The sequence below is a fragment of the Solanum dulcamara genome, chromosome 7 (assembly GCF_947179165.1).
Source record: "Solanum dulcamara chromosome 7, daSolDulc1.2, whole genome shotgun sequence".
Taxonomy (NCBI): Eukaryota; Viridiplantae; Streptophyta; class Magnoliopsida; order Solanales; family Solanaceae; genus Solanum; species Solanum dulcamara.
In genome coordinates this window covers 23734258-23806346 of record NC_077243.1, presented here as the reverse complement: position 1 = coordinate 23806346, position 72089 = coordinate 23734258, and the positions used below count along the sequence as shown (strand labels likewise).

Here is a 72089-nt window from a genome sequence, read left to right as displayed (position 1 = left end):
GCGTCAACCTGAATACCATCCCCAGATACAATGTGGCCTAAGAAGGCCACTGATGCAAGCCAAAATTCATATTTAGAGAACTTTGCTTGCAATACCTGGTCTCTAAAAGTTTGTAAAACGACTCTAAGATGATAGGCGTGCTCCTCTTCATTCTTGGAGTAGACCAGAATATCATCTATGAATACAATCACAAATATATCAAGATATGGTTTAAACACTCGGTTCATGAGATCCATAAAAGCTGCGGGGGTATATGTCAACCCAAAGGACATGACCAAAAATTCAAAGTGGCCATAACGGGTCTGAAAAGCTGTCTTTAGGACATCGCACTCCCTTACCTTCAACTGATGGTAGCCCGATCTTAGGTCTATCTTTGAGAAATAGGTGGCACCCTGAAGCTGATCAAATAAGTCGCCTATTCTGGGGAGAGGGTATTTGTTCTTTATGGTGACCTTGTTCAGCTGTCTGTAATTAATACACATTCTAAGGGACCCATCTTTCTTCCGCACAAATAGGATGGGAGCACCCCATGGTGAGACACTCGGCCTAATAAATCCCTTATCTAACAAGTCTTTCAACTGCTCCTTCAACTCCTTCAACTCGGCCGAAGCTATTCTATAGGGAGGAATTGAGATAGGCTGGGTATCAGGAAGAACATCAATCCCAAAGTCGATCTCCCTATCAGGAGGGACTCGAGGTAGATCTTCAAGAAAGACATCTGGAAACTCATTGACAATCAGAACCAACTCAAGAGATGGAGACTCAACATTGCCATCTTTCACTCGAACAATGTGATAGATACACCCTTTTGAGATTAGCTTCTTGGCCCTAAGGTAAGAAATAAACTTACCCTTAGGCATAGCAGGACTACCCCTCCACTCTATGACAGCTTTGTTCGGGAATTTGAACTTGAAAACCTGAGTTCTACAATTAATAGAGGCATAACAGACATAAAGCCAGTCCATGCTAAGGATAACACCAAAATCAACCATGTCCAACTCCACTAGGTCGGCCTAGGTATCCCTGTGATGAATTGACACAGTGCAATCTCTATAGACTCTCTCAGCTAAGACAGAATCACTGACTGGAGTAGCTACACTGAAAGGCTCACGAAGGCATTCAAGAATTTTATTGAATTTATTATCCACATAAGAAGTCACAAAAGATAGCATGGCACTCGGATCTATCAAAACATAACAGTCAAGAGAAGAGACTCGAATCATACCCGTCATGACATTTGGAGAGTTCTCTTGATCTTGGCGACTACCCATAGAATATAAATGGTTTGTACCTCCGCTGGTGCCTGAAGTAGTGCCCCTCTGATTACCTCTAGCTGGTGGATTGGTGGCAGAATGCTGGGCTCTGTTTCCCCCTATTGGACACTCCCTCTGAAAATAATCTATTTGGCCGCACTTATAACAACCAACCCTTCCCGCTCTGCACTCCCCCATGTGGAGCCTACCGCACTTGCCGCATGGTGGCTTCCCCCTCAAACCTTGACTTACACTGGCCTGGGATTGAGAACCCTGGGGTCTGAAATTCTGGCGGCTCTGACCTTGTTGATCATACTTGTTCTGTGGCATAGGTGCACTGGCGGTAGATGAGGCATAGTTGGAAGGCCTCCTTTTGAAGAAGGACATGTTGCCCTTGCTTTACCTTTGTTCACTCTCCTGGCCCGCTGATTTTACCTTCTTGCTCAGGTGCTCTTCTCTTTCTTTTCTTTTCTCATCCTCCACATGTTGAGCATACACCATTAATCTGGAAATATCCATATCCGAGATCAATAATGCTGCTTTGCACTCCTTCTTCACATGCCTCCCTAATCCGGAGACGAACTTCCTCATCTTTGACCTCATATCTGGGATCATTTCTGGAGCATACCTGGACAGCTGGATGAACTTCAGGCCATACTGCTTAACTGTCATGCCTTCTTGTTTCAGATTTACAAACTCCTCCACCTTTGCTTCCCTTAATTCTCCGGGAAAGAAGTGGTCAAGAAAGGCTCCCTCAAATTCATTGCACCTAGTAGGTTCAGCATCCTCACCCCTACCCTGTTCCCATTGGTTATACCAAATGTTCGCCACATCTTTGAGTTGATAGGACACCAACTCAACCCCCTCAATTTCTGTAGCATGCATAGCTTTCAAAATTTTCCACATCTCATTAATAAAGTTTTGGGGGTATTCATCAACCTTAGAACCCGTGAAAGCCGGCGGATTCATTCTCAGAAAGTCTCGAATTCTGGCTGAAGCAGACGGCTCTTGGGAACTAGAGCTGGGAGTTGGCGAACTCTGGCTACCATTTTGGGCAGCCATCAACTGAGTGAGCATTGCAATTGCCCCTCTAAATTCTACCTCTAACGTGGGTGCAGGTGGAGTAGCAGGCATTTGGGGCGCCTCTGCATACCTCACAGGTCGGCCTCTAGCCCTTGCCAGGCGTACCTCAGACTGGGGCATCTCCACATTAGCGGCATTCCTCTGGCTAGCAGTACGTTTAGGAGGCATTATCTATAACGTATAAACGCACGAATTAGAGAGGAGTTTTATAGAGTTTAACTCTATCACACAAATTCAGAGTATGAAAGAAGTGAGATAATTCCTAATGTCTTATAGCCTCCTGATTATAAGTGTGGTACACAACACACTCATAAGCAAGACTCTACTAGACACGGCTTCATAGACTCCCTAAGACTCTTGAACTCTGTGCTTTGATACCATGTTTGTCACGCCCCGGGAGGGTACCCTAGACGTGACCGGCACTCGAAAGTTATTTCTGACCTTCGAGCAAACCACCTGATTCAGTCGCACTATCATTCAATCACATTCACTCAAAGGAGGGTTCAATTGTAATATACTATTCACGATATGGGGACGAAGGCCAAACATTTCTCATCCTCAAACAAACAAGTATAATAGGACTTCTCAAAAATAGCAGTCCAACCTTCCCACACTCTAGTCTATGAAGCCTCCATCAAAGTCTAGAAGGTGTCAATGACAAGCCCATGGCTACTAACAATCAAGATAAAGGAAACAACAACAACAAAACTATACAAGGAAGCTCAACATCCTCCGGAAACTAGGAGGACTCACTAACTAGCTGGGAGTGTATGTGGACCTTCAACGGAGCGCCGGTTGATGATCTCTAGTTCCTGTTGCTGCATCGTAAAATGATGCAGGCCAAATGGCGTCAGTACATGGAATGTACGAGTATGTAAAATGGTCGGAGGAAACAAACATCAAGAAAGCATCAATATCAACTTAGGATCTCAACTCATATATATACATAACAACTCACTCAAGTGCCCTAAGTCTAACAAGAAGTGATTTAGACCGGACCAAATCTCATGCCACTCAACTCAACTGACTCGGAGTACTATCAAGACCTAAATGGGAGTTTCTCTTATCCGACAACCATCACTTATGAGCCAGTGATAGTACAACAATCAGACGTCGTTGCCACATCCGTCCATACCTTGCCAGGGCATGAACGCCTCCCTAATCATGGATTTCATCGATTATTCAAGTCTTATCATTTCAGGATAAATAAATGGGAAACATCCGACTTTAACGGTTCGATCCCATGGGAAGCATCCAACTTTAACGGTTCCATCCCTACCTACATTGGCGGTATAGTTTCGAGGGTTCGAGTATAGACTATACTCTCACCCGCCTCGGTGCTCGATACTCCTCCCATAACTCTATGCTCATAAGACTCCATCCAATCATCTCAAACAAGCCCTCATGGCTAGTTTCATTTAGGACCTTGCCAACTCATCAACTCTATTCTCATTTCAACTCAATCAAGCCTAATTTAATAAGCATTTATGACATCTCCTCAAGACTCATCACAACTCTATGGCTTTAGTCCAACAATTCAAGTATAATAACACATTTAAGGAAAATAACTTATACAACAAATCACATGGTTAGAGAGATCAACAAAACATATTAACAAGTCATCTCCATCAACTTGTACTAACATGAAGGTTTTAGGAACTCTTAGCTCAACAACATCAACACAAATAGGATCAAATTAATAGGAGACAAAACTCACTCAAACATAAACCATACCAAGAGACTCCATTCTCATGGATATCTAACCTCAAAGCAAACCATACCAAGAGACTCAACCCATATTTTGGATAGCCTTACATACCTTAGAATAGACTCTTGAAGAAACCTTGTTGTTGGGTCTTCAATGGAAAGCTTGAAGTCTTGAAGCTCTTGGAACAATCCCTTGTTGGGAATGGAGGGGAAGAAGAAAATGATGAAGAAGAGAGTTTTCTAGGGCTTTTCTAGAGAGAGAGTGGGGCTGAAAATATGTTCCCAAAAGGGTCTAGGGTGATACATATATAATTTGGGTAAGTTCCCAAATTACCCCTCCTCAAAAGATCTGAAAATAGGCTAAAAATGCACCTGGCGCGATAGTGTCGCAAAGCGCCATTGCAGCGCCAGGCTGATTTCGCCTAAAAACCTGCACATCGGTTAGTGGCGCGCCGCGTCAAGGACCAAACTACTGAGGCATATTCTTGGCGCGATAGTGGCGCGTCGCGCCCTTACAGCGCCAAGGCCAATATTTTCTGGGTTCTGGAAATTGGCTTCAAAACCCTGCACACCTCATAGTGGCGCACCGCGCCAGGAGCCAAACTACTGAGGCGTGTTCCTGGAGCAATAGTGGCGCATCGCGCCACTGCGGTACCAAGCCCAGTTTTCCAGCAAATGCAACCCAGGCTTGAAAATCCCTGCTGCTAGTTCATCTTAGGATCGTCATATCTTTTGACTTCGAACTCCAAAAATTACATTCTTAGTGGCGTTGGAAAGAAGACTCGACGACCTTTAATTTGATGGGTCGTGGGCCACCCAGATTGTCATCTTTCAAAATATAGGGTCATTAGAAGTCGACCCCATACACGAACTCATCCTAACTTAGCCACGACGAACCCTTTTTGGACTTAGCTCGGTCCTAGGGGTCCTCTGTGACCCCACATCACCTCCAACACTCTTCAATTTTTCAGGGACTCATCTTAACTCAAGCACATACTTCGAAATAAATACGATTGACCCTACACGTGGACAAGGAAGGTCCGAATTTTTGGGAGAAATTTTGAAGGGTGTTACACCAGTCTCCTCATAAGATGTATGGCTACTGTAGTTGAGTGTCCCGGCATAAATCTGAACTGGTTCTCTGAAATAGACACGCCTCTCCTTACCCTCATCTTCACCACTCTTTCCCACACTTTCATAGTATGGCTTAGAAGCTTGATACCTCTATAGTTGTTGCAACTCTGGATATCCCCTTTATTTTTGTATAGAGGGATCATTACGCTCGACCTCCATTCTCCGGACATCGATGCCGTCTTAAAGAGGACATTAAATAACCTAGTCAGCCACTCTAAACCTGCCGAGCTCGCGCTCTTCCAAAATTCCACAGGAACCTCGTCAGGTCCGGTCGCTCTTCCCCAACGCATACTACGAACAACACCCTTAACCTCCTCGACCGTAATACTCCTGCAACACCCAAAATCGTGAGGCCTTCTTGTATGTTTCAAATCTCCTAACACAATCTCTCTATCCCCTTCCTCATTCAAGCGTTTATGGAAGTAGGACTGTCATCTCTGTTTAATGAGGGTCTTGTCTACCAATATTTTTCCATGCTCGTCCTTAATGTACTTCACTTGATCCACATCGTGTGCCCTTCTCTCCCGCACCCTAGATAGCCTGAACAATTTTCTATCCCCGCCTTTCTCTTCTAGTTCAGCTTAAAGGCGTTCGAAAGCTATCGTTTTTGCCGTCGAAACCGCCGACTTCGCCTCCTTCCTCGTTATTTTATAAAGAAACTATACTCATATTGAATTATTATGCTTAAAAGGTTTGTTATATATGAAATTTTCCCATTTTTTAATCTTCCCAACCACCTTCGTTAATTTGGTTGATTCATCGGAACGGCCCACTAAGCAATACACAATGCTGTGACTTAATGTTGTTGTTGATCGAACTAGGAATATTGCTATAATATTCATTAAATTTAGTATAAAATTATGATAATGAGATGGTCAATTTTCTAAAAAAATTATATCCCTTACAATTTTCCTAAATAAGCTATTGTATAATCGTGATTTAATTTGCATTCTCTCTTTTATTATATTGTTTATTAAAACTATCGCATAATAATATTAATTATTCAAAAATATACTTAATTATTTTTAATAACTGTGTGAAACACTTACAAACACACTAGTATGTAATAAGGAGAAATGGGGGTTACCATTAAATAGGTAGACATGGAAGTTGTCCTAATATGGAGGATAATTTGTGAAGTAGTGAAAATCGTAAAGAAGCTAGCATAGACTCACTATGTCCTGCAGATTCCATGTCACGGGCATCTCAATAGCTATAAAGTTGTAATCCATGAAGTGTTAATCTAATGATTTCCTTCCATGATAAAACTGTTTTTACGAGAGGAACTTTTATTATTCATCTACTTATGAACTAGAGTTTGACTTGATAAAGAATTTAAGAAAAATTTGAAATTTATGTTCTAAATCAATTCATACATGTTTGTGTGGCTTTAATTTTTTAAATAAACATGTCAAAGCTACAATATTCTAAAATTTTACATATTTCATAGTCAAATCTTGGAAGAAAATTTGACTTAAGAAGCACGCATTGCTTTGGGTATGTGCAGTTTATCTTAAAACAGATGTCCTATTGCGTTAACAGTCCGCCTGAATTCGTACACACCAGAGAACTCAAACTCACGAAGAAGTATTTATCACTCCATCACAATTTTTATCAATCTTTTTTTTTACTTTAACAAAAAAAGAGTAGAACGACTGTTGTATTTGTTTGAATAAAGAAGAAAAATGTTAAAATTGTGGATATTTGATTTGTGAAAGACAAGAAAGAAGACTAATTGTTTTCACCCATTTTGTCAAATATGATGTCATAAATGTGGTCATAAGTACCAACCATTCCTCTAAATTGTCTATAAATAGGCATCTCCACCATGAACACAACATCACCAAAAATTCAATACTTTGTATACTAGAGGAGATGTTTAGAGATAACTCTCTTGAAGATCTCCTTGAAATAATATTTTATAAATTGGGGTGTGTGAGAGAAATAATGTGTATTATATGGTTGTAATAATTTTTCATATAGTAAATTCATTTTTCTGGGTGGTTCGTGATTTTTTCCGCATTGGGTTTCCAGGTTAAATTTTGTTTTGTTATTATTTTCTTTAAATTTCTCTGTTATTATTTTCTGCTTGAAAGTGGTCCGAAAGGGACGGAAATCAGTCGGTGTTTTTTTTCAACAAGTGGTATCAGAGCCTTAGGTGTAGAATAATTCATTTGAAATTTTAGTATGCTCTGTGGTTACAACTTTGTCTGATCTTCCACATAAAAAATCTGAATTAGAATTATTGTTTTCAAGCAGAAGTTTCATCTTAGTGGAATAGCAAGTGGAGTTTGATTCCAGTGGAGTTTGTTATTCTGGTGGAGCTACTTTGGGGTACTTGTATTTTTGGTAGTAGTGGGAATAAGTAGAATCTAAAGAGGTTCTGGCTAAGGAAAGACTTGGTACTTAAGTGTATCTGTAGTGATTCACCTCTCTTTCGTGGAATTAATTTAGTAGGTACTTTTCATTGCTATTGCCAATTTATTAGTACTGATAAGAAAAATGAGAAAAAAAATCGAGATTGAGAAATTTGATGGGAGAATTAATTTTGGCTTTTGGCAATTGCAAGTCAAGGATGTGTTAATCCAATTTGGATTACACAAGACATTTAAAGGGAGACCAACTAGCGAAAAAGATGACAAGGGTTCAGAAAAATCTAAAAGCAATGGAGACTCGAAAAAATCCAAAATTAGTGATGAACAATGAGAAGAGCAGACATGAAAGCGGCAAGTCAGATTCGCTTGTGTTTAGTTAAAAAATTTCTTGCTAATGTGATTGGATTGTCTACAACAAAGGAGTTATGGGAGAAACTTGAAGAATTGTACCAAACTAAAAGTATTTCAAATAGGCTATATTTGAAGGAGCAATTTCATAAATTGCAAATGGATGAAGGTACAACTGTTTTTGATCATTTGAGTGTCTTGAATTGGATTATTTCTGAATTAGAATCTATGGAAGTGAAAATTGATGATGAAGACAAGACACTTCAACTAATCTAGTCTCTTCCATCTTCCTTTAAGCACATGCAACTCATTTTAATGTATGGAAAGGAAATTGTGATTTTCTCATAAGTGACGAGCAAATTGATTTCTAAGAAAAAAAGATTGAAGAATGGAGATGAAAAATCTCAAGAAAATTCAGGTCTTGTTGTTAAAGAAAAATAGAAGGAAAATAAAAGTTGTAAGAAGAAAGTCGTTTGCTGGGATTATGGTCAATCGGGACATGTTAAGAGTAAATGTCCAAATAATGGGGCTAGTTCGTCTGGAAGCTACAAAGGAAATGCTATCAATGTTATCTCCCAAGAAGAGGGGATGATATTCTTTTGTAAGAAATATGAAAATCCTCATGGCATGAATGCTACCTTTAGAATTGCTATGGAAAAGGATGTTTAATTGATAGTTGCACTACCAAACAAAATGCATATTAGCCACGGTTTATTAGTCATGGTTATAAATACCGTGGCAAAATCAATTTAAAAGTTAAAAATATCTACGCATTAATAACCGTAGCTAAATTTCATGGCCAAAAAAGGTTGTAAACAAATTTTACTCCCTCCTTTTTTGCTATTATTTCTCTCTTATTCCCACACTTTTCTTTTCCCTCACTTCACCCAAAATAAGCACAAATCATACACCCAAAATTAAAATCTGATGTTCTTCAGTAGACACTTTTCATCGGCGGCGACGAACTTTCCATCGGCTTGTACGTTCCTCTGTTTTCTATGCTCTCTATTTATCTCAATCTTCTATTGTATTCCACACATATGTTTATCATACGACCAACAAACCCTACTTTCTATTTTCACATGACTTGTAATCGTAGAATAGGAATTTTATGGTTTGAAATGCTTTTGTCTGCTTCTGCTGTAGTAAGAACGGCTCAAAAGCAGAACTCTTGTAGTTCTTTGTTTTGCTTGCATGTTAATTCCATTCTTATTTACTTTCATGTGACAATTGCTACAAAGTTGTGGCCTTTTATTGATCCACTCTGAAGTATTAGTACTCAATTTTATGAATAGTGTGAATTTATACTTCTAACTTTATTCCATTTTGTGAGTCTATATATGGCTAGTGTTTAAATGTTGGTCTGGAACCTAAAAATCTGCAATTTGGGTACATTGGATATGTTTTTTTGTTTTTGTTTTTTTTAATGGGAAACGGACTTTGCTTCGAGGCTCCCACCCTCGTCGCGGTCAGAGGTTGAGACGCACACTCCCAAGCTTTATTATACATAAAAAAACAGAAAAATACAAGAAGGGGCATAAACCTTACCTTCGAAATTTAGGTGGTTCATAAGTCGACTAACCTACTAAGATTTGTCAACTCATCCCCAATACAATATAGTGGCCCCTAGGTAACTATGCACCTACGAGAAGAGTCTTCTTAATACAAAGCGTCTAGGAAAGCATTAAATAAGGGAGACTCTCCCCTTACATGTGAAAAAGAAAGTAACCTACACTAGTCCTATTCAAGTAAGCTATATTAATACATAGCTAAATTGAAGAAGAGCAAGTATACGAAAATTTCTAATTTCCATGAATTGAGAGTGCATCATTGTCGTACCAAGTTTGTCCAAATGAGGTTTAGATGGTGTATCAAAGCTTACCAACCAAGAAGAAGACCTCTTTATCTACGTGAAGACATAAAAGAGGCTCCAAAGTGTGTGATGTGTTCCAAATCTGGTTGGTGGAAGTTGTTGTTGAGTGTTTTGCATCCGAAGTTGATGTTGAGTGTTGTGCATCCAGCTACCTGCAATTGCACAAAAAAGGAGACTGCATTTTGCTGAATGGCAATCTGCATCTCACCTTTCTTCACAAAGCATAGGGAGTTGTTGCTGCACATTGGAAGATCTCCAAGATCAGCTTCTGCAACTCCAAGTATGATGTGTTGCAGGAGGTGAAACTTGAGCTCCAAGAGTGTTGCATCCTGCATTGAATGTACAAGATGCTGCAGCTCTGTATGTTGTGTGTTGATAGGCTGAATGTTGGCTGCTGTAGCTCTGCAGTATACCAATTCCTTTTTCCTAGATGGTTTAGTGTGTATGCTGATGGTGGTCACCCTGCAGGGCCAACTTGCAGTCTCCATTTTGCACTTGGATGCTGAAGTTCTGCAGGTATCTGCACAGAAGAGGCAAGAAAAGGAAAATATACTAGTCTATGAAAGCAATAAACAAGGAGACTCTCCCCTTTACAATGGTCCTAACTATAATAATTCTTCATAAAATTATAACTACTACTAAGAGACAAACTAAATGGAGATCTCCAGCTTGCTGCAGCATCACTCATGGAGGTTCTTGTATTCTTTTGAGTTTCCTCCTTATGAAGTTGCACATGAGCATTGGTTGATAGATGATACAAGATGTGTGGTGGAAATGATGTCGATAGCTAATGAACTCTCAAAAAATCAATAAGAGGGTTGCACCATAAATTATTAGCAAGTTTTTCGACATGAGCCGAAAATGAAATTCTTGAAATTGTGAAGTAATTTCAAGTGAAAATTCTTGGATTGATTTTTCAATCTGAGTGGATGTACTTTTTATGGTGGGAGTATGATAATTCTTGATATTAGAATTATGATTGCCGGTAGCAGACAATGTGAATGTTGCAGCTGCACATGGTTGGCCGAGTTTAGAATCAGGTGAAGAACTAATTTTGTTATGTGTAATTGGACAACTGAAATAGCTAACAAGTTATATTTTTCTTCTTTTTCAAAGGTGGAGATTTGTTATAATTGTTTGAATAAAGAAGAAAAATGTCAAAATTATGGGCATTTGGTTGGTGGAAGTCAAGAAAGAAGGTTAATTATTTTCACACATTTTATCAAATATGGTGGCATAAATGTGTTCATAAGCACCACCATAGGCAGCACCACCATGAACACAACATCACAAAAAATTTAATTCTTTGTATAGTAGAAAGAAGTTTAGAGATAATTCTCTTGAAGATCTCCGTATTTTAGAAATTGGGTGTGTGAGAAAACTATTGTGTATTATATGATTGTAACAATTTTCTATATAGTAAATTAATTTTTCTGGGTGGTTCGCGATTTTTTTCGCATTGAATTTCCACGTTTAATCTTATGTTATTATTATTTTTTTTAAATTTCTCTATTATTATTTTCTGCTTGAAGATGGTTCAAAAGTAACTAGATGTTTTTTCCCAACAACTTCTTCTAAGAATGAAAGGGAAGAATTTTAAACAAAAAGTTGCTCCAAAAAAGGGACTGTCCTGTCCACATGTCAATTAAGTATTAAAGTGTTACACGAAAATTCTCAAGTATTTTTACTTCTTCAACATTTAAGTTTAAATAAGGTAAATAGTAGAGTAGTAGAAGGTAACTTGGACCCTTTTGTCCATATTTATTATTTTACTTAAATTATGAGCTTGTTTTAAAAATAAAAGAGTTTGTTTACCAAAAATACAAAGGAATCTCAATTTATTTATTTTTCCAGATTTTAGAGATTGAAACAATTTATGGTTGATCCATTGTTCATTTTGATAGTAAGGAATTTTTCTTAAATGGGTAATCTAACATAATAAAAGTATCAATAATGATTCTTTATGATGACAATACGATAAAAGATTATTTCATCTCACTTTTAAAATTAATTTTTATAGAATACGTACGATGTACGTATGTATCACGATAATATAAAAGATTGCATCCTAAAATAATAAAAAAATAGATTATAATATATATAATAATATATTTATTTAAATGAAATTACAATATATGCAATAATATATTGATTTAAATAAAAAAATATGTATTTTTCTAATTTTAGTATACATTTGTTATTATACATATATGTTTTGTCAATTAATTAGCATTAATACATATAAAAAAATAGATTATTTAAAAATAACAATTGACGCTTAAAATACTAAAAAATTTATATATAAGGCTAATACTACGACAAATACGATACTCCTATACCCCATTAAATCTATACATTAAAACAACAATCCAAATAATCTTTAATGTTTTGAATTCGAATATGCCACCAACCAGATTGTGTCAAAATCATAGCATTAGGGGCACTTTGTATAATCCGATGTCTTTTCTTCAAATAGTCAAACTCTCACAAATAATGCAATACTTAGGGGTGATAGTAGTGAAAGTAGCCAGTATGAAATTTCTTAGGCAATTACCCACATGATTTGGCCCATCTTTCTTTCCTCTATGAAGAAACACTGTTACTCCGTTTCCATAATCACTTCCTTCAATTCAATCCTTTTACAGTGTCTTAGATCTTCTAGCATAGCAATTCTTTCAGCCTCTATGTTAGTCCTGAGCCCTACGTCTTCCGCTTGATCATAAATTAGATTACCTGTGAAATCTCTCAAGCAAAAACCATAAGAACCCACCACAAAGTAAGTCAAATTTCAACTATCTACTAACCTTCTAACCTAATCCGCGAGCTCCACGCCCTTCTATCTAAGATTATGTTCTGGGTAACTTGAAGTTGCGTCATGTCCTATTTAAATATTGCTCCCAAATACTTCTTCAATTTACATACTTTTCCTCATATCCACTATATTCAATTTTTCACATCTCTTTATTATCATACATATATCTCTCATGCTTTTGTAAACAATAAATTTTCGAGCCGAGAAAAATAAATAATCAAGACCAGAAAATTGGAGTAACAAAGTGTAATATTTGATTTCAAAATGTAGTGCGGGTTACAATCTCTATGATAATCCTCTGATTCTTCAAATAATATGAAACACGTTGAACTTGAATTTGATTTAGAGTCAAGGGCTTGAATAGCTTGATCTTGAATCCTCGTCTTCAAATTTGGATTTGAATTATTCGTCACGAACACTTGTATGGTTATGACGAACAGTAAATATGAACAAGTAACTTGATCTTGATCTTCTTGATATTCTTCTTCGTTCTTGATCTTGAACTTGAACTTGAATTTGATTACTTGAACTTCGTAGCTTTGTAGAGAATTTGCGGTCTTTGATCCACGAGCTCTCTTCTTGCTTCTTGTTCTTCCAAAATCCTCTTTCTCAGGATAATGAGGACCCCTATTTATAGTTGTAGGAAGTGGTATGAGGGTGTGATTTGATTGGTTGGTTTGAACTGACCAATCAGATTTCTTTGTTGAAGAGTTTTAATTTGATTGGTCAGAATATGTCACATAGACACGTGGCATTATTCTTGTGACTCATTTAATTTGACCTGGATTGCCACCTAACTTTGACATGTGGCATGATTTTAGTGGCTTATTTAATTTGACTTGGATTGCCACATAATTTTGACATGTGACATGATTTTAGTGACTTATTTAATTTGACTTGGATTGCCACCTAATTTTGACATGTGGCATGATTCTAATGGCTTATTTAATTTGACTTGGATTGCCATATAAATTTGACACGTGGTGTGATTTTAGTGGCTCATTTAATTCGACTTGGATTGCCACATCATTTGGACTATTTTCTTGAATTTAATATAGTCTAAATTAATTTACGGATTTAAATCCAATATAATTCTAATGTTTACAAATGCACCCTACTTCAAATCTTGTCGAAGTATTTTATACAAAGACTAGGTTTGAAGTATCAATCAAACGATAATAGTATGTCGTGCAATTTAATATGCATCATGAACATATTAAATTAATATGTTCCTCCAATTGAAGTAACATAGTTGAAGTAAATGATGAGAGTCCAATTGGAATATATATATATATATATATATATATATATATATATATATATATATATATTATTATTTGAGCCTCTTTTTTCATTTTTTTTTGTTGTTGCAAATGCCTACCCTTTATTCTGTCTTCCAAATCCAATTAGAATTCCGAAAGGACACACTCCTTTTAGAATATGGATAGCCCAAATTTTTACAATTTCACATCCAATTAGGATTTTGAGAGAATAAATTCGTATCATTCTGCTAGAGTTCTACCCAAAAAATAATTATAATTACTTTGGAAGAAGGACTCCTTCACCATCATTACTTGTCTATAAATAGATTCTCTCCTTCTATTTATTTTCATCATTGGTATTGACAATTTTGATACTCTATTTTGCAAATCCTCTTGAGTTCAACAATACACGAGGTACGTTTTTTTTTAAAAAAAAATTACATCGTTATACATATGTACCCACAGTGATGTTGTAAACGACTTTTGGGAGGGTAAAACACAGGGTTTTTTTTCATTTTTTTTTTTCGTTTTTTTTTTTGCAAATGCCTACCCTTTATTCTGTCTTCCAAATCCAATTAGAATTCCGAAAGGACACACTCCTTTTAGAATATAGATAGCCCAAATTTTCACAATTTCACATCCAATTAGGATTTGGAGAGAATAAATTTGTATCATTTTACTAGAGTCCTACCCAAAAAGTAATTACAATTACTTTGAAAGAAGGACTCTCTCACCATCACTACTTGTCTATAAATAGATTCTCTCCTTCTATTTATTTTCATTATTGGTATTGACAGTTTTGATACTCCTTTTTGCATATCCTCTTGAGTTCATCAACATATGAGGTACATTTTATATATATATATATATATATATATATATATATATATATATATATTATTTCATTTTTTTTCATTTTTTTTTTTGCAAATGAAAATATTACTTCATATGCAATAAACTTTTATTCTATTGGTCCAAGTCAAAGACTTTACACTATCTGAGACAAAGACTTTACATGATTTATGGCAAAGACTTTACACCGTCTGAATCAAAGGCATTCCATAGTCCAAGCTAAAGACTTTACACCGTCTGAGGCAAAGATTTTACATGATTTATGGCAAAGAAAAGGCATTCCATAGTCCGAGCTAAAGACTTTACACCGTCTAAGGCAAAGACTTTACATGATTTGTGGCAAAGACTTTACACCGTCTGAGTTAGAGGCATTCCATAGTCCAAGCTAAAGATTTTACACCATCTGAGATAAAGACTTTACATGATTTGTGGCAAAGAAAAGGCATTCCATAGTCCGAGCTAAAGACTTTACACCGTCTAAGGCGAAGACTTTACATGATTTGTGGCAAAGACTTTACACCGTCTGAGTCAAAGGCATTCCATAGTCCAAGCTAAAGACTTTACACCATCTAAAGCAAAGACTTTACATGATTTGTGGCAAAGAAAAGGCATTCCATAGTCTGAGCTAAAGACTTTACACCGTCTAAGGCAAAGACTTTACATGATTTGTGGCAAAGACTTTACACCGTCTGAGTCAGAGGCATTCCATAGTCCAAGCTAAAGACTTTACACCGTCTGAGGCAAAGACTTTACATGATTTGTGGCAAGGACTTTACACCATCTGAGTCAGACATAGGTTTTGCTCAAAGAATATAATCGTTCATTATTGAGATTCATTACCATGATTATTGAATTACTAATTTAAGCGCTAATATTTTTATTTTACAGATTGAATCATGGTTTACTTTAGAGATTTGACTTCCTCTTCTTCAGAGTTGCGATACCTTTTGTGTTTCGATAGTACAAGAGATATATCATTGTATGAGAGCACCAAGCCAGGATAGGCTCAATTTATCAGAAACCAAATTTTTTAACATATCCAAAATTTATAGTTCAAGTCTTGCAGGATAGTTCTAAGCAAACTTCAAAAATGAATTTCACATACAGAAAAGCTGACAGATTCACATTCGCATGATCTTATTAAAAGAAAATATATGTATCTTAGCGTAGAGAATCCAAAAAAAAACTACAACATGTACAATAATCACAGCTAATAGCTTTATTGATTTGTACGAATATTTCTTTGAAGTCAATTCAAATTCTGTCTTGACTGTTCCTCTTTAATTCACACGTCATATATGACAATATACAAGAGCATTGTGATGCTTAAATAATAGTGTGCCCCATTTCTTTGGATACTCATGCGACTGAACTCAGAATGTAATTCTAAGCGCCTACGTACCTCAGTGAAGAGGATCAAGTCATAACGTAGTTCTGAGAGACTGATTTTTTTTTGTGTGTGTCCTAACTTTTACCTAGGACGCCTCTTTCGAGATTTTCAACCTAGAAGATAATTTTTTATATTTTTTTTTTGGGTGCCGTGCACAGTTTATACTCTTGTGGGCCAGGAGTAACATGCAGTTTATACTCGTACCTTAAGGAGTGTGTTTCTTTTCTTCAAGGATAGTATCTCTTTATGAACTTTCCGTTAATGGGGCCAATGCGCAATCCTTCTGAGTCAACCAGTTTGTAAGCGCCACTTGAGTGTACTTCTTGTACCACATATGGTCCATCCCATTTGGCGGAGAACTTACTTCTAGACCGACGAGAAGTAATAATGGGCCTTCTTACAACAAGAACTTGATCACCCACTTGGAAGCATCTAAGACGAACCTTCTTATTAAAAGATCGAGCTAGACGAGCTTGATAACATTGTAGACTTTGTTGGGCCTCTAGTCTTTTTTCATCAAGAGCCTCCAATTCTTCAAGGCGCAACCGAGCATTTTCTTCATCAGTGAGCCCTTCTTTAATGGCAAGGCGCAATGACGGGATTTGACGTTCAAGTGGAAGAACTGCTTCAACTCCATAAATAAGAGAGTAGGGAGTTGCTTATGTTGGCATGCGATACGTAGTCCTATATGCCCAAAGAGCCTCTTCCATTCTTTCATGCCAATCTCTCTTAGACTTGGAAACAACTTTTTTCAACAAGTTGCAGAGTGTCTAGTTAAATGCTTCAGCGAGACCATTAGCAGCCGCATAATACATAGAGGAATTGTGCTGCTTAAAGCCAAAAAGATCACATATCTTCGTCATTAACTTGTTATCAAATGGCTTTCCATTATCTGTCAATTTGTATCGAGAAATACCAAAATGGTAGATAATATTGACTCGAATGAAGTTGGCGACATTCTCTTTCTTTACTTCTCTAAGAGAAACAGCTTCTGCCCATTTTGAGAAGTAGTCAGTTGCAGCCAGGATGTACAAATGTCCACCAGAGGACTTAGGCAATGGTCCAACAACATCCAAACCCCAAGCTTCAAATGGATATGAGGCAATAGTTGGGTGCAATACTTCTGGGGGTTGATGTATAAAATTCGCATGGAATTGGCAAGCTTTACATCTTCGGACATAATCCAAGCAATCTTTCACCATGGCTTGCCAGTAATATCCCATCCTTTTTATGTGAAAATGATGTTTTGGCGCAGACTGATGCGCTCCACATACTCCAGAATGTGCTTCTTGCATAGCTTGAGTAGATTCATCTGCCCCCAAACATCGTAAGAGAACTCCATCGAACGACCGCCTGTAAAGTGTATTTTTATAATAAAGAAAATGAGGGGCTCGTCGTCGGATTTTTGTTTTTCTTCGAAGGTTTTCTGGCAATATTCCATAACACTAATAATCTATTATTGGTTGTTACAAATCATCAATTTCAGCTTCCGATGTGGCGATAACTTGTTGAAATTCTTCTTTATGCTCATCTGGAGGCGGAGTTATCCATCTTTGGCAAACCACAACTTGCATTTCATCAGGAGATACTAATGCAGAAGCTAAAGATGCCAATGCATCAGCCTTTTTATTTTCCTTTCTTAGGATATGTTGAATAGTCACCTCTCCAAGCCACCCTATCATCTTTTGAGCGTAATTGCAGTATAGGATTAACTCGGGCTTCTTTACTTCATAATTACCGAAGACTTGATTGATCACTAACTTGGAATCTCCAAAAACTTATAGTTGCAATTGTTTCATATCAATGGCCATCTCAAGCCCAAGTAAGAGTGCTTGATATTCAGCAACATTATTGGAACAGTGTTGTGTTAGAGTGAAAGAGTATGGCAAAACTTCTCCATGGGAAGTGATAAATACCACTCCAGCACCGTCTCCTTCACGATGTGCAGCACCATCAAAATACATCTTCCAAGGTGGCTGAATTACCACTAGCATTGCATCTTCATCAGGTAATTCATCAGATAACTCCCAATCATTCGGAATTGGATGATTGGCCAAGAAATCTGCTAGCACTTATCCTTTTACTTCCTTCTGAGATATATACACAATTTCAAATTATTGAAACTGGAGGTACCACCTTGCTAATCTATCACTTAAGATAGGCTTGGACATGACAAACTTGATAGGATTCGCTTTAGAGACAAGTTGTACAATATGAGCTTGGAAGTAATGCTTCATCTTCTGAATCGAGAATACGAGTACCAGACATAACTTCTCAATAGGTGAATACTTGATCTCGTTTTGTGTCATCATCCTACTCAAGTAATATAGGGCATTTTCTTTCCCTTCATCATTTTCTTGTGCGAGAAGTGCTCCTACTGACTTTTCTTGCGCTGCGATGTATAAAATCAATGGTTTTCTAGGTATAGGAGCTACAAGTACTAGAGGTTTCATCAGATAAGACTTTATGTTCTCAAAAGCATTGGTACAAGCTTGGTCCCATTCAAAAGGAACATCTTTCTTCATAAGGCGACTGAATGGTTGACATCTCCCAGCCAGATTCGAGATAAACCTCCTACGATATGCTAATTTTCCTTGTAAGCTTTTCAACTCATGAATATTTTTTGGCTTAGGCATCTTCAAAATAGCATCTATCTTATCTTGGTCAATCTCAATTCCTCATTGTCGAACAATAAAACCGAGAAACTTTCCTGAAGTAACTCCAAAGGCACATTTTAAAGGGTTCATTTTGAGTTGATATCTTTGAAGTCGTTCAAACACCATTCTCAAATCTTGCAAGTGGTCATAACTCTTCTTTGATTTCACCACTAAGTCATCGACATAACACTCAATATTTTTATGAAGCATGTCATCAAAAATATTCTGCATGGCTCGTTGATAAGTGGCTCCAGCATTTTTTAAACCAAAAGGCATTACTTTGTAGCAATATATACCTTTAGGAGAGCGAAATGCAGTAAGTTCTTCATCCCTTGGTGCCATGCGAATTTGATTGTATCCAGATGAACCATCCATGAAGGACATTGCCTCGTATCCAGTTGTAGCATCAATCATAAGCTCAGGGATTGGAAGAGGAAATTCATCCTTAGGGCATGCATTATTAAGATCTCTAAAGTCAACACAAACTCGTATTTGGCCATTCTTCTTTCTTACAGGTACAATGCTTGAAATCCATGTAGGATATTTGACTTCACGAATGAAACCTGCTTCAATGAGCTTGTTAACTTCAGTTTTGATTAAAGGAACCAGTTCAGGTCTAAAGCGACGTTGTGCTTGTTTAACAGGATGAGTGCCTCATTTTACATCAAGACGATGAACTGCAACTTTAGGGTCTAACCCTGGCATCTCTTTGTAACTCCAAGCAAATACATCCCTAAATTCCATAAGTAGCTCAATATATTTCTTCTCTTCATCGTCATCCAGCGAAGCACTAACGTATGTAGGCCTTATATCATCATCAACCCCAAGATTTACTTTTTTCAATGCATCAACAGTATTCTTTATCCCTTCCTCGAGTTCAGGTGGCGCATCTTCAGCATCCTCATCTTCTTGAGGATCACCATCATTAAAAGATATGTGATGGCATGCATGAATATCAACAAACCCATCATCAATTTTTGCATATAGTGGAGTACTTTCTTCGTCATAAATTATGATATGATTTGATGATCCCACACTTTCTTCATCTCCATCTCGCTCCCTAGTGTGAACTATGGTATGAGTTCTTGCTCTCAGGACATCTCCACATGAAACTACAAGTTTTGTTTCTTGCCTCATTCTAGAAGGGATCAAACTGGGCCAATTCTTGGGTGAATTATGCTTCCGAGCATATACTCGTTCTTCCATTGTTCTATAGTTTCCTTGGTGCTTGTATTTCTTCTTCATTGGTCCCAATCGATCAAACACTGAAATTTTTGGAGTTGATTCTATTAGTCGATCAGATGCAGAAATGTTAGGAGTCATGCCACTAAGTCGATCAAACACAGAAGGCTTCTTGTTGAACATCATCGATTCTTCCACAGGGGTAATGTAGTTGATGCTCATCCTTTTTATAGAGATTCGGACTGGTGACGGTTGTTTGTAACCCAAGCCTTCGCGCAATTGCTTGACATCATACCTTCTCTCTATCATCATCCTTTGAGTTGGATTTAGGCCTTGATTTGCCCTTTCAATAACTTCATTTGGAAGTTTCCCTACTTTAGAAGCTTCATTGGGATTGTATCCTGCTTTCACCAACAACTTATATGCATTCGGGTCAAAACCCTCATTTGTACGATTTTTAGGGAGTGATTCATGTGAATCATGATTCGATGGTCTGACAAATCCTTGTATCATTTTTGAAGGTGATTTGATTGCATCAATTTGCTTGATAGGGAATGTCAACTTACTACTCTGTAACTTAGAGGGTGGGATCTTGACTTTGTTTGTCTTTGGGACATAGTGAGAAATAGGAATCATTCTCTTACTCGAAGATGCCTCACTTATCTTAGGTACTTTACTCATATCTGAAAGCGTTTTATCCTTTTCAATCATGACCCTCGCATTATCAGGTGCTACATCAACCTTTTTTGTGATATCAACAGGTATCATGTTATCAACTTTAACTTCTTTTGAAACATGATTCTTTAAGTAGAATTTTGCATCAGCAAAGTGCGCTTCTGTCTCGGTGAAAGGTTCATCATCAGCAACTACCTTCTTTTGAACCCCATCTTCAAAGTATTTGAAACATTGATGGTAGGTGGACGGCACCACTTTGTTCTCATGTATCCATGGTCTTCCTAACAAGATATTATACGAGGTCTTTGAGTCAATAACATTCATCCATGCATTCGAACGCATATCCCCCATTGTTATATCTAATTTGACAGCACCAATGGATCTCTGCCCTCCTTGGTTAAAACCTTGAATCATCAAACGGCTTTTAGACAATTTATTTATCGGTATTCCAAGTTCTTTCACAGTACGAATAGGGAGAATATTGACCCCAGATCCATCATCCACCATGATCCTATTTACTTTATGTCCACGCACAAAACCTATCATATATAAAAGACGATTATGAAACATTTCACCCAATAAAAGATCATCATTAGTGAATGTAAACTTCACATCACAAGTGCCCACTTCTTTAGAGTGAGGCTTTATAGGGCCTTCATATGATGGAGGTAATGATGGTGATGAGCTTTCTACCATCATCTCTTCTCTATCAATGTTATAACATGAGGCCTTGGTGTCACGATGAGAAATCTTTTCACGAAACCAACTTGGCAAGAATTCCTCTAATGTCACCGGAGGACGTTGCTTTTGATAGTAATTTCCCTAGACTCTTGACTTCTTCACATTCTTCTTTACCCTTTGAGTTTTAGGGGTAGGTGGATGGCACCACTTTGTTCTCATCTTCGCTCTAGTCACTTTCTTATTTGGTTCTCTTTGTAAGCTCGTTTTACGATGTCTTCGTCGTGTCACTAAAATCCATCCTTCATCATCAGTATAAGCACCGCAAGATTGGTTTTCCTCTAGAGGTTTATCTTTCATTATTACTTCATTCATCAAAGGAACAAGCGATGATACGTTAACATCTATTGGTTTGAAGTCACCAAATTTAATCATCTTTGATGGTGATGTGGCTAGGTCATTACCACTATCATGTATTTCGATAAAGTTGCAAAGAACTATGGGGTCGAGTAAACCAAAAGTGACAGAGACTTGATTTGAACTCTCCTTCTCATCTTCAAGCAATATCTTTCCTTTATGGGCTAAGTCCATGATCTTTTCCTTAAAGATAAAATACTTTTCAATAAGATGGCCCATCAAACGGTGATATTTGCAGTAATTTGGATCATTAGTCCTCCCAGCCTCATCTGAACGCTTCATTTCAGGTAGCTCAAAGAGTTTTAACGCTAGAAGCTCTTCAAAAATTGCTGGAACATCTGAGTCCAAGAAAGGATACTCTTTTGCCTGCATTTCCTTTAAAGTCAGCTTTCTACCTGCGTTATTCTAAAAAGTCGTGGTCTTCACCCTTTGATTCTTGCTTAGATTTGTAGCCACTTTCAAAGGCACGTCATTAACATTCATCGACTCCTTATTTCCAAACTTAGGTGCCGATTTTCCTCCTTTCTTTACCTCCATTTTATCTTTTCCCTTGCGAGGCCCATAAATAAGTGGTCCTTCAATCCCGCTTGCAGACATGCTCAACTCCATATCATGAGCACGTGTGGCTAGTTCCTCAAATGATTTGGGTTTAATACCCTGTAGGATATAAAGAAGTCCTTAACGCATTCCTTGAATATACATTTCTATTCCGGAAGTTTCACTAAGCCTATCCTTATAATTGAGGCTTGCATTTCTCCATCGGTTGATAAACTCAATGACGGGTTCATCTTCCCATTGACGTGTATTTGTGAGTTCAACCATGCTTACAGTACGCCTTGGGCTATAGAAACGATTAAGAAATTCATGCTCAAGTTATTCCCAACTATCAATAGAGCCTGCCTCGAGATCCGTATATTAGTCAAAGGCATTTCCTTGTAAGGAGCGCACAAATTGCTTGACCAAATAATCTCCATATATTCCAGCATTATTGCAAGTTTCAACAAAATGGGCAATGTGTTGCTTTGGATTTCCCTTTCCGTCAAATTGTTGAAATTTTGGAGATTGATACCCTGCAGGCATCTTTAAAACATCGATTCTTGAAGTGTATGGCTTTGCATATGTAAATAATGACTTTGAAGACACGTCATACTTATCTTTGATGGTTCCCATAATGAAGTCTTTTAGTTGATGAATGGGAATTCCTCCTTCAGCAGATACTTGCAGCTCATCACCCACATTTATTTGCTTTGTAACTGAATCTCCCTTTTCTTGTATCATTGGACGTTTTCCAGGTGCATGACTTGAGTCCCCCTCCATAACGTTCTCAACTCTGTCCGTCAACTTGACAATTCGATTATCTTGATCTTGCACACATTTTGTTAGACCTTCAATTGTCTTTGTCAAACTAGCCAATTGTTCTTCAACAGTTGAGGTGTTAGTCATCATCGCTTGAATGGCCGTTATGGATGATGGAGCAAAGCATGGATTTTCCCTCAAACTGAACTTTGTCTGAAATAAGTTACGTGGAGTGACTGGGGCAGATCTAGTGATCAGGACATCATCTTCATCTTGAATAGTGCAATTTCTTGTGTTAAAAGGGCTAAGTCGAGCTAACGTCCTTTCAACAATATCAGCTATATTCTCTCCTTCTTCTAATTCATTCGGAAAGAATCTTGCCCCCTTTGAAGATGAAGGATCAAAAACAAGAACCGATGCGGATGGCACTTGGAGTGCTTGTTGTCCTAGCAAGTTTGCTCTGTTCCTAGTGATGGGTCCCAAACTTTCCATAGTTGCATCTAGTATGTTCTCCACCTCAGAGGAGAATTTGGAATCAGTAGCCTTAGCAATAATAGCACTGGAGTCAAACTTCTTAGATGCCATTTTAAATATTTTTGAAGTTTGATGATCGATGTAAAGAGATGAGAGGTAGAGATTGTCCCACTGGGCGTGCCAAAATTTGTAAACAACAAATTTTCGAGCCGAGAAAAATAAATAATCAAGACCAGAAAATTAGAGTAACAAAGTGTAATATTTGATTTCAAAATGTAGTGCGGGTTACAATCTCTATGATAATCCTCTGATTCTTCAAATAATATGAAACACGTTGAACTTGAATTTGATTTAGAGTCAAGGGCTTGAATAGCTTGATCTTGAATCCTCGTCTTCAAATTTGGATTTGAATTATTCGTCACGAACACTTGTATGGTTATGACGAACAGTAAATATGAACAAGTAACTTGATCTTGATCTTCTTGATATTCTTCTTCGTTCTTGATCTTGAACTTGAACTTGAATTTGATTACTTGAACTTCGTAGCTTTGTAGAGAATTTGCGGTCTTTGATCCACGAGCTCTCTTCTTGCTTCTTGTTCTTCCAAAATCCTCTTTCTCAGGATAATGAGGACCCCTATTTATAGTTGTAGGAAGTGGTATGAGGGTGTGATTTGATTGGTTGGTTTGAACTGACCAATCAGATTTCTTTGTTGAAGAGTTTTAATTTGATTGGTCAGAATATGTCACATAGACACGTGGCATTATTCTTGTGACTCATTTAATTTGACCTGGATTGCCACCTAACTTTGACATGTGGCATGATTTTAGTGGCTTATTTAATTTGACTTGGATTGCCACATAATTTTGACATGTGACATGATTTTAGTGACTTATTTAATTTGACTTGGATTGCCACCTAATTTTGACATGTGGCATGATTCTAATGGCTTATTTAATTTGACTTGGATTGCCATATAAATTTGACACGTAGTGTGATTTTAGTGGCTCATTTAATTCGACTTGGATTGCCACATTTGGACTATTTTCTTGAATTTAATATAGTCTAAATTAATTTACGGATTTAAATCCAATATAATTCTAATGTTTACAGCTTTATTTGCAGATCTTCTGTGTTATTTTTTTTATTGATATCATGTGAAAAATGAGGAACATTCTCAACCTTGCCATATTGATTTTATTCAAGTATCACTATGAGGTCCGCTAATTATTTTCTTTTGTTCCGTAAAATATGAGCCCCTTGCGACAAACTATTAAGATAGAATCAAAGACCTTATACCAGAAAACAAAAAGCAAAAAACTTTTCAGAAATTTTAATATCCAAACAACTCATATTCATATCCCACAGGGTTGAAATTACGTAATTTAATTTAGCGGTGGATATTATCGTATAATAATTCGAAGTTACAAATTAGGATATGATACTTTTGCAATTTTAATTTTGACATCAGCTTAAAAAAATATTACAGTAATTTCCATGCAAATTTCTTTTTATTAAAATAAATTTGTGTACATTAAGATATAGTAAAAAAATTTAACTTGAAAAACAATCTTACTTATATGATCGATTTGGAAACGGTTGAATTGAATTTTTGCTAGTGCAAAAATGTACCTAAATAATCGATGCAAATATATTATTTTAAAATTTTATTTATCCATACGATCATATATATTGCCTTTCATATTTTAAAGTATGCACGTACTAAAAGTGCAAAAAAACCTACATTTAAAGTCAGTTATCATATCTTAGAACCTTAACATATATTGTCCTCTTAACATATTTTCTTCATGAATTTTAAATTTTTAAAAAGTATTTTTCTTTTAATATATATTTAGGACTTCTTATTTATTAATTCTCCCAATACTTCTTACCATATATTTTAGAATGAATTAATTATTTGTTTTTCGAATACTTCTTACCAATTTTTTCCTCTTCCTCTCATCATATATTAAGAACTCCTTAATTCCTTAATTGTTAATTCTCCTAATACTTCTTACCATATATTTTAAGACTTATTAATCATTAATTTTTCTAATATTTTTTATCATATAATTTTCTCTTCCTCTTATCATATATTGAAGGACTCCTTGATTATTAATTATTTTTGATACTTCTTACCATATATTTTTCTCTTTTAACATATTTTTTAGGAATCCTCTATTTTTTTCAAAATAGAACAAGACTTCATGTAAAACATAATTGTATGTATTTTTAAGAAACAAATAATTAAAAATAAAGACTCCAAAACTGAATGGAGCTCAACGTGTCCTTTTTTAACTCAATATATATATCCTAATATATTTTTATAAAGAATTAATCTTTTATAATTTATTAACAAAAAAATACAATTTATTATTTCGTTCTCTTTCTTTCATATTTGTATTTAACGCCACTTTATATAAAGATCATTTACTTATTTTTATATAGTGTTACCTTAAACAATGACATAAAATCTATCAAATATCTCTAAAAAGAGTAAAACTTGCCGCAATCAAAAAGAGAACGACTATTTTCATAAAAAATAAATGAAAAAGGAAAGAGATAAACTTTTGATGTTTCAGGAAATTGAGATAAACCTAAAAAGAATTAGCTACTTCATTCGACTCAACATGCTTGTTCCATTCAATTCTTCGATAAAAAATTCTCAACTGAAAGAGAAACACAAGAAATTAGTAAAAAGAAATTAATTTAATATCAAATGTTGATTATGTAGAATTTATATATAATCTTCAAATTTATTGACTAATAGCAATAAAAAAAAGACATGAAGGATGACACTAATAAATGAAAGAAGTGACCTAAATCAAAATTAAATAAGAAGAAAAATAGAAGTAGAAGAAAAAAAGAAGCAAACATATTTTTGTTGTAAAATTTAATCAAAATATTAATTAAATAGAATTATAGAAAGTCTTTTTTATATAAGGTAAAATTCTAACTTTTCGTTTCCTTTTATGCTAAACTAATTCTGGTGAAAGAATGAAAGCTCAGAGTCGTAATTGAAAAGGTGGTAGGGAATTAAGGAAAATTCTTCTAAACATGTACGAAAAGTGCTCCCGAATTTCAGGAAAAATAATTAAATGTTTGTTTTTAAATATTAAGAGAATAATTAAGTTAAGATTTCTGCATTTAAAAGGAAACTTAAATTATCTTTAATTTCACACGAATTTTACTCCTAAAATTAGGATTCTAAACTTAAAAGGAAAATTAAATTACCTTTAACCTGATTAATGTTTTTACAGGAATTCTTGGGACTCTTTTTTAAAAACTTTTTGTGGACGTTTTTTATTAGCTGGGTAGGAATTTAACCATAATGAGAAATTTTTTTCTATTTAATTTTTATTTTTTTATTATAATCAATATTTAATATTATTAAAATAATGATATAATAATTTAAGGAAATATTTTAAGGATCTTCATGCTTTTAATACACAGTATAGATAGATGGTTAAGAGTTTGATATAATCAACTCGTGTGATAGCCATTAAAATTACATCAAAACGACGGGTTAAATTTGCATGTTTCATCCTATAAAAATGTATTTTCTAGCTAGTATAAAATTAAAAACACCAAAACTAACAAAAATTAAATAGAAAGAAAACAAGCATACCAATAGAATATGGGAGGATAAATTTTTCTTCAAATCTTCTCCATCCAATGTGAACCAAGAATATATATAGGGAATGAAATGAATAAATATAAGGCTCAAGCTTGATTTTAGTCCATCTCTCCAAAAACTAAAAAACAGGAAATTAAACTTTTCTTATCTAGCTGGACTATGCAAATTTAACTCACAAAAAAGTTGGTTTTGTCATAGAGAGATCTTATTGTAGGGAGTTGCCATTTGTCTAACCACAAAAGACTCTTGGCCTTAGTTAGAAGCTGCTGGAATATATGAAAATAGGTCACCTGATCATTGACACAGCCAAGTTTGGCCATATAGTCAGCGAGCTGATTTGCTTCCCTGAAGCAATGTTGTATGGTGAACTTTGATTGATCGAACTTGGTAGCAATATCCTCAAGGCAGTTCTTGAATCTTGGATTGTCACACTTCTTGTTAATCACCATGTTAACAATTTGACTTGAATCAACTTTCACTATTATATCATTGAACTATATTAAGGAATAGAAGAAATTAAAAGTTTTGTTGAGTTTTCACATATGAGTATAGTGAAGTTTAATACTTTTATGAATCAAAAATTCTTTTTTGTAAGCTTAGAAATTTATTTTATCACATTATACTAACACAATTTTTAATTATCATTATCTAATTTTGCGCTAAAAGGTAATACCACTCCACACTCATATAGGTCCAATTCACAGCAAATAGCAATATGAATTGGTTTTTACTGAAAAAGAAAAGTTACAGTATTCTAAAAATAAATATGAAAAATGTAAAATATTTCACAGTCAAATCTTGGAAGAAAATTAACTTAAGAAGCACGCACGCATATATTGCTTTGGGTATGTGAAGGTGGATATATCATAAGGTGATGAATCTCAACAAATATATAGTTGTGGTGGTATATCTTATAGTAAAGATTAAAAAGGAAACTCATGTGCATTAATTAATTCCAACAAATCTATGGATCTAGTCTATGAAGCAAAAAATAACTCATAAATTAAAGATTGCTAATGAGTGACAAGGCAACGCTGCCGAGTGAATTAATAACTGCCATGCTACTATCTATCACCTTCTTCACATTCGGATTTATCTTTTGTTCCGTCCAGTTGGAGAACTCATCGATGAATGATTCTGTGTTTCTTATTGCAGAACTTGCGTACGATATAGCGTAAAACAACTGATATTCATCTTCATCACCAGTCATATCTCCTATTGCCTTAACACTCTGTTTGAATTGGTATACTGTAGTCTTCACGCTTGCAACACAGATTTTAGTAGCCATGGCTTCATATTGGGAAAGTCCCTTCTGTTTTAACAGATTCGATACAATGACAGAGGCGCTGCGTGCCCCTTTTATGGCTACTTTAAGGGCTTCTTGGCAAAGTTTCGTGGAGTTGGTTTTCACGGAAGAAGCATAAGGCATTAGTGTCTTCACACAAAGTGAAGGGTATGCGGTGATGTTGCATTTGGTTTTGATGAAGTTTGTGTACGCAGAGGAGTCTGTAGCCAGCGCCTGTGTTTGTGAGATGAATAAAACAATTGCCAAAAGGGGGGAAATCAAGGTTTTACTAATAGACGCCTCCAGTTTCTCGTTGGGATCAATAAAGAGAGAAGATGTAAATGTGTATTTATAGAGGAAGAATCGTATGGCCTATGGGTATCTCAATCCTTATCACTTTCTAAACTTTCCGATAATTCCTCTTTCTCTAGATTTCTCTAATTATTGGTTATTAATTTTTGTTGTTTGAATTAATTTTGACTTGGTTATTTGTTATGTTCCTCTTTTCCTTTAATTTGTTCGTTTTTTCATTTTATTTTACGCTTTTAACAATATAATAATTGATAAGGGTCTACTGAAATTTTAACATTACACAGATGATCTTTATTTTACAATATTATTTTTTATTGTTTTAAATTTTCACATTAATTATTTAATAGTCTTATTAATTATTATTTTTAATCGAGCCTCATAGATAATCGGATAGACATCCAACAGAGTTAATTAGGTTCCTTATTGAATTACTCCCACTAAGCATTAAATATCTAAAAATATTCTCAACTTCTATCTATTCAAACATAAGTATTTAAAAAAAATTAAGCCAGCTCGTAATAAAATTGCCCCAAACGTTTCAAATTATAGAAAGGAGTCCCTAATTTCCAGTAGTAGAGTTGTACAGGGCAAACCGATAAACCGCACCAAATCGATAAACCGCACCAAATCGAAAAAAGAACCCGACTAGTGGTTTGGTTTGACTTGGTTTGGTGTTTGAAAAAAAAAACCGACCATTATAGGGTTGGTTTGGTTTTAACTAAAAAAAGTTAAACCGAACCCAAACCGACCCGATTATAGATATACTACTTTTAAATTATGTTATACATAAAAATATTTATTAAAATGTAATTTATAAATATATTTTTAAAATTTTTCATAATTTTTGTTTTCTTTCTTACATTTAGATTTGAACTTGAGAAGCTCATCTAAATAATATACAAAAAAAGCTCATATTATAAAGTTAAAACTTCAAATAGTGTTCTGTCTCCATCTTATACATTAATATTTTGTACTAGAACTCTTTTTAAGAAGCACTGCTCTGTGCTTTTTATTAGATACTATGAAAACCCGAGAAATCCAAAAAAATCTGGAAAAACTGGAAAAAACCGAAAAATCTGAGAAAAATTGATATCGAAAAATCCGACTTTTATTGGTTTGGTTTGATTTATAGATTTAATAACCCGACATACGATTTGGTTTGGTTTGTAAAAAATCCGAACCAACCCGATCCATGTACACCCCTATCCAGTAGTAATAGAAAGGGACCTAATTTTTAAATCCTATTACTTTACGAGCTAGTTACTTAGATTTACGCTAGTTTGTAATATTATATTTTTTACCGTAATATTGAGCTTCGAATACATGAATCTACCTCTTTTAGATACATGTATCTGAAATATATATAAGGCAGATACATACCATGTGTGTCTTAAGGAATATAATTGAAAGTCATTAATTATAGAGCATGTCTAATTAAGTGATATAACTGAAAGTGATTAATTAAAAAGAAAATCACGCTTACAACAACTATAAAGTATATGACATATCACAACTCTTAAAAAAAAATCAAAATCAAAATCCCTTTTTTGGCGATTTAGAAAAGTTTAGACTTATCTCAGATTAATGAACTATTATTCAAATGTATATTTTGGCACATACATATACACTTAATTAGATGCACTGATAAAAAGTAAATACATATAATCGTAATTCAATAATGTGTCTGATACATCAATAATTTCAATCCGATCCAAGAAAATCTCTTTCTCATCTTCGTCCTCGTTAAGGTTTATCACAATTACAGCATCATTCCATTCGCTGAAAATTACAAATTATCTTTCTTTTTTATTCGTCAAAATTATTGCATTTTTGGATCCACGACATTTTTCGTATCATTGAAACGTTGCTCCTGCGTTTATGTTGATACTAAACATGATTCCATTGATGCAGGGGATATTTGTACATTGATCTTCACTAAGGTTGATGTTGGGCATATCCAAAATATTGCTAATCCATTATTTGCAGAGGAAAAGGGAAATAAAACATGAGGTTAATGGAGGTTGATGAGGGAGATAAAGAGTTGATTAAAATGAAATCTTGAATTGAGAATGGTTTAATTATGCAAATAACTAATTTAGGCTAACTTTTAGGGATATGTGTATCGAAATATATTTTTCATGGTACAAAACTCTAAACTGTGATATTTTATGTAATTGTTTGAAAGTATAAATAAGATTAATATATGTGGTAGTGATGTATGTTTAATAATGTAGTTTAGCCCATATTTTACTAGACTTAAAAGCTTGCCCCAAACTTTTCAAATTATTAAAAAGTTCCCGACTTCACACTTTTCCACTTTTCTACCCCTTGACGAAAAAGATTAAATCAAAAATAAAATAAAAGGAATGGCTATCTTTTGGCAAAATTAGTGTTGACGGCAATTGCGGAGCCAGGATTTTAAATAATGTTATGTCGAAAAATGGACAAAGTGTAAAATTAATTTCATCTTTATAAGAAAAAATCAATTTTAGTAAAAGAGGAGTCGCCACTTAATTTTTTAAAGAAATTAAGAAAACTTAATATAAAAGACTCTAACAGATTTAAGTCTTAAAAATTTAGAGAAAAAGGGTACGAGGTTCATATTACTATTTTAAGAAGGTTTTAGCACTTAAAATAGCCGCTAACATGCGATTATCCAACGATTTGAAAATTATTTGACTAACTTTGGGAAATATTAATTTAAAAGGAAAAGAAAACTTTGAAATTATTTTTAGAAGAATTTTTTTTTGATAAAGCTTAAACATTTGATTATAATATACATGTATATATATATATATATAAAGAAGTAAAAGTTTATCAATGACTAAGTAAATGTAGAAAATCATTTTAAGAATAAATTAACATGAATTGATTTATCCTTAGGGAAATTTAATTAAGTTAAATCAAACTAATCAACTTCTACGTTAGCATAAACAAACGTAAATAAATAAATAAATTATTATAACCCGAATTAAATATAAATGAATAAAGTATGAAAATTTGGTCCAACACTTAGTTTTTGTACGACTGGACTAAGTTATTGGACCATCTGCATTTTGGGCCTTAAGCCCAATTCCATTATATATCGCAGCTGTATATACGCTGCATTGAATCATATATACACCATATACCACGTGTTTTTTTCCTATATTTACTGTATATCACTATATATCATTTTATATCACTGTATATCAGACTGTATATACATTGTATACAGTTTTTATTCCCTGTAGCTGCTGCATATTACTGTATATATACTATATATAATGTTTTCCCCCTGTATTTACTGTATATCACTGCATATATACTGTATATAGTGTATATAAAGTATATATAACACTGTATACAGTGTTTTACCCCATGTATCTACTGTATATCTCTGTGTACATACTATATACAGTATTATATATACTTTATATACACTGTATATAGTGTTTCTTCCCCTGCACATACTATATATCATTGCGTATACCCTGTATACAGTGTATATACAGTGTATATAACATTATTTCTTTATATCAAATTGTATACACACTATATATCAGTGTATACGACACTGTTTTTCGCTTGTATTCCATGTATACAAATCAATATCAATATTCAAATCATAGATATTACCTTTTTTTCCATGTATCAATTTTCAGTCATTTGATCAAGATGATAGGAGACTCAAAACTCAACGATATGCAAGGATGAAGTCCAAAGATTGACTCGAATTGATATCACATGCACCAAAAATAAAATTACATAAGCATTTACTCATTTTAAACTAAATCAAGAAATATATCATGGTATTTTGAGTTATTAAATTGATGGGCACCCTAGAAGTGACTAACAACATGCTAACTAACTCAATTTTAAAGAAAGAATCAAATCAATTAGGCCATGAAGGTTCTAACTAAATATAACTTAAGCATATTTTATTATCTACATTATGTTAAAAGAAGATTTTGAAAACATGAAAACTTGTATTGTCAAGGAAAACTACTTGAAAAAATCATGAACAAAACTAAGTGTTTTCATTAGATAATCCTAACACATGCTAGCTAATTAATCCTAACACATGCTAACTATAAGAAATTTCTATCACTAATCTAGCTATTCTTGATACATGCTAACTAAGAAAAACAAGACTACAAATCAACTAACTATAAAACATAAAATAATATGAAATAATTAAATAAAATAAAGCTAAGAAAATATTTTATCTTTTTCTGGGCCACGAGATGGAGGACGATGAGCGGAAGACATTCACCACCATCCAAGAACTTGATAGAACTCCAATCTACAAAAAAGATAAAATAAAAAATTAAAAATTTAGACTCGAACCTTCGTGGGTTCGACGTTATAAGAACACTGTTCTTAGCCTAAATTTTGACTTCAATCTCCTATTTTCCTTGAAGAAAAATATAGATTGAAAGCTAGAAATTTTCACAACTTTTAGGCTGGGGACAAGAGTCCAAAAATCCTAGCCAAGTTAAGAAAATTTCTAACTTTGAGGTGGTTAAAAAACCACCCACTTCTTCCTCTTCTTAATAAGAATATAAGCCTTTATATAGGCTTTAAAAACTACAAATTTCCTTCTAATTTTCGATGTGGGAGTTTGATTTTTTTTTAAAAACGAAATTTTTTTAAAATACAAACTATAATTAAACTAACCTAAATATCATTCTATTTAGTTAAAAAATATAATCTATTTAAAGATGCTTGAAATTTTAAAGAAACTTGATAGCTAATTTGCGTTGTGGAAGGTCAAAATTGGGTGTCAACAAATAAGTGAGTTTAAAATTTAAATAAGTGGACACACGAGCTAGTCGAAGGGAATTCGACATCAACTTTATATACATAAAAAATTATTTTAACCATATATAAATAATATAATTTTCCGCCGAAGGGGGTTCGGATACCCCCTCGGCACAAGGTGGCTCCACCACTGGTTGAGGGTGGGTGGAGTGCCAACTTTTCTCTAGAAAGTCGGCATAATTGCTGAGGTTGGGAGTAGCATTTATGGATTGAGGTTTACTACGTTAGAAACTGTATTGTAAAATATTAAAACAGTAACAATAATCTCTGAAAGTAAAAGACAGAAACTGAAAATAAGAACAAAATCTAAAAAAAAAAATTATGTTAAGAACAAAAATCGAGCCTACTGAATGCAGAGTGTGTCCTTAAGGAAATTATTTCCCTTAACGTACCCGAAGTTTTGGAATCTTTCCTCCCAGGATAGAACGATTTATTCACCAGAATAGCGGTACAGCAAATTATGGTGACTGCGAACCATTCGAAGATAGTATATCACACGAGATTTTAGGAAGTGCAGAAAAGAAGAAGAAGAAGACTGTTTTTCAGAAAATTTCGTAAGGAACAATTCTGAGGATCAACAGAAATATATAGCATGTTTGCACCTTTTCAGAAAGGTGTCTGTTGGGAAAAGGTTGCAACTTTTCAAAAAAGTTGCAACCTTTTTTCAAAAAATCTGTTGAAAAAAAACGATAGAAAATGTTTTAAATTAATTCGGGAAAAAATGAAACGGTTCGGTCACGAGTCAGGAATTTTCAATTAATTAAATAATAATAATTAATTAAAAAAAAAGAAATTTGGTCCAAAAAGATTATCAATCAATCAAAGCCGAAGCCGAGCGACGACGACGAGACGCGAGGGGAGACCCTCTCCTTGACCCTTTAGCAACATGAAGGAGTGACTTCTATTTTTAAGTAGGAGACTTTTTCTTTCCACTACCTATTTGAGACAAATGCTTATTTCATAAAGCAAGAGGGAATAACTCATTTTTTCCTCCACTTCTTTTCCCTTCATTTCCCATTCAACCTATCAATTAAACCCAACATATTAGGAGTTGTAGCTAATGGAAAAAAGGGGATGGCCCGCCACAGCAATGGATAGGGGTCGTGGTGGCCATGGCATTAGGGTTCGGGGGAACTTAAACTTGGGTTCACATAAGGAGAGACAAGATAGCGTTTTTTGAATGTTCTTGATTAACACTCTAAGATTAAGGTTTTTCACTGTCTAATAAAATTGGCTTTATTGGTGTATCTGTAATTATCTTTCATTGAGAAATAATAAGAATTGGTTTACCTAAAAAATAAGAATTGGTGATTGATCGTGGATTTTTCTTTCCCGGAAGATTTTATACGTAAAATTGTGTGTTATTTTTTTCATTGTCTCATAACACATACATCTTTAGTCTTCGGCCCAAAACTAAAGTTAGATTGATGCCCTTTTTGTTGGTTTGTCGAGACAAGTTAAAATTTATAAATAGATATAATTCAGTCTTTTTTTTAATGTAATCACCCATTAAAGTTTGGGTGAACTTTTATTCCTTCATATCAATCAAAACAGGAAGGGGGCATAACCTAACCCCCTTAGCAAAAACAAGGATGAAGAGACAACCCTGATACATAAAGGGAAGTTTTTGGCTTTGCTAAGTACCAAAGTTTCCCTTTTATATGAGTTCAACTAACAAAAAAAATTGCCTTATCATATTTTATTCTAAAACTAGGCATTTGTCTCTTATGTAAATGATAAAGGCCTTTAGCTTCACAGGAAAAGTTATGATAATTGCAACACACAAAAGATTCACCCTTCATAGAAGTACTTTTAGCCAAAAAATCAGCAACCTAATTTGCTTCCCTGAAGCAATGAGTAGTTATTGCATTAGCTTGGATCAGAATTAAAGATCTATCTTCAATAATATTTTTTAGCCTTAGGTTATTGGATTGAGCTTTTGTAATCAATTCTTTTATGATGGGAGAATCCAGGTCTTATATGAATCTTGTGAAGCCATTCAGTCAACACCATTTAGCAGCATAGTTAGCAGCTAGAGCCTTTGCCTCATTGTTACTCCTGCAATCGATATATAATGAAAAAGCCATGATAAAATTTCCTTGATCATCTTTGACTATACCTCCAATTCCTGCTTTACCGGTCTCTTTGATAAAGCTTCCATCTGTATACACCTTTAAGTTTACTTGAGGAGGCTTTTCCCAACAATTTTTTTTTCATATTACCATAGGCTTTATTCTTTCAATGATATCACAAATTCTAATCCAAGGCATATCCAAGTTGCATTAGGAAAAGTCAGACCAACAGTTACCTTGAGGTTCCATATGATTTGACGTATCATTCTACTATACAAAAAGTTCTTTTGGTCTCCATATTTACAAGAGTACCTACTCTTCCATAGTTCCCAGATAACCAACATTGGGATTACATGAATCACCATTTTATGAATTTTGTTTTTAGCTTTCAGATTCCACCAAGTATTTAGGAGAGTTCTGATGGTAGAAATCTAATGGAATATGCCCAGAGGTCTTCCAAAAAAAATTTCAAAGATATTTGGCAGCCTCACCTTCTACAAAGACATGTTGAATGGTCTCTATTTTGGAATCTCGACAACAATAGCAGAGCGATGTAAGTTGATTATGTTGTCTTGTATGTTTGTTTAAAATTTCATCAAAGGGAATTCTTTCTTTTTGTATCCTCCAAGTATGAAAAGATATCTTAAAAGTGAGATTTTTAGTCCAACATTTCTTCATCATATCATTTTCTTGCCTTTTGATTCTGGTCTCCATCCATGCTAACCTATTAGAAAAACAACCATCATTAGTAAGATTTCATATAGGAATATCATTTTTATCATTTTTAGCAATTCTGATAGAACTTATATGGTGCACAAATTGTTTTGGGAGAAGGTTATTGCGTTTATCAATATTCCATGTCCAGTTACATATAAACGCAACCACTTGAAGTTTATCAGATTTGATAATATTATCAAAATAACTAGACAAAGGACGAAGTTATGTCCAGTTATCCCACCAAAAACTACTATTTTTATTATGAATATTCCAAATAATATTATTCTCAGTATCTTTTTTGATCTTCTTCATAAGTTTCTGCCATTCATGAAATTTTCCTGATCTCCATTTCTTTGAAACAACATGCCCTTTGGTGTAATACTTATCTTTAAGAGATTTAGACCAAAGTGAATCCATCGTTCTAAAATTCCACCATCTCTTTGTAGCTAGAGTATTGCACACATCCTGCAACTTTCTTATTCCAACCCCTCCTTCTTCCACTAAAAAGCTCAAATTGTTCCAAGACACCCTAAGTTGCTTTGTTTTTTCATTAGAAGATATTTCTCCATGAGGAACAAAGTCCCTTTAGGAGGACACACAACAACAAAAATATGAGTTGGGATAGCCTGAAGAACATGTTTAATCAAAATTATTCTACCACCATAAGACAATAACTTAGCCTACCAACCACTGAGCCTATTTAACATTTTGGAGATCATATCGTTAAAGTAACTAATATTTTTTTTACCAATATAAAGAGTAACCTAAATAAGTGAAGGGAATTTTTCTTTCTAAGAAACCAGTGACGAGCCTGAGTCTATTGATTCTGTAGGTAGACACTTTAGAATTAGTAAGAAAAAAACTTTTCTTATCATTAACCAGTTGACCAAAGTTTATCCGATACTTCTTAACAACCTTCATAATGAGATTAATAGAATCAGAGTTACCATTGTTAAAAATAATGAAATAATCATCATGCGCTAAGAGGTTAATGCACGGTCCATTAGAATTCATGGAAAAAGGAATAAAATTATAATTGGTAATTAACTTGTTAAGCATCCTGGACAGGACTTTAGCGTCAGGGATGGGATAAATGGTCCCCTTGTTTCAGATCTTGTTCTGAGTTAAAAGATTCAGTTCTGGTACCATTTATTATAATGGAGTATCAAGCACATGAAATAAGTCTCCAAATCAGATTAATAAAAAGATTAGAAAAATCAAATCTCTTTAAAACAACCAACAAAAAGTCCTAAGATTATCTATTATATGCTTTAGTCATATCAAATTTAATAATAACACTACCACCCAATGAGAGATGCCATGAATGATCTCTTGGGCTAATAACACATTGTCCATAATAAACCTCCCCTTGACAAATCCGCTGTGATTATCAGAAATAAGTTTTTGCAATAGAGTATTCAACCTTCTGAAAAAAACTTTATTAATAATCTTAAGACAAAAATTAGAAAGACTAATAGGTCTTAGATCAGAAAAGCTAGTAGGGGAGTTAACTTTGGGAATAAGGAAAAGACAAGTATGTGAAAAATACTTGGATAGTTGCCTTCTCCGAAAAAATCTTGAACAAATTCAATAACATATTTTTTAATAATATGCCAGCATTTCTGAAAAAACTTACCACTAAAGCCATTTGTTCCTGCTGAACTATTGGGGCTCATATTCATTATTGATTTATGAATCTCATCTTCCTTTGGGTAGGTGTTAAGCATATAATTATCTTCAGTGTTTATAATAGACGGGATCACTTAAAGGACATTTGGATCAATATCAATATTTTGTTTCTTGAAAATCTTCCTGAAGTGTCTCACTGCTAATCGACCAATTTTATCACTACTATGAAGCCAACTTTCCTTGCTATTCTTGATTCTATGAATATGAAGTCTTCTCCTCTTATCCCAGATAACACTATGAAAATACTTGGTGTTACTATCACCTTCTTCAAACCATTTGACTTGAGACTTTTGCTTTAGTAAAGAGTCCTCCATAGCATGCCATCTTATATATTCAACATGGGTCTTGTTGAGATCTTCTCTGACTTTATCACTGTTGTCAATAAGCTCCAATTCTTCAAGAATTTGAACTTTATCATCTCATTCCTTGACATTGTCAAAAACGTTACCAATCACTCAACTTTTTGCTAAGCAACTTAAGTTTTTGATGAAGTTTCCACATAGCATTACCATTAATATTAGTTTCCCAAACTTTTTGCACCAAGTTCATTAAATCCTGTTGATCAGCCTAAAAGTTCAAAAATATGAATTACCTAATGACCATGTCTTGATTATTATGACACTTCAGTAAAAGAGGTCTATGATCATACCCTGTTCTGACCAAGTGTCTAACCATATTGCTTTGATAATTTTGTTCCCAAAGATCATTGATAAAGATTCTATTCAATCTTTTCCAAATTCTAAACTTAGGTTCCCGATTGTTACACCAAGTGAACTTAGGTCCAGTAAAACCTATGTCAAACACTCTGTATTGATCCATACAATTGATAAAATCCAAACTCTTATAAGTTCTATGTGGTCTACCTCCCAATTTTTTGTTAGTGTCTATAATAACATTGAAGTCACCTCCAATGCACCATGGACCATCAATAATACCACTAATATTGGTGAGACTTTCCCATAGATCTATTCTTTCTGCAGAAGTACATTTGGCATACACTGCAGTGATAAAAATATCTTGAACACTTATATTTTGTTGGAACTTGACAGTGATTTGCTGCTCATCCTTAATGATATTACTCATCTATAGATTATGGCTGCAGAAGCACCACCATTTTCTATTATCAATAGTAACACATTCCGTGAAACCCAAAAACCTCATGTAGCCCTTTTATCTTGTTCTTGTTGACTTTGGTTCATTAATAGCAACAAAATTTGAGTGATTGATGTTGATCAGATTTTTCAATCTGTGAATATCTTTTTGGGATACTACTCCCCTTATATTCCAGAATATAACACTAATCATAAAAAAAAATAGGATAGAATTCTTGTTTTGACTCCTTCCCTTGTAAAAGGGAGCAGTCTTCTCTCTTAGTTTTTTTCCATTTCTTCTATATAGACTTCTTCCCCATTTGATCGGAGACAACCCTTGTTTGTCAACTACCTTTTTCAAATGAGTCTCGACAATACCTTCTTGATCTTCTTCTATATTACCTTCATCATTGATGTTTCTAGGCTAGGAGGAAGAGACTCTATCAAACTATCTGCAACCTCATCATCAGATGCACCTTCTATTTCAGCAAAAGATTTGTTAATCTCAGAATTCAAGTCCACAATCAGTTGTATGCCTTCACATTTTTTTATTCTAAGACTGAAGTCATTGGAAATAGCCTCTGTATCTTTTTTATTTTATTTATTCTTGCTGCTTTTTTGATATTCACGATTGCTACTAGAATAGTCTTCTTGATGGTTCTGATTGTTTATTCTAGACTTTTGATTTCCTTTCTCAATATTGCTGTCATTGTTACTCTACTCGTTGCTGTTATCACTGTTATCTTTCTCAATATTGTCACTATCACTACTAAAAAACTGTCAAAAAAATGACGCAAAAAAACGACGGACTGCGTCATTTTTTTGGTCAAACTCGATGGAAAAGCGACGCACTCACTTTCGTCGCTTTTTTGCTTGACTCTTTTAATAAAGCGACGGACTACATCGCAAAAAGCGACGGACTGCGTCGCCCTTAAATTTATTTTTTTAAAAAAATTTAAATAAAAACAACGGATCGCGTCATTTTATTTTTAAATTTTTAAATTTCTATTTCAGAAAAGTGACGGACAAAGGGTCCCGTCCGTCGCTTTTGTTCTTGATTTTCTTGAAAATTTTCAGAATAGTGACGAACATAGGGTCCCTGTCCGTCGCTTTTTTTCTTGATGTTTTTGAAAATTTCCAAAAAAGCGATGGACTAAAGGACCCTGTCCGTCACTTTTTCTGTAATATTTTTGATAGCAGAAACCTACCGTTTCTGCTACCTACTTGCAATTAAAATGTAATTTAATAATAATCAATACAATCCAATCCAACACAACTAACCAACCAACAAAACACACAATATACATCATAATAAACATAATTAAACAGTCAAAATGAATGAAGTCATAATATTTGAAAGTCTTTCAAATTTAACAACTTAAAGTTCATATATTATCCTACAATAATTCAACATTTCTAAAGTGCAAGTTGGATTTTTTTGGACAATTAAAGTACAAACTAATTTCAACAAGTAAACCAAATCAAACCTAAGTGACAACACTGGATGGACACAAATTGATCTTGCAAGAAAATCAATTTTGTCATCAGTAAGATCAATTAATGTTGTCACTTATGCTAAACTAACACTTTATCATTAAAGTACACTCTAAAAATTCAAACATATCCTAAGAAATCAAACAAATCCTAAGTAAAATGCAAGTGTTGTACATTGAATAAAAAAATATAATATATACAATAATAAAAATTTAAGAGGAAAAAATACCTTGACTTTTTTCAATTAGGCTGAGATGGAGGGGTTGGTGGCAGTGGCTTGGTGGCGTCGAATATTGAAATATTTAATTAGATTTTACCCCTGTACTTAAAATTTAATACAAAAATATTCAACCTTAATTAATTATTTCAAGTATCCTAAGTTTAAGTATCTAAAATTGAGAATTTATACAAACCAAAATAATTTCTAACTCTTAATTAAAAAAATTCTAAAGTTTAAGTTCTAAAATCTAATTTCAAGTAAAAAATCCTAAAGTTCAAGTTCGAAGTTCACAACTTAAAATTTACATGTATATCCTTAAAAAATTCAAGAATTCTCAAGTTCAACATTTCTAAAGTTCAAGTTGGTTTATTTCTAAGTTAAAGTACAAACTTTCAAATTTCAAGTATAATTAAAGTTCAAGTATCTAAATTTGAGAATTTATACAAACCAAAAAAATTCCTAAGCATTTCAAAAATCCTAAAATTCAAGTTCTAAAATCTAAGTTCAAGTTAAAAAAATCCTAATGTTCAACTTAAAAAATCCTAAATTCCAAGTTCAAAATTTAAGTTGAAAGTTCACAATTTAAAGTTCATATATCCTACAATAATTCAACATTTCTAAAGTTTAAGCTTAATTAATTCTTAAAAACCACAATTCAAGAAACCAAAGTTAATAACTTCATGAAAAATATAAATAATTCACAATTTCTAAAGTTCACAACCTAAGTTCAAATAAGTAAATGCTACACCAAAAAAATTCTAAGTTCAACTTAAAAAATCCGGCCTAAAGTTCAAGTTCAAAGTTTTAAATTCAATACAAGTTATGATTAAGTTCTAAGTTGTAACTAGAAGCTATAAATAAGTTCTAAGCTTCTAACTTCTAATTAACTTCTATAATTACTTCTTAAATCTAACGTTTAACTTCAACAACACTTCAATTCAAATAAAAAAAATACCCAAATTTACAATCTAATTCAAAAAACCAAATTCAACTAAAACCCAAAAATCTTCATTCACTAATTCACAATTAAATGTACAAACTAGCAACGCTAGTAACTTTATAACTTCAAAAACACTTCAATTCCAACTCAAAAAAATCCAAATCACAAACTAATTCAAAATACCCCAATTCAAAGTAAAACCCTAAAATCAAAACTATAACTTTTTGTTCACTAATTCACAATCAATGTTACAAATTAACTATGTTAACAACATATATTCAACAATATAAATGAAATAAATTAACTAACAATTCAAATTTTTCTCAATTTACAAAAAAATAAAACTCTATCTAAGTTTAACAAGGAGAGAAAAAGAGAAGAGAGAGAGGGTCGGACGGAGTACTTGAGAGAGAGGGAAGGACGACGACGATAGAAACGCCAACGAGCTGTGGCGGAGGTGGAGGTGGGCGTCGGGGTCGGGGTTTAGGGGAGGGGATCGATGAGAGAGAGAGAGAGAGTTAAGAGAGTATACAAAATAAAAAAATAGGAGAAGCTGTGACTGATATTTAGTAGGGGGCGACGGACAGCGTCGCAAAGTCCTTCGCTCCATTTAAAAATTTTTGACCAAAAAAGCGACGCCGTCATTCGCTATTTTTAAAAAACAATAAAAAATTATAAATAATAAAATAAAACTTTATAAAAAAATATTATAAATTAAAATTAAAAATAAGCGAAGGACTCCGTCGCTTATTTTAAATTAAAAATAATTATTTTTATTGGAAGCGATGGATGGCGTCGCCGTTTATATTAAATAATTAATTATTAATTAAAAATATTGTTGACGCAAAAATCCGTCAAAAAAAGCGACGGGCATAGAATCACTGTCCTTCGCTTTATTAAAATAAAAAATATAATCGACGGACGGTGTCCCTTTGTCCGTCGCTTTTTACCATCGACGCATTCCGTCGCTTTTCTTTCCGTCGTTTTTTAATCATTTTTTAGTAGTGTATTTCCTTGCTCCATGTTGCTATTGTTTAGTTGTTCGAGGTTGTTTTTATCAACTTCATGACTGTCAATTTTGGATGATAGATTCAGTGCATCCTTCTGACTGGTTTCTTCAACACTTTTCTCTTGATCATTGTTATCGTATCATGTCTCATATGTTGTTCATCCCCTCTAACTATCTCCTTAGGATTTAATTTATTACCATTCTCTACCATGCCATCATCATCGTTTTTGTTCTTTTTTATAATAATATAATTCTTCCTCCCATTATGTTTTTTGAAAAAAACCTTATTTTTCTTCATTGGAAGCTTTTTCCTTACTCTTTTCTTTTTCTTAGTTGTTTTGATCCTTTGATTAACTGTAAGGATATCTTCAGTCTAACCTTTTATCTCTTCATTTTTCCTTTCAACATCACCATTTCGTTCCTCTGCTTGTCGCTCCTCTGATTTACTGTTTTCAACAACCTCTTGGTTGTTAATCTGCTCCAAAATATTGTCATTGCGTGTTTCTTTTTTCTCTTGTATTGTCTGAACTTCAGCTTCCTATTTTTCTTTTGCCTCGGTGCTTTTTTTTTTCCAGCATTCCTGCATTGAATAATAGAATGACCAAATTTTTTGCAATGCCTACAATATTTTGGCGTGTTTTCATAATCGAACTTCTTGGTGTAACCTTTCAAAGGACTAGATTCATTCTCCAACCCAACATAAACAGAGTTAATTCTAGGCTTAATTAAATCGACTTCGATCCTAACCTTGGCCATACTAGGCCTAGTTCTGCAATCTGTAGCGGCATCCGTAGAAAGTGGAGTAGCTATCGGTCTTAGATTTGTTTGATGTAGTTCCATGTAAGACAATGAAAAGGTAGTCCTGGTAGTAATACCCACACAAGAACAATGGGAGAATCCTCATCCGTCTTAAAATTCGGAGATCATTTCTCAATCCACATCACTTGCCCTTCAATTTTTATAGATCTTCTATCCACACATTATTGAAATCCTCTTCATTGTTGAAATCTATAAACACAATCCGAAAATCATAAACACCTACTTTTAACATATCTTTTACTGAAACCTTTTTCGCAAATTTAGATCTGATTTTTTCAATTTAAGGCCGAGTTCTTAAGAATTTTCCAATAAGGGTGAGCCGACATTCTTCGACCATCACACCATAGTAGTCACTCGCCTTGAAGATAACTGCAGGCATAACATTATGGGTGGAGTATCTAGCTTTGACCTCTGGGTTTCCATGTCGATTGAGCTTCGGATGTAGATTTTGATTCGGCCAGATTTGAACAGCATTGGCGAAATTCAATCTAGGGATTTTGATTTCTTCAGGAATACTTGTTACAGGGAGGGGGATCTGTTTCTCAGGTATAGGCATCGGCGGCATGCCGTCCGGCATCCCCATGAGACAGGAAGAGAACAAAGAAACCATTAGAGAGGGTGACGATAATGTGTACGGAGATAATTTTTATAGTTTATCAATCTTCGAAAGTGTATCTTCACATGTGTGTCCAATATTATAGAGTTTCAAATTTCACAAACTTAAATGATACTGTAATGAAGGTTCATCTATGGAATTTAAAATTTTCTTGTAATGACAATTTTTGAAAAAGAGTCAAAAAATGAACATTGATCTACAATAACGCAGACAAGAATAGCTGAGAGGAAATCGATAATAGTATCCATAAATCCATTTGTGTCATAATGGCATGACACGTCTAAAAAGAAGAATCAGTGAAAAAATAAGAAGAAAAATAACAACCCAAATAAAAGAGTGTAATAATAATAACACTTGTTCTTCACAACCCCGCAGTGAATGGCACACCAGTAGAAGGCAACCACGCCCGGCCAGCTATAAGGCTTGCAACAGTATACTTAGAAGCAACATTCCCATTCTTTATGACATGATAACCAGGCCACTTCACCCTATACCTTGTCGAAGCCGCTGGTCCAATATTACCATATTCCGCATAGTACAATGTACTCAAAGCAAAATTAGAATCTAACCAAGTCAACCAGCCTGCTCGATTCACCAAAGTGTCTAAATAAGTCTTCATAATAACCGTTCTCGAATATTGTTGCCACGGGCGTCCTAAATATGTTTGAAACGATCCAATTACTGGAAGAAGATCGGAAGCTGCCATAATCCTAGAGTTGTGAATTGAAATTGCTGTGTTTTGAAAAGGATCATTTCTTCCTTGTGCTGTGATCACGTTAACTTGTCCCCATAAAGGTTTACGGACGTAAATCATGCAATTTTGGAAAACAACTGCGGCGTTGCCAAAGATGAAATCTATGGTGCCGTAAATATAACATGATTTGTAGAATTGTCGTTGAGATTGGACAAAGAGAGTGTCTTGGTAGCCTTCAAAACCACAACCGTAGAACACTGATAGATCGGATGCTGATCGTAGAGCTACTGCTTGGCCGTTTTGTGGCCCTGCCGTGTTTCGGAATGTGATGCCTCGAGCAATGAATCCAATCCCATCCACCCCTAAATTAAAACATCGTCATTTTAAATTATTAACTTGTAAAAGAGTGTAACCAACTCGATGTTATATATAAGAAGTTACACTGTTAATAGAGGAATTGGATTCGTAATTAATTCTGTGGTTAGAATAGAAAAGGTAATGTTTTTATACTATTTGATCTTTTTAGCGAAAAGTACTATCATAAATTTTCTAATATAAAAACTTTATCAAGTACCATATGCTTATTATTTTAGTTGCAAATTTGCCAACCCCGTTTCTGAATCTCAGACAACATGTTCGTATGTCAGAAGGATTCCTTTTTTTGCATTCGAAAAACTAAGATCTGACATGATAAATTACAGTATATTTTAGGAGTTTGAAAATGCAGATTGTTCCCCTTGAGAACAAGCCTAGGAATTGTTGCACGTGAAAGGAATTTAATGCAACAAAATGATCCCCCAAAATAGCATTGACATTTAGCTTTTTTTTTTTTTTTATAAATCAAAATCTAACATGAAAAGTTATACGGTATTTTTAGTAGTTTGAAATCAAATTGTTCCCTCGCGAACAAGCCCTAAAGAAGAATGATCGCACGTGAAAATTATTGAATGCAACAAAATGACCCGCTAAACTAGCATTTGACCTTTAATTAGCTTAATTTTTTTGTTTTGTACTTTAATCTTTAGACAATTAGTAATATTTTAATAATAAGTAGGTCACGATTCTGCCGATGACAATATTAGGGAGGTGGTTCACTCCGATATTAGGAAAAGATATGTCAATTTAGACTACTTAACAGTTAACTCACATTCTGTCTAATCTTCCCTAGAGTCTGTTTTGAACGTCAAACTTTAACCAAGTAGAGAGAGATAACAAAATTTACAAATCTACATCTTCATAAGCATATAGCTCAGCCTTTTTGATGGAATTATGTATTATGATTCTCCACCTTATTATGCAATGAAGCAATATGCATTAGGTACAAATGGGACTAAGTATGGTAGATTAGTCTCATAGAGTCATAGTCAATGTACTATGAATATTATAGCTAATATATACAATTAATAACATATCTTTATCCGCAAAAAGGAAGTAGAGCACAATCCCTAGACATTTCTCAAAATTTTGTTCACTCATTGATTAGTCACTGAAGTCATTCTAGATCATTGATTCGTCTTATTCTAAGCCATTCTAAATGGACTTCCTCCTCCTTTTTTTTGTAGTTTTACTTTATGCCAATGAACTAGAAGTAGATAAGTTCTAGCCTTAGTAGATGCTAGCTTTTCAATTAGTCCCTTGCATGATGCAATTGCAACTATGCATTAATCAATTTCAATGCATGAAAGATGAAACCGTAAATATATACAAGGATAGAAAACACAAAACTGAAAACGAAACAGAGCGGGAGGGAGCTCGAGAGTAATTACCAACAGTTGCAGTACTGTAAGTTGTGAAACCAGCAGCAACACTGCGGCTTCCTGTGATTATAGTGTATTTCAAGCCATCACCAACTAACATGATCTTATCCATTGTAGGACCTACCAAAATATTCTCCTTATAAACACCCCTTTTGATATATATAACGATTCTCTGATTTCCAACTCTCCTCGACGCTGCATAATTTATTGCAGCCTGAATTGACCGAAAACCACCCGATTTATCTTTAGCCACCACATAATTGGCCTTCGTAGCCATCAAGTCTATCGACGAGGTTTGCAACAACTTTCTTTCACTAGTCGTAAGCCAATTGGGAAATCCACCAACTTGTGTTGTATTTTCCGCGTCCATGAACTCCCCGTTCACAGCTAAACAATTACTAATCAACTGAGAAACGTTAGTGGATAAATTCGGCTGGAGGATGTTGGAAACATTGAGATCATTCGATCCTGATAGACAGGTCTCGATGTTTGTCAACGAGGCGCTTAGCCAAGTTTGTGCATCAAAATCAGAACAAGAACTTGAATTCGACTTGATGCCATCGAGACTACGGTTCAATTGGAGGATAGTATCATCCATGAGCTTTTCACAATCCATCCACACTAACTTCTTGCGTTTTCCCCTGCAATTTTGGCTTACATTCTTTGCATGACTCTGCACCTGAATGACATGATCCATGGCCACTTGGACCGTCATGGTTCGAAACTCGGATTTATTTTTGGGTTTGACATCACCGGATGACATGAAGTGATTACATGGATCAGGATGAGGAGTTTTACTACACCACCAATTTATGTCATGATCACTTGTTTCTTGATCATCAGTATTGGACAAGGATTGATTTAGGAACAGAGAAAGAGAACAGAGTATAAGGAGTAAAAAATTGAACTTATAAGTTGACATTGTGTTGTTTTTATTAAGGTAACGAGAGGAACTAGGAAACTAAAAACATTTAACTTGTCGATAGAGTTAGTGACTTTTTATACTAGTAGCTAGAGAGAAACTGGAAGAGAAGTGCAATGTCAAAGGACAGTTGTCTTCTGAAATATTTTGGGTGGAAAATTCAGAGTTCTAAGAAAATGAAACCACAAATCATGAGTAATCAAATCAAACTTCATTTCATATTCAAAATAGTGGAGTACTGAAGTCCTTTCTTCATTTTGAGATCCTTGTTTTGTGGATCACTAAAAATGCACTCAATATTTAAATAGAGAGTGGCTAATGCTATTCTCTGGTTTTACGCTGAATTCATCAGTTTTAATTAATGTCACAATTATGAATTAATGTAGGTTGACCTTGTTGAGTTGCTTAACGTGACAATTTGCGTCATAACATTTCAGTTAAGATTCAAATTACGACATTTCATTAGCGCAAAACAAGAATTGATCAGTAAGTACATTTGATGATGATAATTAATGCTGGAGTTGGGTATGTAATATGATTAATTTAAGCGTTATAATGTATATAGAGTGGACACAAAGAAAGCCAATAACATGTCTCGAGGTCCGTACATGTGATGTTTTAATGTGCAGTTTAAGGAAGAAGCTTAGCTAGTATTCTCCTTAATCCCTAAGCAGATGCTTAAACAGCTATTTCTCAAGGGATGCCCATGTGCTCCTAAGTTCTTCGTACTCAATTCGTTGTGAAATTCCAAATAACATGGATGAAGAAAATCTCAGTTCTTCAATCGTTTCATGGTGTTCGAATCAACTTGTGAATTTCTCTTACAGACCTAATTACACTGGGTTGCACAGTGGAGCCCCTTTAATTTTGTGAGAAACCTTGTTGCTTTTTTAATTGATGTGGGCTATAGGGTTCTAAATTTATTAGTTAAAATACACACCACATATTAATGGGATTTATTAAGGTGAACTTTATTATACTTTTCAGTTAAACACCTTGCCTAATATTTGATTACCCGAACGACCGTAAGCTGACATCACTTGTAAAATAATTCGCGAAGTAAACATCAACTTCATACAGAAAGTCAAGCTTTAATTTGTGAGAAACATTTATGTAGCTTCATTATGTTGTTTATGACTTGCAAGAATGCGAAACATGATTTTAAGGTGATTGAATGTGTTTAGAGGATGATTTCAATTTTGAAAGTTGAGAAGTTTGCCCAAAGTCAACATTTTAGGTTAATGAGCTCAGATTTGAATTCTAACTACTCTGTTAATTAGGTCCGGATGGTAATATTAGACTTTATTGGATGGTTTGCACAGATTTTGATGCGGTCGATAGCAATAATTCTTTAGCAAGGGTTATGTTTATAGGTTTGATTGAGATAAAGACAAGTATTTTGGGCCAAAGACGGATTAATTTGTGTTATGCATTGCAGTTACTCAACGTTCAAAAATGTGTCATGCGCATCTAGGTACAATTCTTTTAATGGTTGTGGTGGTAGAAAAGTGGTGGATCTAGTGAGCTTTCATAGAGTGAGACTATTGGAGTAGAGCAATTGTGGCTAATGAGAATAGATCTCGCGGTTAATAAGTGTGAAGGTCGATTACTAAAGGAGCTACAAGATGTTTCACTTATTTAGTATGATGGAAATCGACACTGAATTCAATTTCGAAGAATCGATGAGTTTTTACTATCGCTATTGATACGACTTTACAAAGTAGGTGGACTGAAAGGAATAATCATATGATTTACCAAAAATGTTCTAATCGAGAACGATGGGTGATTTTCCATAAATAAATACCGTCTAGGACACTCGAAGAGTCATCAGTTAATTAGGGTATTTAAAGTGGTGGATCAATAGTAGGTTTTAACAAGTTCAAGTTGTAAAGTGCATTTTTGATAGGGGTGGGCATAAATATCAAAAAATCGGATTGAACCTGATTAATTTGATATTTCAATTTTGATTCTTCGATATTTTGGTTCGGGTTCATTACATTTTTAATATTTTGATATTCAGTTTTCGTTAATAACAGATTCAAGGTAATTCTCACCCAAAATTAGAACCCCTCAAAATCAGGTAAATTTCATTTAGTAATTTTGAATTTGTATTCTATGAGATAATCTCACCTTTTGTATTTGTGTCATTTACTTTCAAACAATTCTACAATTTCAGTCAGGCTTAACCAAAAGGACCTTCAAAGAGTTATGCTCTCATGATAGACACGTCTCCATTGAAGAGGTTAACACGAAGTATACTATCTAATGTTCAATTTTTTGGTGATCAATCATCTTTTGCCCTGTATATCGCTCAGGCGATGGTGAAAATGCAAGCCGTGTTGTTCAGATGCAAGCAGAGAGCCGAACCATCAACATAATGATCCCAATGCAACAACTTGAAAAAGATTAATATTCTGTATAATTTTACTTGTATTTTGAAAGTCAACATTTGTATTTGTATTACTGACAATGATATGTATCATTGAAAGTAAGCATTTGTATTTATATCTTTGAATGTTATCATTTGTATTTTGAAAAGTTATCTTTGTAACCACTTCAATATTGTATCTGTATTCATCTGATACCATGTGTTTGCATTCATCTTTACAAGTGTGATTGTATTTATATTTTGAAAGTCAATATTTATATTTGTATCACACAAGGATATGGTATTATTGAAAGTTAGCATTTGTATTTGTATTTTTGAAAAGTTATCATTTGTATTATAAAAAGTTATCATTATAATCATTTCAATGTCGTATTTGTATTCATCTGATACCATGTGTGTTTGTATTCATTCTTTTTAGGGGTGATTGTATTTTTATTTATATCACTGACAAGGATATGTATAATTGAAAGTTAGTATTTGTATTTATATCTTTAAGAAGTTACCATTCGTATTTTGAAAAGTTATCATTGAAACCGTTTCAAGCATTTTGAAAGTTAGCAATTGTATTTGTATCACTAATAAGCATTTGAATCACTAAAAGATACATTTTGTAATTGTATTATTGAACGTTACCATTTTTATTTGTATCATTGACAATGATATGTATTTAATTATATGAACAAACACACATATGATATATTAGTGCCTTGACACCCATCTCGTTGTGTAATTTCAAAGGTGCATCGCTACCTTCAATCTTGTATTTTGAGTAATTGTATTTGCATTTTGAAACTCAACATTTATATTAGTATCACTGACAATGATATGTATAATTGAAAGTGAACATTTGTATTTGTATCTTTGAAAAGTTATCATTTGTATTGTCACACTCCGAGTCTACACCATAGGCGTGACCTACACTCACAAACCATTGATGGTCCCAAGCGAATCCTTGGTATGGCTAGTTATAGAACATATAACTTAATATGAATTGCGAAAGCTTAAATAGATGAGCATGTATATCATCTAGAGAAAATTTAAAACAATTGTTTGAAAATAATCCATATAAATACTGAAAGTATTTTCAAAACATCTAAAAGTAAATGTTAAACTGACTCTCCAATGGTGTCCGTGAAGCCTCTACTAAACTGATGGTCAGTGTCGGAACAAGACCTCCGACTACCTCAAAATGCTAATGTCTACTAATACTGAAATGAAAATAATAAATGAAAAGAGCCCCTCGGAAGCAAGAAAGTCTCACCAAAGCGGATGGATGAGTGATCTCAATAGAACGCCTGTTGATGATCCTGGACACCTGTATCTACATCATGGAAAATGCAACGTCGAATAACGTTAGTACATGAAATGTATGGAATGTAATAAAGCTTAATGAAACGAATAACTTGTAACACCCCTCAAAATTTTCCCTAAGATTCGGGCCTTCTTTGTGCACGTGTGGGGCCCATCGTATTTATTTTGAAGTATGTGTTTGAGTTAAGATGAGTCCCTGAGGAATTTAAGAGCGTTGGAGGTGATATGGGGTCATTGAGGACCCCTAGGACCGAGCTAAGTCCAAAAGATCCGTTGTGGCTAAGTTTAGGACGAGTTCATGTAAGGGTCGACTTTTAATGACCCTATCTTTTGAAAGACGTCAATCTGGGTGGACCACGACCTATCAAATTGAAGGTCGTCGAGTCTTCTTTCCAACGCCACCAAGAACGTAAATTTTGGAGTTTGGAGTCAAAAGATATGACGATCCGAAGATAAACTAGCACGACAAGAATTTCATTTTTTGGCCTGGGTTGCAACTACTAGGGAAATGGCCTTGTCGCTGTAAGGGCGCAACGCGCCACTATCGCGCCAGAAACATGCCTCCGTAGTTTGGTCCTTGGCGCGATGCGCCACTAAAAGTTGTGCAGGGTTTTTCGGGCCAAATTCCCAGAATTCAGAACAATGGGCTTGGTGCTGTAAGGGCGCGACGCGCCACTATCGCGCCAGAAACATGCCTCAGTAGTTTGGTCCCTGGCGCGACGCGCCACTAAAAGTTGTGCAGGTTTTAGGCGTAATTGGCCTTGGCGCTGTAAGGGCGCAACGCGCCACTATCGCGCCAATGGCGTTTTGGCCTAATTTTCAGAATTTGGAGGAAGGGCAATTTGGGAATTATCCCAAATTATATATACACAAGCCTTGTACATTTTGGGACCATTTCTTCAGCCCCCACTCTCTCTCTAAAAGCCCTAGCTCCTCTCTCTTCTCTTCTTCTCCATTTCCAACAAAAAAAAAGGGAGTCCAAGAACTTCAAGATTGGAGTCCTCCATTGAAGACCCAACTACAAGGTTTTTTTCAAGTCTTCACTAAGGTATGTACGGCTATCCAAAACATGGGTTGAGTTCACCCATGTGCCCTATTCTTGTTTTGAGGTTAGATATTCATGGGAATGGAGTTTCTTGGTATGATACATGTTTGAATGAGTTTTGTTCCCATCTTATTTGATTATTTATGTGTCAATGTTGTTGAGCTAAGAGGTTACTAAAATGAGCCCTTATGTGAGTATGAGATGATGAAGAAGTGAGTTGCTAAATATGTTTTATTGATCTTCTAAATTATGTAGATTTGATAAAGGATGTTATTTTCTTAAACATGTTGCTTAATATGAAAGGTCAAATTTAGAGTCTTGAAATTGTGATGAGCCTCAAATGTTTCTCAAACGGATGGAGGTAATGATTGGTTATATCTAGATGATGTTATATATGTGTATTTAAAACCTCTTTTGAAGGTATGATTGAGATTTGATTGTAATAGAGTTGATGAGTTGACAAGGTTGTAATGAGACTTGTCGATATGATTTGATTGAGTTGATTGGAAGGAGTCTTATGAGCATTGAGTCTTGGGAGGAGTATCGAGCACCAAATTGGGCAAGAGTATAGTCCATACTCAAACCCAATAACTGCGTCGCCAAACGTAGGGGGGATGGAACCGTTAAAGTCAGATGCTTCCCCGAGAGATTTGTCTTGACATTATAGGACCTGGTTGGATTGGATCCATGATTTGTTGATTCGTTCATGCCCTGGCAAAGTATGAACGGATGCGGCAACAACATCGGTTTGCTGTATTTTCACTGGCTCATAAGTGATGGTTGTCGGTTAAGAGAAACTCCCAAATAGGTTTTGATAGTACTCTAAGTCAGATTGAGTTGAATTGTATATGATTGGTCCAGTCTAAATCATATCCTTGTTTAGACTTAGGACATTTGATTGAGTTGTCATTCCTTTTGAGTTGAGCTCCCGAGTTGATTGATTCTTCCTTGATGATCATTGTATTCGGCCATTTTACATACTCGTACATTCCATGTACTGACGCCATTTGGCCTGCATCGTTTCATGATGCAGAGACAGGTACTAGAGATCATCAATCGGCGCCCCATTGAAGATCCACATACACTTCCAGCCAGTCGGTGAGTCCTCCTAGTTCCCGGAGGATATTGGGCCTTCTTGTACAGTTTTGTTGTCCTTTCTTCTATTTAGATTGTTGGTAGCCATGGGCTTGTCATTGGCACCTTTTAGACTTGAATAGAGGCTTCATAGACTGGAGTGTGGAGAGGTCGAGCGGTCATCTTGGGGAGTCCTATTTTTATTGTCTTCTTTTGATTGTAAATGTTTGGCCTTCGGCCCTTATATTATGAAAAGTATTTCTTTAAATTGAGTTCCTACTAAGAGAATGTGCTTGAATGAAGAACTGACTGGACCAGGTGGTTCGCTCGGAGGTCAGAAATGGCCTTCGGATGCCGGTTACGTCTAGGGTACCCTCCCGGGATGTGACAAACATAGTATCAGAGCATAGAGTTCAAGTGTCCTAGGGAGTCTATGAAGCCGTGTCTAGTAGAGTCTTGCTTATGGGTGTGTTGTGCACCACACTTATAAGCAGGAGGCTATAGGACATTAGAAAATTGTTTCACTTCTTTCATACTCTGAATTCGTGCGATGGAGTTAAACTCTAAGAAACTTCCCTTCTAATTCGTGCGTTTATATATTACAGATAATGCCTCCTAAACGTACCGCTAGCCAGAGGAATGTTGATAATGCAGGGATGCCACAGTCCGAGGCACGCCCGGCAAGGGCTAGAGGCCAACCTGCGAGATAGTCAGAGGCACCTCAAGTGCCATCTACTCCACCTGTACCCACATCAGAGGCTGAATTTCGAGGGGCAATTGCAATGCTCACGCAACTAATGGCTGCCCAAAGTGGTAATCAGAGTTCGTCGACTCTCAGCTCTAGTTCCCAGGAGCCATCTGCTGCCACTAGAATTAGAGACTTTCTGAGGATGAATCCACCAGCATTCACTGGTTCTAAGGTCGATGAAGACCCCCAAAACTTTATCGATGAGATGTGGAAGATTCTGAAAGCTATGCATGCTACGGAAATCAAGGGGTCGAGTTGGTGTCTTATCAACTCAAAGATGTGGCAAACATTTGGTATAACCAATGGGAACAGAGTAGAGGTGAGGATTCTGAACCTGCTAGGTGGGATGAGTTTGAGGGAGCCTTCCTTGACCACTTCTTTCCCCGAGAATTGAGGGAAGCAAAAGTGGAGGAATTTGTAAACCTGAAATAGGAGGGTATGTCGGTTAAGGAGTATAGACTAAAGTTCATCCAGCTGTCCAGGTATGCTCCAGAAATGATTCCAGATGTGAGGTCAAAGATGAGGAAGTTCGTCTCCGGATTAGAGAGGCACGTGAAGAAGGAGTGCAAGACAGCATTGTTGATCTCGGATATGGATCTTTCCAGATTAATGGTGTATGCTCAACAGGTAGAGGATGAGAAAAGAAAGGACAGAGAAGAGCACCTGAGCAAGAAGGCAAAATCAGCGGGCCATGAGAATGAGCAGAGGCAAGGCAAGGGCAACATGTCCTTCTTCCAGAAGAGGCCTTCCAACTATGCCTCATCTACCGCCAGTGCACCGATGCCGCAAAATAGGTATGATCGGCAGGGACAAGGCCGCCAGAATTTCAGACCCCAGGGTTCTCAATCCCAAGCTAGCATGGGTCAAGGTGCGCAAGGGAAGCCACCATGCGTCAAGTATGGTATGTTTCACTTGGGAGAGTGCAGAGTGGGAAGGATGGGTTGTTATAAATGCAGCCAAATAGACCATTTTTAGAAAGAGTGCCCAGCATGGGGGAACAGAGCCCAGTTCTCTACCACCGCACTACCGGCTAGGAGTAATCAGAGGGGCACTACTTCAGGTACGAGTGGAGGTACAAACCGCCTATATGCCATGGGTAGTCGCCAAGATCAGGAGAACTCTCCAAACGTCGTGACAGGTATGATTCGAGTCTCTTCTTTTGAGTGTTATGTATTGATGGATCCAGGTGCCACCTTATCTTTTGTGACTCCTTATGTGGCTAGTAAATTCGATAAAATTCCTGAACGTCTTCTTGAGCCTTTTAGTGTGGCCACTCCTGTCGGTGATTCTGTCTTAGCTGAGAGAGTCTATAGAGATTGCACTGTGTCCATTTATCACAGGGATACCTTGGCTGACCTAGTTGAGTTGGACATGGTTGACTTTGATGTGATCCTTGGCATGGACTGGCTTTATGTCTGTTATGCCTCTATTGATTGTAGAACTCAGATTGTCACGTTCAAATTCCCGAATGAGGCTATCATAGAGTGGAAGGGTAGTCCGATTGCGCCTAAGGGTAAGTTTATTTCATACTTTAGGGCCAGGAAGCTAATCTCAAAAGGGTGTGTTTATCACATTGTCCGAGTGAAAGGTGACAATATTGAGTCTCCATCCCTTGAGTCGGTTCCGATTGCCAATGAGTTTCCAGATGTCTTTCCTGAAGATCTACCTGGAGTCCCTCCTGATAGGGAGATTGACTTTGGGATTGATGTTCTTCCTGATACCCAGCCTATCTCAATTCGAATGGCCCCAGCCGAGTTGAGAGAGTTGAAGGAGCAGTTGAAAGACTTATTAGATAAGGGATTTATTAGGCCGAGTGTCTCACCATGGGGAGCTCCGGTCCTATTTGTTCGAAAAAAAGATGGGTCCCTTAGAATGTGTATTGACTACAGGCAGCTGAATAAGGTCACCATAAAGAACAAATACCCTCTCCCCAGAATAGACGATTTATTTGATCAGCTTCAGGGTGCCACGTGCTTCTCAAAGATAGACTTGAGATCCGGTTACCACCAGTTGAAGGTGAGAGAATGCGATATTCCGAAGACTGCTTTCCGGACTCGTTATGGCCACTTTGAATTCTTGGTCATGTCCTTTGGGTTGACTAATGCCCCCGCCGCTTTTATGGATCTCATGAACCAAGTATTCGAGCCATATCTTGATAAATTTGTGATTGTGTTCATAGATGATATACTGGTTTACTCCAAGAATGAGGAGGAGCATGCCCATTATCTTAGAGTCGTCTTGCAAACTTTGAGAGACCAGGTATTGTATGCAAAGTTCTCCAAATGTGAATTTTGGTTGCATCAGTGGCCTTCCGAGGCCACATTATATCTAGAGATGGTATTCAGGTTGATGCTCAGAAAATTGAGGCAGTGAAGAGTTGGCCCAGACCCACATCCCCGACAGAGATAAGGAGCTTCTTGGGTTTGTCTGGCTATTATCGAAGGTTCGTAGAGGGATTCTCCTCCATATCATCACCATTGACTAAGCTGACTCAAAAGAAGGCTAAGTTCCAATGGTCCGAGGCTTGTGAGGAGAGTTTCCAAAAATTGAAGACTAATCTAACCACTGCCCCTGTTCTAACCTTGCCCGATGGTACAGAGGGTTTTGTGATCTATTGTGATGCATCCAAAATTGGTTTGGGTTGTGTGTTGATGCAAAGGGTGAAGGTGATAGCCTATGCTTCAAGACAACTTAAGGTTCACGAGAGAAATTACCCAACTCATGACCTTGAGCTGGCGGCTGTGGTGTTTGCGCTTAAAATCTGGCGCCACTACCTGTATGGAGTGCATATCGATGTATTCACCGATCACAAGAGTTTGCAATATGTCTTTAGCCAGAGGGAACTCAACCTGAGGCAAAGGAGATGGCTTGAGCTACTCAAGGATTATGATATGAGCATCCTCTACCACCCAGGTAAAGCTAATGTTGTTGCTGATGCTCTTAGCAGGTTGTCTATGGGTAGCACTGCCCACGTGGAGGAAGGAAGGAGAGAATTGGCGAAAGAGGTACATAGATTAGCCCGATTGGGAGTTTATCTGGAAGAGAACAATGAAGGCGGAGTTACTATTCAGGATGGGTCTACGTCCTCACTTGTGGCAGAGGTAAAGGAGAAGCAAGACCAAGATCCCATCCTTCTCCAATTGAAGAGAATTATTCACAAACAAGAGGTAATGGTTTTCACCAAAGGGGGAGATGGTGTGTTGAGGTACCAAAATAGATTATGTGTGCCGGATGTCGATGATGTTCGAGAGAGGATTATGGCCGAAGCGCATAGTTCTAGGTACTCCATTCATCCAGGCTCCACGAAAATGTATCATGACTTGAAGGAAATCTATTGGTGGAGTGGGATGAAGAAGGATATTGCAGAATTTATTTCCAAGTGCCCGAATTGCCAACAGGTGAAGGTTGAGCATCAAAGGCCATGTGGTCTAGCCCAAAACATAGAAATTCCAGAATGGAAGTGGGAGATGATCAACATGGACTTTATTACAGGCTTGCCGAAGTCCCGAAAGCAACATGATTCCATTTGGGTGATTGTGGATAGAATGACGAAATCAGCTCACTTCTTGGCGGTTAAGACTACTGATACCGCAGAAGATTATGCAAAGTTGTACATCCAGGAGATCGTCAGATTGCATGGGGTTCCCTTGTCTATTATCTCAGACAGAGGAGCTCAATTCACTTCCCAATTTTGGAAATCCTTTCAGAAGGGATTAGGTTCGAGGGTGAACTTGAGTACAGCCTTCCATCCCCAGATAGATGGCCAAGCAGAGCGCACCATCCAGACATTGGAAGATATGTTGAGGGCATGTGTGCTTGACTTCAAGGGAAATTGGGATGATCACTTACCTCTCATAGAATTTGCATACAACAATAGCTATCATGCAAGCATTCAAATGGCTCCTTATGAAGCTTTGTATGAGAGGAGGTGTAGATCTCCCATTGGGTGGTTTGAAGTTGGTGAAGCCGAGTTGATTGGGCCTGACCTTGTTCACCAAGCCATGGAGAAGGTGAGAGTTATCCAAGATAGGCTAAAGATAGCCCAAAGCTGCCAAAAATCTTACACCGATGTGAGAAGGAGAGACATAGAGTTTGAGGTGGGTGATTGGGTGTATTTGAAAGTGTCACCCATGAAGGGTGTCATGAGGTTTGGAAAGAAGGGGAAGCTTAGTCCTCGATATATTGGTCCTTACCAGATCTTGAGACGGATTGGGAGTGTTGCTTATGAGTTGGAGTTGCCGTCGGAGCTAGCCTCTATTCATCCGGTATTCCACGTTTCGATGTTGAAAAAGTGCTTAGGCGATCCCTCGTTGGTAGTCCCCATTGACAGCGTTGGAATTAAGGATAGCTTGTCTTATGAAGAGGTCCCAGTCTAAATTCTTGATCGCTAAATTCGCAAATTGAGGAACAAAGAAATCGCCTCGGTCAAAGTTCTGTAGAGGAATCAACTTGTTGAGGAAGCCACATGGGAAGCGGAGGAAGCCATGAAGTCTAAATACCCACATCTATTTGTGCCTACCGAGGAGAATATTGAAGGTAATGACCATTTCCTTGAATCGAATTCATTTGTACCATTTTGAGTTTTAATTGATATTTGATTGAGAATTTGATTGATTGAATGACTGAGTTTTGATTGTGATTTATACCCCGAGTCCATTCTTAGTTGCTCGTCATTCGAGGACGAATGATCCCAAGGGGGAGATAATGTAACACCCCTCAAAATTTTCCCTAAGATTTGGGCCTTCTTTGTACATGTGTGGGGCCCATCGTATTTATTTCGAAGTATGTGTTTGAGTTAAGATGATTCTTTGAGGAATTTAAGAGCGTTGGAGGTGATATGGGGTCATTGAGGACCCCTAGGACCGAGCTAAGTCCAAAAGATCCGTCGTGGCTAAGTTTAGGATGAGTTCATGTAAGGGTCGACTTTTAACGACCCTATCTTTTGAAAGACGTCAATCTGGGGACCTATCAAATTGAAGGTCGTCGATTCTTCTTTCCAACGCCACCAAGAACGTAAATTTTGGAGTTCGGAGTCAAAAGATATGACGATCCGAAGATGAACTAGCACGATAGGAATTTCATTTTTTGGCCTGGGTTGCAACTACTGGGGAAATGGCCTTGTCGCTGTAAGGGCGCGATGCGCCACTATCGCGCCAGAAACATGCCTCAGTAGTTTGGTCCTTGGCGCAACACGCCACTAAAAGTTGTGCAGGGTTTTTCAGGCCAAATTCCCAGAATTCAGAACAATGGGCTTGGCGCTGTAAGGGCGCGACGCGCCACTATCGCGCCAGAAACATGCCTCAGTAGTTTGTTCCCTGGCGCGACGCGCTACTAAAAGTTGTGCAGGTTTTAGGCATAATTGTCCTTGGCGCTGTAAGGGTGCAACGCGCCACTATCGCGCCAATGGCGTTTTGGCCTAATTTTCAGAATTTGGAGGAAGGGCAATTTGGGAATTGTCCCAAATTATATATACACAAGCCTTGTACATTTTGGGACCATTTCTTCAGCCCCCACTCTCTCTCTAAAAGCCCTAGCTCCTCTCTCTTCTCTTCTTCTCCATTTCCAACAAAAAAAAAGGGAGTCCAAGAACATCAAGATTTGAGTCCTCTATTGAAGACCCAACTACAAGGTTTTCTTCAAGTCTTCACTAAGGTATGTAAGGCTATCCAAAATATGGGTTGAGTTCACCCATGTGCCCTATTCTTGTTTTGAGGTTAGATATTCATGGGAATGGAGTTTCTTGGTATGATACATGTTTGAATGAGTTTTGTTCCCATCTTATTTGATTATTTATGTGTCAATGTTGTTGAGCTAAGAGGTTACTAAAATGAACCCTTATGTGAGTATGAGATGATGAAGAAGTGAGTTGCTAAATATGTTTTATTGATCTTCTAAATTATGTAGATTTGATAAAGGATGTTATTTTCTTAAACATGTTACTTAATATGAAAGGTCAAATTTAGAGTCTTGAAATTGTGATGAGCCTCAAATGTTTCTCAAACGGATGGAGGTAATGATTGGTTATATCTAGATGATGTTATATATGTGTATTTAAAACCTCTTTTGAAGGTATGATTGAGATTTGATTGTGATAGAGTTGATGAGTTGACAAGGTTGTAATGAGACTTGTCGATATGATTTGATTGAGTTGATTGGAAGGAGTCTTATGAGCATTGAGTCTTGGGAGGAGTATCGAGCACCGAATTGGGCAAGAGTATAGTCCATACTCGAACCCAATAACTGCGTCGCCAAATATAGAGAGGATAGAACCGTTAAAGTCGGATGCTTCCCCGAGAGATTTATCCTGACATTATAGGACCTGGTTGGATTGGATCCATGATTTGTTGATTCGTTCATGCCCTGGCAAAGTATGAGCGGACGCGGCAACAAAGTCGGTTTGTTGTACTTTCACTGGCTCATAAGTGATGGTTGTCGGTTAAGAGAAACTCCCAAATAGGTTTTGATAGTACTCTGAGTCAGATTGAGTTGAATTGTATATGATTGGTCCAGTCTAAATCATATCCTTGTTTAGACTTAGGACATTTGATTGAGTTGTCATTCCTTTTGAGTTGATCTCCCGAGTTGATTGATTCTTCCTTAATGATCATTGTATTCGGCCATTTTACATACTCGTACATTCCATGTACTGACGCCATTTAGCCCGCATCATTTCATGATGCAGAGACAGGTACTAGAGATCATCAATCGGCGCTCCGTTGAAGATCCACATACACTTTCAGCCAGTCGGTGAGTCCTCCTAGTTCTCGGAGGATATTGGGCCTTCTTGTACAGTTTTGTTGTCTTTTCTTCTATTTAGATTGTTGGTAGCCATGGGCTTGTCATTGGCACCTTTTAGAATTGAATAGAGTCTTCATAGACTGGAGTGTGGGGAGGTCGAGCGGTCATCTTGGGGAGTCCTATTTTTATTGTCTTCTTTTGATTGTAAATGTTTGGCCTTCGGCCCTTATATTATGAAAAATATTTCTTTAAATTGAGTTCCTTCTAAGAGAATGTGCTTGAATGAAGAAGTGACTGGACCAGGTGGTTCGCTCGGAGGTCAGAAATGGCCTTCGGATGCCGGCTACGTCTAGGGTACCCTCCCGGGGCGTGACATAACTAAACTGGGAAGCTGCATATAACTCAACTGAACTTCTCTTTCAAAACTGATATGCATTGTTTTCTTTTAGAAATAACCATGCTCTTTTCAAAATTAAATAATGCACTTGGAGCACTCAAATTCCTTCTTTTACTAATAGCTGTGAAATACTTTTACTTTAACTGAAAGTAATGCACAATATATAACAACGTAAAACCTTCAACAACCCAAATAGGATTTATGTGAAAAATAAGCATAAACAACATTCAAGAACTACAATCATATAATAACATAAGTTTAATGATAATGATTTGAATTCAATAATAAGGAATCATAGAAACTAGAAATTCAAGAAAAAGGTTGGATTAAAAACCTTAGGATTAAACTCTTTCTATCTAAATTTAGATGTAGGGCGTGAGGATGAACTTAATCCCTCACAGTGATAGACTTACATACCTGAAAGAATAATGATTTTGAAGAAAAAATAAGAATTTGATGAAAGCTCTTGAAATTCTATCTTTTCTCCCTCGGAAACCTTGCTCTAAGTCTTGAGAGTGATTATGAGGATGTCACGACCCGGTCTAGGGCCTAGTCGTACCACGACGATTAAAATTTCAAAGGACCCCACAACCAAGCCTCTTAGCATAACATTCATGAGCATACATAAGGTGAATAATAAATAAAGTTAAATCAAGATAAGGAAGCAAAATCTCAAATAGAACATGAGTCTCGAAAAGATAGAATGACAACATAGACTCTTTACTATCTAACATGTCTCTACTAACTCGGTGGGGAAATAAGACAAGCTCCTAGCTCACCCAAATAGAAAACATAAGAGTAATAAAGTACAAGTGTCAAATATGAAATAAGTGTCATGTCCTCAAACTGTGAGGACTCACCAATAATAAGATAATAGCAAACTCTAACCACGAGTGGGAGGAGGATGAGCGTGATCGTCGGACCCTACATTCTGATACAATATAGGCAAAAGTATGCGTTAATATATAAAATGCACTAAGTATGTGAGAATATGCATGAACAATAAACATAGGACATAGGCAATATAAATCATGGATGCAAGACCAATATCTTTAAAACATGAATAAAGTCATGAAAACATTAGAACATCTATCTCATTGGTCAATGCATCAAAATCTTATAACCATCATAAGAACCCATAACTCAACTGAAACTGTATGGGATAGGACCTAAACTCAACATATAAGACCATGCGAGCTAATACATGGAATCCGATGACTCCTGCATCAAGACAGGGGAGGCTACCTTGCCATGTCATACTCCATTAAGTAGCTATTTAACTTTTCTATGTGGATTCACTAGCTTCACCATATTAGCATATGTAAACCTACGCGGACAACATAGTTTGGGACTAAAAGTTGCTACTAGGATTTCCTTGGGTAACTAACTGAGTTATCGAACCAAGGCCCACCTAAAAGTCCTCTCGTTGCTTAGTCATTATCTCAACAAAATTCATAGAACTTGATCATAACATCATAGGGAAAGATAATAATAAATATCAATACATCTTTATAAAATATCATAAGAATAGGTCATCCAGCACCATCATAGTAAAATCATAGGATTAGCTCATCTATCATATAACTTATGCAATATGAGTGTCGGCTTTCCTTATTATATGTATTTGATCATAAACATCTTTAGGGACTTAAGTTTCCCTATTATTAACTTACTTGAAACATCATAGAATTATCATTCATAAACTTCTTTGCAAAAAGCATCGTTAACTCATTCATAAGGCTTTCATAGAATATAGCTTGAAAATCATGTTCATATCTCATAAATCATACTTGAAACTAGCATATATCATGTGTCATTAAAATTTAACTTGAAATCATGCAATATGATGTAAATTATGCATAATTATGCTAATAGCATTGAAGAATATCATAATTGAGAAGACTCAATGAAAATCATGAAATTAGAACTTTTAATTGAAGAAATCATAAGAAAAATTGAGAAGAATTTTTTGGGATTCCATTGGTGGAAGATACCCATGGATGAAGTCCCATATACCTTGACCTTGATGAGCCCTAAATTGAAGATAATGAAAGCTTGACCTTGAACAAAATTCCCAGAATTGCTTGAGGAAAAAGAAGACTCTAGAGAGGAAACTTGGGAGAGAAGATTTTCTGATTTTGGGAATTATGGAGAGAATGAGAGGGTTAGAAGACTTAAGGTAGTTAATAGTTAAGAATCTAGTTCCAAAAATCATTCATATTCATTAATGAAATATAGGGAAAAGACCAAAATAACCCAACTTAAATACAAATCAAAAACAAAAATGGACCATCACCACAGACCATTAAGACCACCACAGTCTGTGGTCCCCTCCATGGTGAGGGACTTGGGTTTTTTGAAAAAGGTTTTTGGAAGGTTGCCTACCACGAGACCCACCACGGCCCGTTATGGGCACCACGGTCCGTAGTGGTAGACTTGGTCTTAAAATCTTGGGACTTACAAGGAGGGTTTCAGTAATTCCTCCATGGATACCTTCATGGTCCGTGTTGAGAAACAAGACCCTTGGAGGATGGATATGGTGAGTCTCTTGATAAGGGGCCTGTTGGGGTGTCCACCATGGGAGCCATAACGGTCTGTGGTCCACACCACAGATCGTGGTGTCCCCTCGTGGTCCTCACCTCTGAAACCCAACTGATAAGGCATGGACCACTGTGTCCCTTCACGGCCCATGGTCCTTTTTACGGCCCGTATAGGACCTCGTGAAAACCACCTAGTGTCAAAAGTTGATTTTTTCTGAGAAATCACCTTTTGATCCTCGTTTTTTGACTTTTCAACTTCTGGATCTTACAATATCTCCCCTTTAGGAACATTCGTCCTCAAATAGGACTCATACTAGCATGAATGGAATAGAAAAGGAACATAACAACTCAACATGAACTCAAAACGTCTCAATAATGCATAAAACATAAAATCTTTAATCTCAAGTTAAAATATGACTTTAAAACACATTTCATAAATATGAATGCATATGAAACCATGATAACAACTGAAACACATGATTTGGGCTGGTTGGATCAAGAAGGAACTAAATACCTTAACTAGTCATGGAAGGAAAGAGATGAGAATATCATGATATTATATCAGCTTCGGCTTCCCATGTAGCACCCTCAACCTCTTGGTTCCTCCATAACACTTTAACTAAAGCTATTTCTTTTTTCGTCAACCTTCTAACTTATCAGTCCAAGATCTCAACTGGAACCTCCTCATATGAAGGACTCTTTTTAACTTTAATGATGTTCAATGGAACAATGGAGCTAGAATCACCAACAAACTTCCTCAACAAATACACATGGAACATCGTATGCACTGGTGCCAACTCGAAAGGCAAATCCAACTCATAAGCTATCTTGCCAATCCGCCTCAAAATCTGATAAGGGCCAAAATAGTGGGGACTTAGCTTTCCCTTCTTGACAAAATGCATCACACCCTTCATGGGTGAAATTTTCAAGTAAATACAATCATTAATCTCAAATTCAAATTTCTCTCCTTCTCACATCTAAATAGGACTTTTGTCGGCTTTGGGCCATTTTCAATCTTTCTCTAATGAGTCTAGCCTTCTCCATAGCCTCAAATACCAACTCGGGTCCTATCAAAGTAAATTCACCTACCTCAAACCAACTGATAAGGAATCTAAACTTCATACCATACAAAGCCTCAAATGGATCCATCTTGATGCGAGAGTGATAATTGTAATTATAAGCAAACTCTATCAATGACAAATGATCATCCCAATTTCCTTTAAATTCAATAACACATATAAAGTAAACTCTATCAATGACAAATGATCATCCCAATTTCCTTTAAATTCAATAACACATTCTTTGAATATGTCCTCTAATGTTTGAATAGTATACTCGGCCTGACCATTTATTTATGGGTGAAAAGTTATACATAGCTTCACTTGATTACCAATACCCTTTTGGAAGGATCCCCAAAACTGAGATGTAAACTGAGTACCTCGATCCGAGATGGTAGACAATGGAACACCATAAAACATAACCAACTCTCGGATATATAAGCTATCATAGTCCTCGGGTGAATAAAAAGTCTTAACAGGGAGAAAATGAGTCGACTAAGTCATTCGGTCAACAACCATCCAAATATATTCACGTTGCCGATGAGTAAGAGGCAAACCTGTAATGAAGTCCATTTTTAAGACTTCTCACTTTCAAGGAGGAAGCTCAATGTCTTAAGCCAAACCTCCTAATTTGTTATGCTCAACTTTTACTTGTTGACAGTTTGGACACCTAGTGATGAATTATGCAATATCCCTTTTCATGGCATACCACCAAAATACTTACCTCAAATCTCGATACATCTTGGTGGAATCTTGTAACATTCCTCAAAATGCTCACAATTGCCTTAAGAATGTTTTGGGAATAGGCCCCTCATGTAATGCATTATCTTTAATCTTTTTGGCAAATCTGAGTTCGAAATATCAATCAGGGGGTCAAAACCTATGAAAAATTGGTCTCGATGGATTTTTAGGACCCGTAAATAGAAAGATTTTTTGAAGAAACTCTGCAAAATAGTAAAGTCTGTGTCGCGGACCTAGCGATGGTTTTTTGGCCGAATTTAGTTTTTAGTAAGGGCACTTTAGACTTTTTTCCAATTGTTAGTTAATGAACCTAGACGTTTTTAGAACCTAATCCATCTCTATAAATTAACCAAAACCTCTAATTCTATTCATTCTTCTACAATTCAGCTACTCAAATATTTCTTTTTACAAAAGACTCTTAAGGACTTCATTGAAGACTTCAAGTAAATTCACTCAAGCTTTCTATTAAAACTGTCAAGTTCTTCCAAATTATTTGATTTTTTCACTTAAGATATGTGGGTATTGATTCATGGATTCTTTCATCCATGAAGCCCAATTAATTTCTCAAAGTTTTCTATCAAATTAAAGTATAGTATTTTATGGGTTTTATGATCTCTATTCCAATTGCATGAATTATGATTCAAATTATGATTATGAGTCTATTTTGATATAAATTGATAGTTATTGTATTGAATTGAAGAGTTTTCCATGAATTCTCCTATATTGATCTCTAGGGTTCATGATGTAAATTATGAGTATTTTCAATTATACTTCCAAATGATATTATCTTTATGAATTATGTATGGGCTAAAAGAAAGTTTATGATCATGCATGTTTTCAAGTCAATTACATGATGTTTCAAGTCAATTGGTTATGCAATTGAGTTCTACTCTATGTTCAAGGTATGAATTTCATGCAAATTATGAAGTAAGGTGACTTAGGGCCCTATGTGGTGACCTAGGGCCTAACTATATGAATTATGCAAATATGATTGTAATGATAAAAGGATAATTCTCACATTACAAGTATATTATGAAAATGAGTTATTCTATGATTTCAAACCTATGATCATGACTGTGATATATGTTATTTATGAGATTGAGGTTAAGATCATATTCATCTATGTGTCTAGTTAAGCTTTCCTATCTGGCAGTGTGTGTGATGAGTCCTCATTTATTGGGGACTAATCATTGAGTTGGTTATTATTTTCAAAGACTTTTTTTATATTTCATATTGAGGGTGAGCAAGAGACATGTCTTAGCCTCCGCTCATACTCATGAGTAGAGGCATCTAGTTGGACAAATGTTTTGAGTCTATATTGTCATATGATGTTCTTCAATTTCTGTTCAGGGTTTAGAATCTATTATGATGTTTTCCATTTTTGCTTTACCTTATGTATGCTTATGATATGTACAAGAGGCTTGGTTGGAGCCCTTTGGAGTTTCGATCGCCTTATTACTACTAGGTCCTAGGGTAGGTCATGACAAATTTGGTATCAAAGCAAAAGGTTTTCAAGTGTCCTAGAATGTCCAACACGCTACATCAAGCAGAGTCTTATTCATGGTTGTGAAGCACGCCACATCTATGAATAAGAGGCTATGAGTCATTTTAGAAATTCTCACTTTTTTCATGATCTATGTCGTGCTATAGAGTTTACCATAAGACTTCTTTTCCCTAACGGTCTTTCTTTATAATTTTTAGAAGAATGTCTCCAAGAAGACCATCATTTCTAAGGAAAAATAATACCAATGAAGCCCAAGCTCCCCCAGCTCCTCAAGACAATGGTCCTCTACTGGACCAAGTGACAAATATGGATTTTTATACTACCATTATTATGCTAGCTCGAGTGGTGATCAACCAAGGTATTGCGACTCCTCCTAATGTTCCTACTCCAGCCTTAAGAGTGAGGGACTTTTCACGAATGAATCCTCTGGAGTTTTATGGTTCAAAAGTTGATGAGGATCATCAAGATCTCATTGATGAGGTCTATAAGATAGTGAGAATTATGGGAGTAACTTCGAAAGAAAAAGAGGAGTTGGCAGCTTACCAACTTAAGGGTGTTGCTCAAGTATGGTACATACAAATGAAGTTGGAGAGGGTGGATGAAGGTCCTATTGAATGGAAAGCTTTCAAACTTGCTTTCCTTGATCAGTTTTCCCTCTTGAGTTAAGGGAGGCTAGAGTGTTGGAGTTCATAAATCTTGTACAGGAAATATGGGGATGAGGGACTATGCCCTCAAGTTTAATAAGCTATCCAAGTATGCTCCTTCATTGGTTACCGATCCACGTGCTTGAATAAGTAAATTCATATTAGGGGTGTCCTACTTGGTTGCTAAGGAATGTCATACCGCTATGCTTTTTAATAAGATGGACATATCTCGACTCATGATTTTTGCCAAACAAATTGAAGGAGAAAATCTCAAGGAGATGAGGATGAGGGATTCTAAGAGGGCCCGGTATGAAGATGAATTCTCCAATGCTAGGGCCAGTAGTAGTAGTAGACGCTCTTAACAAGGATAAAGCTTGGGAAAGAAGTTTGCTAAAGACAGGGTGACATACCCTAGAGCTCAAGGAGGAGGGGGCGTGAATGCTAGTAGCCCTTATTTTCCCAAGTGTGCAAAGTATGGAAATAATCACGGAGGAAATTGCTTAATAGGAATGAGTGCTTGCTATGGATATGGCAAGATGGGCCATAAGCAATTCGAGTGCCCTCTTTTTGCCAACAAGGGAGGAGAAGGTCATCCTCTAGGAGGCCAAGTGCAACAAGGCGCCCAAGCTCAACCCAAGGGTGGCCAACATAAAAACCGCTTTTATGCTCTTTACTCTAGGAAAGATGTTGGTGAGACTGTTGATGTGGTCACGGGTATGTTATGAGTCTTTAACCTAGATGCTTATGCATTGCTTGATTCGGGTGCTAATTTATCTTTTATTACCCCTTACATTGCTATGAGATTTGATGTGTGCCCTGAAGTATTAATAGAACCTTTCTCGATTTATACTCCCATTGGTGATTCGATATTAGCCAAGAGAGCTTATAGAAACTGTCCCGTATGGGTCTTACATAGAGTTATTCCATGTGATCTTGTTGAACTTGACATGACTGATTTTGACATCATTTTTATATGGATGGGTTACATGCTACTTATGCATTTATATATTGTAGGACTTGTTAAGTTTCACTTTCCTAATGAGCCTATTCTTAAATAGAAGGGTAACGATTCAGTGGTTAAGGGTTTATTCATGTCATGTATTAAGGCCCAGAAAATGATTTCCAAGGGGTGCATTTATCATATTGTGTGAGTTAGGGACGTCGATGCGAAAAATCCTATTCTTGAGTCGGTCTCTATAGTTAATGAGTTTTTTAATGATTTTTCTGATATTCCTCCTGAAAGGGAAATTTACTTTGGCATAGATCTCACTCCCGATACCCAACCTATTTCTATTCCTCCTTATCGTATAGCTCTGGTGGAACTTAAAGAGTTAAAAGAACAATTGAAGGAGTTTTTGGATAAGGGTTTTTATAAGACCGAGTATTTCACCATGGGGTGCTCCCGTGTTATTTGTTAGGAAGAAAGATGGGTCACTCTGAATGTGCATAAACTGCTGGCAAATGAATAAGGTCACCATAAAGAACTAGTATCCAATTTCAAGGATAGATGACTTGTTTGATCAATTACAAGGAGCAAGCCACTTTTCTAAGATTGACCTCCGTTATGGTTATCATCAATTAAGGGTAAAAGAGTGTGATATTTCTAAAATGGCTTTTCAAACAAGGTCTGGTCATTTTGAATTTGTAGTAATGTCGTTTGGTTTGACTAATGCTCCCGCAATATTCATGGATTTGATGAATCGTATTTTTAAGTCATATTTGGACATATTTGTAGTGGTGTTCATTGATGACATCTTGATTTATTCTGAAAATAAGAAAGATCATGTGGGTCACTTAAGGATTATGTTACAAATATTGAGAGAGAAGCAATTATTTCCTAAATTTAGTAAGTGCAAGTTCTGGCTGAAGAAAGTTACATTTCTTGTCCATGTGGTGTTCGGTGATAGGATTAAAGTAGATCCAAAGAAGACGTAGGTGGTTAAAAATTGGCCTACACCATTATCTTCTTTAGACATTAGAAGTTTTTTGGGCTTAGCCGGATACTACAGAAGGTTTGTTAAAGGGTTTTTGTCTATTGCTTTGCCTTTAACTAAGTTGACACAAAAAAGGTAAAATTCCAATGGTTGGACGAATGTGAGAAAAGTTTCCAAATATTGAAGAATTATCTCACGTCGGCTTCTATTTTACATTGCTCAAAGGTTCAGATGGATTTGTTGTTTATTGTGATGCTTCGCGTGTTGGTTTGGGTTATGTCTTGATGCAACATACTAAGGTTATAGCCTATGCCTCTAGGCAACTTAAGGTCTATGAAAGAAACTATCCAACCCATGATCTTGAACTTGCGACGGTTGTGTTTGCTTTGAAAATTTGGTGCCATTATCTTTATGGGGTGCATGTTGATGTGTTTGCCGATCACAAAAGCTTGCAATACGTGTTTAGTCAAAGGTACTTGAATCTTAGGCAAAGTAGGTGGATTGAACTCCTAAAATACTATAACATAAGCATATTGTACCATCTAGGTAAGGCAAATATTGTAGACGATGCTCTTAGTCGGTTGTCTATGGATAATGTTGCACATGTTGAGGAAGGTAAGAGGGAATTGGTTAAAGAGGTCCATAGATTGACACATTTATGTGTGCGTTTGGTTGATTCCAATGATGGAGGCATTCTTATACCTAATGGTTCAGAATCATTTCTTGTGGCAAACATTAAGGCCAAATAAGACAATGATTCGATTTTGGTCGAATTAAAGAAGTCGATTGCGGAAAAATCTATTGAGGCTTTCTCCCTAGGAGGAGATGGGTTACTATATTACTAAGGTCATTTGTGTGTTCTAAATATTGATGAATTAAGAGAGTTGATATTAAATGAGGCCCATAGTTCTCGGTATTCAATTCATCCGGGATCTACCAAGATATATCGTGACTTGAGGGAAATGTATTGGCGGAATGGTATGAAAAATCACATAGTGGAGTTCGTGGCTAAGTGTCCCAATTTTCAACAAGTGAAAGTTGAACATCAAAGGCCGAGAGGTCTATCTCAAGAAATTGAAATCCCTACTTAGAAGTGGGAAGATGTGAATGGACTTTGTCACAGGTTTGCCTTGTACTTGAAGACAACATGATTCTATTTGGGTCATTGTGGACTGATGACCAAATTGGCATATTTTTTACCAATCAAGACTTCTTATGGTGCTAAAGACTATGTTAAGTTTTACATTCGTGAACTTGTAAAACTTCATGGTGTCCTTTTGTCGATTATATAGGATAGAGGTACTCAATTCAATTTATATTTTTGGAAGTCATTTCAAAAATGTGTAGGTATTAAAGTCAAGCTAAGTACCGCTTTCCATCCTCAAACTGATGGACAAGCCGAAAGAACAATCCAAACCTTGGAGGATATATTAAAGGCATGTGTGATTGATCTTAGAGGAAGTTGGGATGAGCACTTTCTATTGATTGAGTTTGCCTACAATAATAGTTATTACTCTAGCATCTAAATAACTCATTTTGAAGCCTTGTACGAGAGAAGATGTAGGTCTCCGGTGGGGTGATTTGAAGTAGGTAAGATGGCATTGATTGGTCCAGATTTGGTAGTTGATGCAATAGAGAAAGTATGGCTCATAAAAGAAAGATTGAAACTGGCTTAAAGTCGTCAAAAGTCCTATTCGGACACTAGGAGGAGAGAGATTGAATTTGATGTGGGTGATATGGTATATTTGAAGATTTCACCTATGAAAGGGGTAATGTAGTTTGGTAAGAAGGGGAAGTTGAGTCCTAGATATATAGGACCCTATAGAATATTGAAGTGCATTGGCAAAGTAGCATATGAGTTAGACTTGCCACTTGAGTTGGATTTGGTTCATCTGGTATTTCATGTGTCAATGTTGAGGAAGTTTGTGGGTGATCCAAATTCTATTGTGCCAATGGATAATGTGAGTATTGAAGAAACTTTAACTTATGAGGAGGTACCGATTGAGATTTTAGACCGACAAGTGAAGAGGTTAAAAAATAAAGACGTTGTGTCCGTCAATGTGTTATGGAGGAATCAACAAGTAGAGAGTGCTATGTGGGAACCGAGATCGGACATGATGAAGGGTTATCCGTATCTCTTTCCTTCCACTCAAGCGTAAAGGTACTAAGTTTTTCATGATCAAATCGATTAAACTCATACATTTTTAGTTCCATATGTCATTCATATGCATGCATGATTCATGAAAATGATTTTTCTCAAGGACTATATTTTATATTAAGTATAAAGTTTACATGTTCTATGCATTTTTTAAAGAGTCCTCATGTTCATGTTGGATTGCTAAGTCCTTTTTCCATGTTCTTCCTATACTAGTGAATCTCATTCAAGGACGAATGTTCCCAAGGGGGAGATATTATAACATT

The 72089-nt window shown here is 35.9% G+C and overlaps 2 protein-coding genes across 2 annotated transcripts; both read right to left on the bottom strand.

Moving 5' to 3' along the window:
- Window positions 1–28024: 28024 nt before the first annotated feature.
- LOC129894617 (uncharacterized) lies at window positions 28025–44139 on the bottom strand. Its single transcript, XM_055970301.1, has 4 exons — window positions 43915–44139; window positions 43116–43212; window positions 39477–39610; window positions 28025–28762 (listed from the first exon to the last, which is right to left on the bottom strand). Exons 1-4 carry the CDS (start codon window positions 44137–44139, stop codon window positions 28109–28111), a joined length of 1110 nt encoding a protein of 369 aa, XP_055826276.1. The 3' UTR covers window positions 28025–28108.
- Window positions 44140–44484: 345 nt separating this feature from the next.
- Window positions 44485–47579, bottom strand: LOC129895960 (probable pectinesterase/pectinesterase inhibitor 59). The gene is made up of 2 exons (XM_055971754.1): window positions 46633–47579; window positions 44485–45228 (listed from the first exon to the last, which is right to left on the bottom strand). Exons 1-2 carry the CDS (start codon window positions 47543–47545, stop codon window positions 44534–44536), a joined length of 1608 nt encoding a protein of 535 aa, XP_055827729.1. The 5' UTR covers window positions 47546–47579; the 3' UTR covers window positions 44485–44533.
- Window positions 47580–72089: the final 24510 nt, after the last annotated feature.

Excerpts from the sequence above, each read along its gene's own strand:
- LOC129894617 (XM_055970301.1), bottom strand. The coding sequence starts at position 44,139 with ATGGGGATGCCGGACGGCATGCCGCCGATGCCTATACCTGAGAAACAG. Across the intron at positions 43,213-43,914 it reads TGCCTGCAGTTATCTTCAAG|ATTAACAACCAAGAGGTTGT; the intron begins GCGAGTGACTAC and ends ATTTTGGAGCAG. Across the intron at positions 28,763-39,476 it reads TAGAAACATCAATGATGAAG|GCCATACGATTCTTCCTCTA; the intron begins GTAATATAGAAG and ends AGATACCCATAG.
- LOC129895960 (XM_055971754.1), bottom strand. The coding sequence starts at position 47,545 with ATGTCAACTTATAAGTTCAATTTTTTACTCCTTATACTCTGTTCTCTT. Across the intron at positions 45,229-46,632 it reads TTACAGTACTGCAACTGTTG|GGGTGGATGGGATTGGATTC; the intron begins GTAATTACTCTC and ends GTTTTAATTTAG.